At 38.0% G+C, this 60,948-nt stretch overlaps 1 protein-coding gene across 1 annotated transcript; it reads left to right on the forward strand.

The window, feature by feature from the left end:
* The first annotated feature begins 32,062 nt into the window (after window positions 1–32,062).
* Window positions 32,063–54,479, forward strand: LOC108698964 (uncharacterized protein C14orf132). Its single transcript, XM_018230821.2, has 2 exons — window positions 32,063–33,177; window positions 52,339–54,479. The coding sequence occupies exons 1-2, from the start codon at window positions 33,151–33,153 to the stop codon at window positions 52,561–52,563; spliced, it is 252 nt and encodes an 83-aa protein (XP_018086310.1). The 5' UTR covers window positions 32,063–33,150; the 3' UTR covers window positions 52,564–54,479.
* Window positions 54,480–60,948: the final 6,469 nt, after the last annotated feature.

Genomic DNA, 60,948 nt, shown 5'->3' on the forward strand with positions numbered 1-60,948 from the left:
TTTACTGTGTGGTAGGGGGCGGACCAGTGGGGTGGGGAGGGCGGACCTGTAGGTGGGGCTTGCGGTGGGCGCAGCCTAGGGGGCCCAGAAAATTTTGTCATATGGGGCCCTGTGATTTCTGATGGCGGTCCTGAGGTTATGTCTGTATACACATTACATTCTTTCTCTTTATATTGTATTGATGATGTTTGCAACAAAAAAGCAGCTTCTCTACAAGGTAGCATATCCTATCTACAGACAGAACTTGTATCACATGTGTTGCAGCCGGATGGTGGGACCTCAATTCAGCCAAATCTTGATTCACACCATCACATCAGTTCTTTGTTGGAAAGAGAGGCGGAAGAGGTAAGAAAGACAACACCTCTTAGTAACCATGCCAAGCAAATTATCAACAGAAAAGTTCACAATTTATCGAAAGTGAGACACTGCTATTAAGACATGTAGTCTAAATAAAGTGCCATTTGATGGAACACTCTTATAGTAGTCCCTAAGGCATCACACTGCCGTATTTTTGCCTAATGTGTATTTGTTGGGGTCAGACAAGGTCAAAGTCTCAAACATTGGGCCCATGTAGAATATTCTTAGCAAGCTAACAAGTGGTGTTATTTATTAGCAGTTATATTAAACTCAAGAAAATAAGATTTTAAGTTGCTTTAAAAATACAACTAATTTCAGGATTTAATGCTCTTTTGTAATACAGGTATGGGTTTCCATTATCCAAAAAGCTCAGAATTATGGGAAGGCCATCTCCCATAGACTCCCTCTATCCAAATCATCCAAATTTTTAAAAATGATTTCCCTTTTCTCTGTAATAATAAAACAGTACATTGTACTTGAGCCAAACTAAGATATAATTAATCCTTATTGTAAGCAAAACCAGCCTATTGTGTTTATTTAATGTTTACATGATTTTCTAGTAGATCATGATGATCCTAATGACAGAAAGATCCGTTATCCATAAAATCCCAAGCATTCTGGATTACAGGCATCTGTTTTTCAAATAATCAACTTTGTGACCTACAGCATCACAAGTTATCTCATTTAACAAGATCTACTTTAGAATTGATGGTCTTCGCTACAAGTGGTTCTGCTTTGATAGTGTAACATAAGAACTGGGAAATCTATCACAATGCAGCATTGTGTGAAGGGAAATAGCGCAGAATGTTCTGTTTGGGAGTTGAGTATTTGGTAGTGGAGTTATCTGATACTGTTTTGTGCGTGAACAGGAATGGCAATGAGAAAGGATACATGATAACTTTCACAAAACCATCCTATTGGGTTTATTTGATTTTATTTTATTACATGATTTTCTAGTACACTTAAAGTAAGATGATCCAAATTACAGAAAGATCTGTTATCTGGAAATCCCCAGGTCATGAGCATTCTGGATAACAGGTCCCTTACATGTAGTACAAAACATTCACAGGGGCTGACTTGAGATTAGTTCCCATAATTTAGAGAGGCCATTGGTATATTCAGACAGAATAAAAATTACTTGGGACAAATAAGCTTTTTTTGTTTAATAAACAGGGGCATCTTCAATGTTAAAGTTTAGCATAGCTATGGGTGTCAGAATAATTCCAACAGGGACATTTATTAAAGACATCCAAATGGAGGTTATTCAAAGGTTGTATTTTATGTTCCCATCTGAGATACATATGAAAGCATTTCATTCAAAGATAATAACTGATGAAGTCCAAATGGAATTTCCTGCAGGAATGATCAAACAGACACAAACCTCTCAAGTATGGGGAGATGTTCCTGGGAACTTAAAGTGTGACCTTCATACAATATCTGAATTTTGCCACGCTCACACATTCTGAAGCATACATTCGTTTGCATAATTAATTGGAAATGTGTTTAATGCGACTGATGTGTTGACATTGATGATTAATTAACTTAATATTTGCTTGGTGTTGAGAGACCTCTCCATGTGATTATATTATTTCCCTTTGAAAAGACTTTGATAGTTCCTCAAACACTAATTGATTTCTCAATAACATGCCATAGTGTTGACTTTTTATTTGAAACCCCTGAAGCAAAGCAATGATTTTCCATGGGAATTTCATATGTTTGGGATCTGTTATTTCTAGGTTGGTTAGTCTAGTTGGGCTGGGCAGGTCAGATATTTGTCCATTTCTTTGTAACGCAATTCTTTTTTGGAACAATAGAAAATTTTAAAAGTTAAACTTATACTAGGGGAAAAAGCAGGACTAATTAAGTTCTTATGAATTCTTGAAAGGGTTCTTCCTTTCTGGTTAACAGTTTTTTGATCCACAAAAAAAAGAAAGAAGTTCTTTGGGTCTGTTGGGAATAGCTGCCTAACGGTGATCTGCTTAGTCTTTTTATCTAAAGCACTTCAGGCTTGAATTCAGCACTGGAAATAAGATGCGGCTAGAGCAGATGTACAATTAAAAGAGGATGAAAAGAATAGTTTTAATCAATTAAAAAAGGGAATGTGGAAATATTTAGGATCTCAGAAGACTATGCCATCTTCAAAGGTTATACAATGACATGGCATATTAAAACTAGAAAAATATCTTTAATATATTGTATAATGTGATAAATGCCTCAACAATGAGTTTTACAACAACTGAAAGTGGAGAGAAGTAATGAACAATGGATACAAATATATTAAAACATAGCTTTATTATTGCCCAGTAACTGGTAATATTGGTCTCACTGATATTTCATATGGATTGCATTTGATTACTTATATAACTCATGCCCTCAATGCTAATTGTCTTGCCTCCAGAAGTTATAAATCACTTTCTAAGAGGTAGAACAGGGTTAATATCACACACCTTTTCGGGTCAGTGGTTTGGAAGCTTACAGTACAGTAAGATCTACAGAATGTATTTCTCGAATGCAATGTATTGGTAGGAGTGTTTTTGAACCACACTTACTATGGGGCAAATATGTCTATTTCAATGTGGCCTGTGCACTTTAAAGAAGGCATTTTGCCTGTGATGTACTATGTTACATAAGGATTGCAACTTTCAGCATTGACCAAAACTCTTTTTGTTTTTAACAGTGACCCCTTCCTTCTTACAGAGCAGAATAGTATTTACATATCTTTATTATCCTTTATTTTTATAGTGCCAACATGTTTACACAGAGCTTTACAGAGATTGTTTGTCATTCACATCAGTCCTTGCCCCATGGAGCTTGTAGTCTAAGGTCCCTTTCACATCCCCATACACTATGGTCAATTTATTCAGGAGTCAATAAGATGAATGATAGAAAAAAGAATTTATTAAGTACAACTACAGTTACATTCATGCAACATTTGTTACAGTTGTTCAAATTGACACTATTTGGTAAAGTTACTTGTGTCTAAAGCTGCTCCTTTATTACTTACACATTTTAGTGCCACGCTAGTCTGTTCAGTTGAAGCACTTAGTGCACCTATAGACGCGGGGGTCCACCTTGAAGGTAAGGGTAGCTCCATAGTACCCATAGTGGCGTACATCAATAGATACAGTGTGCTAAAGAATAATGAATAATGGAAGAATAATATGCATATATCATTTTGACACAGGAAATGACAGTACTGAAGATGACACTGAAGATTTCCAATACAATTCTGTCAGATTTGTGTTGAAGCGCAATCCCTAGTTGCCTATGTAGCTATGCTTTGTGCTGCAGACCCTTCCATAATCAAGCAGTGTGCCAGTAGGACAGCGCTGAAGTGAGTGCACTGAAGGGGAAAGCGTTCATATGGGAATACTCTTTTTATGCAGATGTATGCCTTCTTGTGTGAAGAAATATTGGCTGTAAAGAAAGTGCACACTGAAGCAGCTGTGGGGATGGAAGTGACACTGAAAATAACTGGGCAGAAATGAAAATCATCAGGTAAGTGTAAAGTGTAAATAACTCAAGCCAAACTGCAACTGAACTGGAAACTTAAAAACCGAGATCAAGTCAATTCATTACAGAAACCCTTCATGATTTCTAATATCTTTACACTTCACAAGCAAGATACAGGAATATTATTGTATTGCATTTATTTATATAGCTCCACAGATGTATGCAGTGCATTTAAAGGTGTAAAAACAAAGTACAGTAATTAAAAATTAGAAAGTGAGAATGAATACGTAGATGCTTGAAGTTTCATTACAAAGTTGGGATGAGGTCTCTGCCCTCAAAAGCTTACAATCTATTATAGGAGACAAACAAAATGGGGAATGGAATAAGTGCATACGTCAAGGTTGTGTTGCTGCAGAGGCAGACTATGAAAGTGCTTTCTCTAGAAAGTGATTCTTAAGGAGCTTTGAGAGTAAGTATGGGAGTTTTATGGATATAAGATGGAAAACATTTCAGAGGTGACATAATGAGTGACAATGGTTTGATGTGTGACCCTTGAGGAGAAATGTATGGTCAAAAGATTGTCCCAAGCTGAGCGCTGGGCCTGGGAGGGATTGTATGGGGAGATGAGAGGAGCAGGAGGCTGCAGGGCTCTGAAGGAGAGGATAAGACTTTTTATACCTAATGTGTCACTTGATCGGGTGCCAGGAGAAAAAATTCAGAAGTAAGATGGTGGAGAGAGAGGGGGATTGAGATGATGTGGCCAGCAGCAGTAGAGATGGAATGCAGTGAGTGGATTTAGGATTCTGGGAGACCAACTAGTAATTTGCTACAGTAGTCTATCCTAGAGGGTATAAGGACCAGGATTTTTTTACTTAAAAAATATTATCCCATAAATATTTTTATTCTGATAAAAAAAACTTTGTCACCAGTAGCATGATAATAAAGGGAGACAACAGTTATTACAATGTTGGGTCTGGGCCCCCAGATTTTGTGAGTAAAACATGATGGAGTCTGTTTCTTCCCTATACATGACAGCATTAAGGGACAGTCTTGGGCTTACTTTATGAGAAGGAATGCAGAACAGCAAGCAAGAGAGAAAAAATATTTCATACCATTTATTAATGTCAAGAATCATTTTCAAAGCAGTTCTCATGTTAAAGAAAGAACAATGTTCTCAAGGACCTAATGCCACTTTTAAGGAAACACAGTAAGTTGAATTCTGATGCCATCTGCTGCTTTCTTGTGTTCTTACATTGCTATGCAGCTGCATTTCTTCATTTTATGGTCAGGCACTGATCAGCAATCACTGATGCACTGGTTTTGTATGGTATGAAAGTTTACTGGATTCCTTTTGGCCCAAGGTGGGGGCTGCAAATCAGTGGGCTTAGATCAAAGCTGTCACTAGACTCCTTCAAAATCCAAACACATTATACTCACACCCTGCATGACTAATTACCAGCCATATAATGTAGACTCAATGCACTGGTATCTGTTTAATCTTGCTGGGTGGCTATAAAGCAAAAGTCTAGAGGACAAGAGAATGGCTAGAGCTATGCATTACAAATGGCACATATAAATGCCAAATAGCTTGGAAAAGGTAGAAAAATAAACAAAAAAAACCCCATTTCAATTTTTAATAAACTTTAGGCGTAGCTTTTACGGTTGACATAACGTCATATAGACCTGCAACTGATCACTCTGTTTGGTCAACTGCAGTAAGAAAGCTACATGTTTCAAAACACTAAAATGTGGTTCCTGTGGGGATAGTCTGTGCTAAACTTTGTATTATAAATGATTTTCAGGAAAGAAACTGATTTTATTATGTTAGAAATGTCATGTCTGTAATGTATGCAAACACCTAGATTAATATCAAAACACCCATTTGCTACACTTGGACTGTAAACAACTAAACTTTTAAATTGGTCTTAGAAATGTCAGCAGATTAAGATCTATGCCACACAACTTGTAACTGATTGCTTGCATCAGGCTAAAAATTAATTCCCTGCTTTGCTTTGGGGACAGTTTGTCCTATATTTCAGTAATAGACACATTGTGGAACCCTGCCAGAAAGTGTTTTAATTAAATTGTAATTATTGCACGTGACCACAAGAGGGGATCAGAACACTTTGTTACGGGGTATCTGATGGGATAACTTCTCCTGTATTTTTCTTTCATGCTTATCTGTTTCCCATGATAACTAATTCTGATAATGTACTTAATATCTCTGATAGAGAGCATTTAAAATTTCCTCTGGCTTCTCCAAATAAGGGCAAGGTTTGCACTTTGAATGGGTTTCCATTCACTTATACTGATGTAACAGACCATTAGGCAAGAATTAAAATCACTGTAGTAATGCAGTTTAACACCTGCATCATATTAAAATGATTCTACAAAAGCTAAACCTCTAGCCCTCAGTTTAGTGAATTCTTGCTCAGAGTCCCATACAATGACTTCACTAGGGCTTTCCTGCTCCAGACTCGGGGCAAACATCCACTCTGCTCTAGAAAGGAGATGAAAGAACAAGAACAAGAACAAGTTCATTCTTGTGCTTTATATACACTCAAAAGGATCCACGGGATTGTGTCTTCTCCACATATGGGTGTACCATATCTCCAAATTCCATCATCTCTCCGAAAACACACAACTGATAAAACAAGTTCTTGATGTTCTCATCCTCTCAATGGTGCAAATGATTAGGAGACCTACTTTACCAGGTTCCTGATGATATTTAGTAAATGAGAACTGTGCGCATAATATGTATGTAAGTGTATGTTTGGGGTCCAAAATCAGGCATTATGCATTTGAATTCTACTTGAAATACTTTCTCGTGTCAGCATTGAGACAACGTTCAAAATTTTTCCCCATGTACACCCATATACAAGGAAATAACTAGAACATCTAGCGGTACTTCTGCCCTTTGCTGAGGAAGCTGGTTGTTACTTGTAGAGATACAAATCTGCAGGAACTGCTACATTTAGAGGACTAGCTATTCCACTGCATAGCCAATATATTGTTGTTAGTATACTAGTTATCTTGTATATGAATAATTCTATCCCCCTCCCCCTAATATATTTAGTTTGTTTAGAGCAAACTTGGTCGCTAATAATCGTCTAAATTGGATTTGGGACTAATCAATATATTGTTGTTGTTTCCTGTGTTTATTTATTTGGAAATAGCCCACTGATATTTTCAACAATATATATGTCTTTTCATTTTTCTGACAGCACAAGCATTAGGCATTAAGTACTCATATCAACCAGTTTAAGCAGCAAGTGTTGCACTCTGATGATATTAGTTCAGCAGAGGCAAGCTAGACCTAGACAGTCAGTTTTGTGTTTGTTTTTAATATATTGCACTGACGTTTTTGATTAAGCCCTTAGGTTTCTGCCTGCCGTATGGATATCCTGTGTCTGAGGGGTTAATTACATTTTAGCCATAGGCAAACATCACTTGGAGCGGTTTCTCTGCTGGCATTTTTGGTCTGAAATCCACCCTGTGTGTGCAGTGACATGCAGATTGCAGAACAGATTTCAAAAACAGATGATGAATGCCACTGAAATTATTGCTGGAAGATCAAGCCTGACCAATTTGTAATTATTTGACTGAGTCATTTTTTTTGGTTGAGATGCCCCTGAGTAAATGTTGGAGCACATAATGTGTCTTTTGAAACAGGAATGCCTTGTGGTAATGAAAGTTCCTTAGCTATTAAGTCAGAAGCCTCCATAACCTGCTTAAATAAACAAGCTGAAGGCAACACATTATTAATGCCACCACCAAATCTTATTATAAAAACCTGATTTGCTAATGCATTTAATATTTCTTTTGACCGTATGACCTAAAGCAGGACCCTAAGGCCTGGCTTAAATATTAAGCAATCCAACAGGCGGATGATAAATGAAAATAGTTGTGTGTAATAATGACAATTTGTGCTTTGATTTTCCTTCAAGGAACAACAGTCGTTTTGAGAAGTTAATATGATTCCTGCTGATAGTGTTTGCCTCGGTTTTAAGACTGTACATGTTTGTCTGTGTGACTGTGTGTACAAAGAAATAGAATTGGTTATATTCTGTTGAATAGATGCTGTAAGGTGCAGCCAGTCCCAGGGCAGATTTGCTGTGGGCATGAGCTGTTGTATTTGTGCCCCTTAGTGCTCTGTAACGTCTGCCCCAGGACTTTGTAAATGATGGTCATCTAAGTAGGGAATTATATGTTTCTGTGGTATGTTTTTTTAATCATTTAATTATTCATTAAAACATTTATATGGAAAAAAAAAATAATTTGAAGCTAATGTCACACATGCTGTTTTTCTCTACAAGTGTATTTAACTAAATACTGTCATCAACTCAGTGGAGTAACTACTTGCCAGTAGGCCCTGGTACATTATGGGCACCCGGTGTCAGACTCACCAGTATAATCCAGTCGTAGAAGGAGCTGGAGCAGAAGATAATGAACCCACAAGCGCCTCACACAACCGCTACCCACTTGGAGTGGAACAAGGAGCAGGGTTGGGGAGAGTAGCCAGTGAGACGATAGCGAAGTACAAGGGATTAAGCGAAGTCGTAGTCAGGAGATCCGAGGTTAGAAGGCAGGCAGCAAGAATCGTAAACGGTGAAACAGGCAAGAAGGTCGAGACAGGCGGCAGTAATCAAATCCGAGTTCAGGCAAAGGTCGATAATCAGGAATCCAAACAGTTCAAGACGCTAGGGTTTCAGTTCAAACAACCTAATAACCAGGCAATGCATTACAGACTGGTTTGGGTTTAAATGCAGATAATTTGGCGCCAAACTGGTGTCACTGCGCTGACGTCGCGGAACTGACGCCAGCACGTCCATCACAGGCGTTTCCGCCTACGTCCTTGTGCCCGCGACCGTCGCCGGCGCCTCCGCGCCCGCGACCGTCGCCAGCTCCCGCGTCAGACGCCGACGCGCATTAGCGCGCCCGCGCCTGCGCCGGACAGGACGCATGCGTGCGTTCTCACATTGCCCCCCATCAAGGAGCGGCCTCAGGACGCGACCACCAGAAGGCTTACCAGGATAAGTTCCATGGAATTTCTCCAGCAACTCTGCAGCGTGGATGTTAGACGCTGGTTCCCAGGAATTTTCTTCCGGACCATAACCCTTCCATCTTACCAGGTACAGGAGCCGCTTGCCTCTTAACCTGGAATCCAGGATCTCCTCAACCTCAAATTCTTCTTGACCGTCGACCACCACAGGTAGCGGAGGAGGAGCCGAACGCCCAGGAAATCGGAACGTCGAAGCCGGTTTCAGAAGAGCAGCGTGGAACACTGGATGAATGTGCCAAGACGCTGGCAATTTAAGTTGGAAAGCCACAGGATTGACTTGACGAATAATTGGAAAGGGACCCAAGAAACGTTGACCCAACTTCCTACTGGGACAAGAAAGTTTAAGGTTAACAGTTGACAACCAGACACAGTCACCCACCTTGAACTCTGGGTCACCTCTCCGTCTTCGATCGGCGTAGACCTTGAAATTTTGTTGAGCCTTCTTCATGTTTTCCTGAAGTTTTTGAAAATTGTTGGATAAGAAAGCTAATCGATCCTTGACAGCAGGAACTAAAATGTCAGAAACAATGGCAGAGGGAAAAGTTACTGGATGAAGACCGTAGTTTGCGAAGAAAGGGGACTGATTGATTGAAGAATGATGGGCATTATTATAGGCAAATTCTGCTAGAGGAAGAAGATTCACCCAGTCATCTTGGAGGTATGAAGAATAGCATCTCAGATATTGCTCGAGAGTCTGGTTAGTCCGTTCGGTCTGGCCATTGGACTGAGGGTGGAAGGCAGAGGAAAGGGACACCGAAATTTTAAGTGCCCCACACAACGATTTCCAAAACTGAGATGTAAATTGTGGTCCCCGATCCGACACCACCTCATCCGGAAGACCATGAAGTCTTACTACTTCCTTAATGAAGGTATCAGCAGTCTCAGAGGCAGAAGGAAGTCTAGGTAATGACTTAAAATGAGACATCTTGGTTAAACGATCCACAAAGACAACAATGGTAGAACAATCACAGGACAATGGTAAATCAGAAATAAAGTCCAAAGAAACTGATCCCCATGGACGGGAAGGCACAGGCAGAGGTTGCAGAAGACCAATAGGCCGAGAGTGAGAGTCTTTGGATCTAGAGCAAACTTCACAAGATGCAACAAATTTAAAACAGTCTTTAGCTATCCCAGGCCACCAAAATAATCTCTTCGCCAAGATAATGGTCTTCTTGATACCTGGATGACCCGCCAATTTGGAATCATGCACATTCTTAAGGACCTCTAAGCGCATTTGTTCAGGAACAAAAATTTTACCTTGATGAAGAAGAAGACCCTCCTTGGAGACTAATGATGGTTCCGAAATATTCATGGAAGCATTTTTAATTCCATCTACCAGGGTAGACTGTAGCAGGAGAAAATTATTAGAGTTTAAAATTGTTTCAGGGGCCAAAGGAATCTCGTCTTCAGAGGAAAACATTCGGGATAAGGCGTCTGCTTTAACATTTTTAGACCCAGGTCGATATGTGAGATGGAAATTGAATCTCATGAAGAATAAGGCCCACCTTGCTTGTCTAGGTCTCAACCTCTTGGCTGAACGTAAATACTCCAGATTCCTATGATCCGTAAAGATGAGAATCGGATGTTTAGACCCTTCAAGGAGATACCTCCATTCTTCAAGTGCTAACTTAATAGCAAGTAATTCGCGGTCGGCAACATCATAGTTACACTCGCTCTTGGCCAACTTACGAGAGAAGAAAGCAACAGGATGAAGATCCTCCTGAATTCCAGTTCTTTGCGACAACACAGCTCCCACCGCAAGTTCTGAAGCGTCAACTTCCAAGATGAAAGGGAGGGAAACGTCTGGATGATGAAGAATTGGGCCTGAAGTGAAGAGAGCCTTCAGCTTCTCAAAAGCCGCCTGAGCCTGTGGTGACCAACAAAACTTCAGATTATTACGAGTCAACTCGGTAATTGGAAGAATGAATTGGGAAAAATTCTTTATAAATTTTCTGTAAAAATTTGCAAAACCAATAAAACGTTGAACTGCTTTTTTGGAAGATGGAATTGGCCAATCAAGAATTGCAGAAATTTTCCTGGAATCCATCTGAATTCCCTGAGGAGAAACGAAAAAACCCAAGAAGTCCACAGATGTTTGTTCAAAGACAAATTTCTCGATTTTAGCATAAAGCTGATGAATGCGCAGACGAGCCAAAACTTTCTTTAAATGTAATCTGTGTTCTTCCAAAGAATTAGAAAAAACAAGGATATCATCTAAATAGATGATGACGAAAATATCAAGGAAGTCTCTGAATACATCATTGACAAAATGTTGGAACGTTGCAGGGGCGTTGCAAAGACCAAAGGGCATGACCAGGTATTCAAAATGCCCATAACGAGTACGAAAAGCCGTCTTCCATTCATCGCCTTCTCTTATTCTGACGAGATTATATGCGCCGCGGAGATCCAGTTTAGAAAAGATCTTAGCTTCCGCCAAGCGTTGAAAAAGTTCAGGAATAAGAGGAAGTGGATAACGATTTTTGACAGTAATCTTGTTCAGATCCCGGTAATCAATGCACGGCCTTAAAGAATGATCCTTCTTTTCAACAAAGAAGATCCCGGCTCCAGCTGGAGAAGAAGACTGTATAATGAACCCTTTGGCCAGATTCTCATCTAAATAAGAACGAAGTTCCGACAGTTCGGATTCGGATAAAGGATAAACTCGCCCAAAAGGAATTTGAGCCCCAGGAAGAAGGTTAATAGGGCAATCATAAATACGATGAGGAGGTAACTTGTCTGCCCCTTTTTTATTAAAAACGTCCGTAAATTCCCAGTAAGCTTGAGGAAGAAGATTATGAATTTCAGAGGCAGGGGATAACGAACAAACTCTACTTGAAGAAAAAATACATTGAGAGGAACAAAAATTTGAAAGAAAGTTCACTTCGCCGGTAGTCCAGTTGATGGATGGGTTGTGTTTCTGCAACCAGGGTAAACCCAAGATGACGGGAAATAAAGGAGAAGAAACCACATCGAAGTTCATGACTTCAGCATGCCCTTTATTTAACACAACAAAAAGTGAGACAGTCTCTTGCACCACAGGACTGAGGTAATCAGAGAACCATCTGCCACACGGAGAGCTATGGGGTTCTTCTTAGACTGGAGTGGTATCTGGAACTGTAGTGCCACCTTATTATCCAAGAAACACCCGCTGGCCCCAGAATCAAGGATTGCTTGAAGCTCTACCCGCTTGTCTCCCCACTGCAAAGATAAAGAGACAGTCAGGCACGGGAATATGGCAACTGGAAAAGTCTCTTTCAAACATCCTCTTACCCGTTGGACGGATCGGACAACCTCGAAGCAAATGACCAGCTTGTCCACAGTAAAGGCAGAGGTTGAGTCTGCGACGTCTGATCTGTTCCTCTGGAGTTAATGCCGATCTAATGGCTCCAATCTGCATAGGCTCTGGGGCTGCGCTGAAAACGGGTGGAGAGACAGCTGGAGGAAAAGTAGAAGGCATTCGAATAGGAGGTGGAGCGGTTGGTAGCATCCAAGACTGAGGAAGAAGGCCTGCTTTCTCTGCCTGTTCTTCCTCTCTACGTTCTCTGAGCCTCCGATCCAGTTGGATGGAAAGAGAGATGAGGTCTTCCAAACTGTCAGGGATGCCAGTGCGGGCTAATTCATTCTTTAATTCGGAAGAAAGTCCGAAGCGGTACTGGTTTTTAAGCACTGCCGGGTTCCATTCTGTGTCATCAGCCCATTGCCGAAATTCCAGGGCACGCAGGGAGGCTTCGGCTGTAGTTGCTCTGTGAGGGTCATCGAAAAGAACTGCCATAGCATCGAAGAAGGAGTCTACTGAGGCCAATACAGGACTGTGACGATCCATAAGACGAAAGGCCCATGTCTGTGGCTCTCCCGTAAGAAATGAGATAATCACCCTGACCCGGGTCTGCTCATTAGGATAAGTGTGTGGTTTGAGCGAAAACAGCAATTTGCAGTTGCTCCTAAAGTTCCGAAACATCTTTCGGTCACCAGCAAACTTCTCCAGAAAGGCCACCTTAGGTTCCGAAATTTCAGAGGTGATCACCTGAACTTCCGTTGGAGCAGGCGGAGTTGCAGCGGCCGTGGAAGGGAGAACGGCTGGTGGATGGGTCCTAATGTGCTCCTGTAGCTGAGTATAACCACTTTGCAGCTCCCGGACAGCTTGCGTGAGGGACGACAGTTGTTGAGTCAGGACGGCAAATGGGGACGCCCCTTCAGCTGGATCCATCTGGCCTGGTTATACTGTCAGACTCACCAGTATAATCCAGTCATAGAAGGGGCTGGAGCAGAAGATAATAAACCCACAAGCGCCTCACACAACCGCTACCCACTTGGAGTGGAACAAGGAGCAGGGTTGGGGAGAGTAGCCAGTGAGACGATAGCGAAGTACAAGGGATTAAGCGAAGTCGTAGTCAGGAGATCCGAGGTCAGAAGGCAGGCAGCAAGAATCGTAAACGGTGAAACAGGCAAGAAGGTCGAGACAGGCGGCAGTAATCAAATCCGAGTTCAGGCAAAGGTCGATAATCAGGAATCCAAACAGTTCAAGACGCTAGGGTTTCAGTTCAAACAACCTAATAACCAGGCAATGCATTACAGACTGGTTTGGGTTTAAATGCAGATAATTTGGCGCCAAACTGGCGTCACTGCGCTGACGTCGCGGAACTGACGCCAGCACGTCCATCACAGGCGTTTCCGCCTACGTCCTTGCGCCCGTCGCCAGCTCCCGCGTCAGACGCCGACGCGCTTTAGCGCGCCCGCGCCTGCGCCGGACAGGACGCATGCGTGCGTTCTCACACCCGGGCTCCCCTGTCAGGCCCTCCCCCTTATGAATCGATTGCGCTGCAGAATCTCCCCCTGCCTAGCAACACATTATAACCATTATCACGGCTCCAGTGGGCCACAAGGGATTGCACCCCCTGCACCCCTGGTAGTTATACCACTGCATTAACTAGAAATTGTTGACCTTACCAGAGGTGCAGATTAACAGAGCCACCTCCCCCAAATTGGGAGAACCAATAGTAATGTTCTAGGAAAATCACCCCTCAAGCACGCAGGTTACACTGCAAGATGGGGCACTCACTGATTATGTACATGTTTGTGTCCACATATGGCTGTACTCTATAGGGGACTTTTCTTACAAAAAAAACTATTGTTTACCCAAATCCATAGTGCGTACTCTGTTAGCCTTAACCTCTGGCAGGGCAAACAATTTTTAGGTAATAGGTGTCCTTTACATTTAACAGCAACCCCATATCAATGCTAATAAAGGTCTTTATGGATTTTTGATGGATGTCATTGTCTCTACTAGAACAAGAAATCACCAATTTACTTTACTATTAGACCAGTAGTAACTGTTGATCCACCCTGTCATTTATTTTAATAGCAACAGCCTGTCACTGTAACAGGTGATTTTTTTAAAAAAAAATCTCATTAACTTCAAATATCCAATAGGGGAATATACATTTTTATCTGTAAATCTGTAAATATGTATTCTGCAGGCGCACAGTAGTGTAGGATTGACGCAGGAATACATACATATACACATATATACATATATACACTACACATGAATATCACAGCTGCTCATAGTATGTCAGTATTGTAGGGATCTGTCGTGTTATTTCAACATGAACCCATCTGTCAAAGCTTCTCCCAAAGGGGTTGCCATAGTATGTACTGTGAGTATGCAGTCAGTACAAACTGAAGCGGTATGTGCTCAAACTGTGTTCTTAAAAGGAAACTATAGCTCTGAACATTTAATGGCTCTATAAAAAATATATCTCACAAAACAGCCTAAATGAACCATTTTCATAAAAATATACTTTTCTAGTAATATGTGCCACTGGATAAAAAAATGGAATGAACTGTATCTCTTTATGAACTTCTTTAATTACCTATTCGCTTGCTTCTGTTGCATTCAGACTGTTCGATTGTAGACTTGACGGTTCTCCCTCCACCTTGCTTGTTGCTTAGCCACTTATTTTATTATTTATTCTGACCCGAGAGATCTTTTTAGTGAGAGGCAACAGATGTTATTTAAAGGCCATAATTTGATGTGACAAGTCTGATTAGTAAATTCCTGGACTCGGTTGTTTCTGGGCAAAACAATCAGGGAGACAAATCACATGCTTTAAATAACAATCACTGTTGCATGTCTGGAAATATTACCAGGCTGGGCACTTTTTTTTTAAAGCAACAATACTGTGCAACAAATCTGAAAAGCAATCAGTTGTGTACAACGGCATAGCTTAATTACTGGAAAAGCACAGGACTAGTTGTTTTCACTACTTGAACTGAAATAATATCCTGTTAAAAGGAGGTGGACCAACAGATAAATAATATACAAAAGAAGTTGAGACTTTTATGCAATCTGCATAAAAAGAATATTTTTTAGAATTGCTTGCTCTAAACTTAATAGAACAGTTGGTCCTTGAGAATGTGGTAATTTATTAGCCAATTATTCATATTCTTTGCCAGGAATAGGTCAGCAATTCTATAGGACAGAAATCTTGCTGCAGATGAAATAGAACTGGAAGAACTGAAGTCATGGTCTTGGTCTGGATTGTCAACAGGCCGTACATTAAAGTGATACTGACACTAAAAAAAACTACTGTTCACTGACAGGTCTGCTTTAGTAAGCAATTGTTACTTGAAGTTCTTAAACCTGACAGTCCCTATACAACCTGTCATAATTTCTAATAAACTACTTAAGCACAAATGTGGTAACCTCCTCATACAGGAACATGGGGGATCAGATAGTTAATGTAAAAGCATTAGGCATGTGCTTTTACTACAAAATTATAAACAGCATGCAAAGACAATTTTATGATAAATGTAAATAAAAGGTTTAATAAGTGGTGAAAGTATCTCTTTAAGTGTGAATCTGAATACCGCCAGCATGTTATTTTAACTTACTGGCACTGTATTTTAGTTCAGTTTCTATGTGTTAGTGCATTGCTGGATATGTGTATTCATGCTTTTAGCAACAGAATTTTTGATGAATTTAAAAGGCAATGTGAGATAAAAGGGCTATTTTTTAGTACTGGACAGAAAGAGCAGCATCAAAGGGACCCTGTGGAATACTCATAAAAATGTATATAATAAAAAGGTCATATTGTTTGTGTAATAAATATTACATATGTTCATCATTTCAACCTATGTTACATGTCATATGAAAAAGTTTGGGAACACCTCTCAACAGTGGTATGTCTTTCATTTCCCAGGAACATCCGAGTACTGGGGTGTTTTCTAAACAAAGATTTTTAGTGAAGCAGTATTCAGTTGTATGAAATGAAATCAAATGTGAAAAACTGGCTGTGCAAAAATTTGGGTACCCTTGTGATTTTGCTAATTTGAATGGATGTAATTGCTCAATAATGATTACTGGCAACATCAAATTGGTTGGATTAGCTTGTTAAGCCTTGAGCTTCATAGGCAGGTGTGTCCAATCACGAGAAAAGGTATTTAAGGTGGCCAATTGCAAGTTGTGACAGCATGGGATCCTCAATGCAACTCTCAAAAGATCTGAAAACAAAGATTGTTCAGTATCATGGTTTAGGGGAAGGCTACAAAAAGCTTTCTCAGAGGTTTAAACTGTCAGTTTTAATTGTAAGGAATGTAATCAGGAAATGAAAGTCCACAGGCACAGTTGCTGTAAAACCCAGGTCTGGCAAGCCAAGAAAAATACAGGAGCGGCATATGCGGAGGATTGTGAGAATGGTTACAGACAACCCAAAGATCACATACAAAGACCTGCAAGAAAATTTTGCTGCAGATGGTGTATCTGTACATCGTTCTACAATTCAGCGAAATTTTCAAAGAACATCTTTATGGCAGGGTGATGAGAAAGGAGCCCTTTCTGCACTCACGCCACAAACAGAGTCACTTGTTGTATGCAAAAGCTCATTTAGACAAACCACAGTCATTTTGGAACAAAGTGCTCAGGACTGATGAGACAAAAATTTAGTTATTTGGTCATAACAAAAAGAGCTTTGCATGGTGGAAGAAGAACACTGGATTCCAAGAAAAACACCTGCTACCAAATTTGGCGGAGGTTCCATCATGCTGTGGGGCTGTGTGGCTAGTTCAGGGACTGGGGCCCTTGTTAAAGTTGAGGGTCGGATGAATTCAACCCAATATAAACAAATTCTTCAGGATAATGTTCAAGCATCAGTCACAAAGTTGAAGTTACGCAAGGGTTGGATATTCCAACAAGACAATTACCCTAAATACACTTGGAAATCTACAAAGGCATTTATGCAGAGGGAGAAGTACAATATTCAGGAATGGCCATCACAGTCCCCTGGCTTGAATATCATGGAAAATCTATGGGATAATTTGAAGCAGGCTGTCCATGCTCAGCAGCCATCAAATTTAACGGAACTGGAGAGATTTTGTATGGACGAATGGTCAAAAATAACACAATCCAGAATCCAGACACTCATCAAAGGCTATAGGAGGTTGTTTTGCCAAAGGAGGCTCAACTAAGTATTGATGATCTCTGTTGGGGTGCCCAAATGTATGCACCTGTCTAATTTTGTTATGATGCATATTGCATAATTTCTGTTAATCCAATAAACTTTATGTCACTGATGAAATACTACTGTTCCCATAAGGCATGTTATTTATTAAAAGGAAGTTTCTACTTTGAAAGCTCAGCCAATGACAAACAAAACTCCAAAGAATTAAGAGGGGTTCCCAAACTTTTTCATATGACTTTATAGTAGAGCTATATTTTTATAGCATGAGTATGACTACATGTTTAAAAACAGGGCATACATTCCGTCCATTTTTCTTTGTTATTGGCATTCTGCTCAATTACCCTATGTATCAGTATGTATATAATGATGGCTGACCCCTGTAGAATGCTTGAATTGGTTCCTAAATAATAACTATAAGGTTTCTTAGACATGGGAACCCCCTTGTTATGTTTGTATTAGAATACAATGCATATCATCTATTTTATATCATAGAACACTTTGCAAAATAATGCATACTGTATTTATAAAGATGTATAGAGATTTTATCCAAAGCTGATGAGAAGAATGATGTAGAGTAATAGTGCAGTGTACACCATTATTCATGCCATCTGAATTTGCTCCATTGGCTTCATGAGGTGGTGTAAAATAAGGGTGTAATTTTCTGCATTGGTTGAAATAAGCCTTTGTAAATACAATTGTTAGTTCTTTGTTATGGATTAAGCCTTTATAAATACATTTATTAGTTCTTTGTTATGTATTATCCATCATTAGCAGTCAGCATCACTACAGTGTGACTAATTAGGTAAGGTAAATGGCCATCTGTGACATTATGGTGACCTCACTTATTATTTTCAAAATAAGTGTAGAAATTCCATCTGCATGTTACAAGTGCCATATTGTTGACTGAAATTGCAGTAAAGGGTTTGAACAATCAGGAATTTGGTGATCTTGGATACTTTGGAAAAATCCAGATGTACAGTATGATTTCAGGGCAAACTCACAACAAAATAATGAAGTGCTCAACCACTGTGTATTATCCACATGGATCAGGTGCTGATGCTGAACGGTATATGAACCAACCTGCTGTGAGTCAGAAGTTATATATGAAGTCCAAGAAACTGCAGCAAACTGAATAGGTGATTCAACTTTCTTGGACTTCATATCAAACTCACATTACAAGTCATGACAGGCCATTTCATGCCAATTTAGTACTAGCTACAACCCTCAGCAAGGTTTGCAGATATTTGAATCCCAGAATTCAGTTGATGACTTTTTTTTTGTTTAGAAAATATGAGTTCCATATCCTCCAGGGGATGCCTCTGCATAGGTCAACATATTCCCTAGTAACCCAAGGAGACCAGGCACATATGTTGACCCAGTTTCAGAGAATCAACACAATATACCTTATTTGTACATTATTTTCATCTGTATTTGCATTGTCTGTTGGAAAATAGCTAATTACTGGACGCCCAATACAAGAATATATATATACGCATACCATACAAAAAATAGTTTTTATGGATGTGACATTTCATACATGAACTATACACAAAATGTATATTCCAAACTATTAAAATAAAAGTTAATTGTCACTTAAAAAAATAATATAAGGCACACTTAATACATAATCAACAATTGTGGTGCATAGTCTGCTGACTATGTTTTAACATATTTACTGTAGGCTAACCAATAACTGATTCATGAAGTCATTGGGGTCAAGCACAATTGCATTTGCACACATATTCCTGTAGTCATTTGCTTGGGCCAAAATGCACTCTTTGCACTTACTTGCTCTTGGTGCTGCTCAGTTATTCTTACCCTTCACGGTCCAATTAAGGGGATAAGGTATAGGCACTTGCCTAGCCACACGCCAGTAATAATTCAAGAAGAAGAAAAGGACGCCAATACCTTGTTTGCTGCAAACGGGGTGTTCTCAAAATTTATTCCATTGTGCTCTAGACACTTTGCAAGGATCATATATTTCAGGCCCTTCCTCAGGGATAATGGCAGGTTTTAGAAGAAATCAAAATGAGTTATATGAACATCGATTATAAACTTCTCCAAAGAGAGTGTTTTTGGATTTGGAAGCTCAATACTCGTTCCACCAAGGGATTGAATGGAAACTGGGGTTTAAACTGTATTCCATAGATGATAACTAAAATAATAACTATAATAATAAATTTATTTATACATATTTCTTTTGCAGCTCTAAGGTAGAATCCTACAGTATACAAGTGAGGTAGTGGCATCCTTCTCGTACTCGCTCCTAGTCAGTGAGTAATCATTAGTAAATTTTATTTATTATATCTTTTATTGATATCTATTTCAGGTGGGATAAGATGTACACAATACACCATTTTTTGGCATGATAATTATTCACAGGAAAGTTTTTTATTGGCAAGATCAAAGAATAAAGAATACTTGGTCGTGTAGCATTACGTGATGTTATTAATATGCAAAATGGACATTTTTAAAGACCTTTTTCTCTAGATGTACCTGTAGACCACCATTAGGGGTCGCAATTTGTTTGCCTATAAATTTGCACAGTCTCTCTGGTTCATTATCACTGAGGAAGGGCCATGTGGTTCTGAAACTTTTGATCCTTGCAAGTGTCTAGAGCACCAAGGAATACATTTTAGGAACACCCTGTTTGAAGCAAAAAGGTATTGGAGTCCTTTTTTCTTATTCAGTTATTCTTACCCTCCATTCTGAATGAAGCACTGCTTCGCCTATTGACACAGAGGAGGCACAGAACACTTGTGTCTAATGAATCTGGCACATGCATCACAGTGAACCCCTGAAATGATGGCAAACAAACTTGGAAAACTTTTTGCACAATTGCACCTGATTTACTGTGAAGTGCAAGCGCAATCAATTTGATTTTATCAGGCACCTGTCCCTGTCCCATTTTGAGCTCAACAATGCTGGAATTCTGGGGGAAACACTGCATTATGGGGAAAAACATGGCTCCTACACTCAGAATTGCTCTTTGCTCACTTCCTTTATGGTTGTAAATGACTCCTATGATCTTTAAGATTAGAACTAATAGCTCTCCACACACTAAAAATAACAAAAAGTATATCAGTAACCCAAAAACAAAATAAAAGAGGAGTATAGAAAGGGTGGAAAAGGTGCTGTGAACAACAAATCAATACTAAATTCTAACGTTTAAAAAAAAAAATGTCCCTCAATGACCCTGAAGTAAAGTATCTTTTATTCTAAGTAGTAGGGAATCATTGTAGGGCAACAGTTATAATTAAAATCCATAAGCATACAAAGCCCCAACTGACTAGAGGAACAACATGTCCATAGTGACTCTGAGTCTTAGTAACAACCCAATATAATAGAAGAGGGTGGATTGCTACTTCCACAAGCCTTGTTAGTGAGAGTAGAGACACATGACATGTGAGTGTAGAGAGTGAGAGTGAGAGTGGACACGTACAGTTTTTCCCTAACTGGGGGAATATTGTAACCATTTTGACACTTATGTAGCCTAGCAACAACCAGAAAGGGAAAGTGTGCACCCATTCCCACTTATCAAAGTGTCACACATTATAAACTTACAATACACTATCCTTCTCCCTGATGCCCAAAAGAACATATGTGCAAAAAAAAAAAAAAAAACATTTGGAATTGTACCACCTTTCAGTATTATATCTAAAGATTTCAATTCGACGAAAAGCAAAGAAGGGTTAAAAAATGGTAAATTGGCCTGTATGAATCTACAAAAACATGTTGTTTAACTACAGATAAGATCATTATAATACACAAAAGCCATGAATATCCTGTAAATTATATCCTTATAAACGGTGAGTACTGATGTCATCAGTTATAAACGGTGAGTTCTGATGTCATTTCTGTCACATGACTCATTGAAATTTGTGTATTATAATTAATAAAGTACCCCCAGTTGCAAAATATGAGGATATTACAAGTTACCTTGGAGTTCCATGACCTGTATAAAAACACTCGGCCTTCGGCCTCGTGTTTTTATATGGTCATGAAACTCCTCGGTAACTGATAATATCCTTATATTTTACAAGAGGGGGTACTTTATTCACTATATAATTAAACTGAAAGGGTAAGAGTTAATTTAAACAATTCACAATTACTAACCCTTTTGGGTATAGGAACATGGTCAATCATCATAGAATGGAATTGTGGTAATGTATGTTATATATGTAAAAAAGTCAGGTCTTTGATAAAGTGATGAGGCATGAAAAACTTGGGCTCTACTGTTCATAATGGAAGCTGAATACAAATTATTTTTCAAAATTATTTTACTTATATTTTACTTCATCCCATATTGACTTAGGTATGCATGTTTGATGGTTAAATCCTTCTCAAGCACAAGCTCTGTATTTATAATTTTCCTTTTTCTTTTGAATAATAAAACAGTACCTTGCACTTGATGGTAAATCATCTTGACTGTAAACCTAGCATAAATCCACATTAATGGCACAATCCTGCTGTCTTTTTTATTTCTTTATTTTTTTAATTTTTTAAATATTTTTCAGTAGACAAAGTATGGTGCTTCAAATTATTATAATACCCTGTATCCGGAACACCCCAGGCCATAAGAATCCTGGAAAATAGAGCCCATAACACAAGAAGGACTCTTCATTATAATTGCTACTTTAATATCACTGCTCCTTTAAAATAGCACAGATGATATGACATATGCAGTTTTCCAAGTAATGCCCAAGGTTTAATTACAAGCCCGGAGTTGTATTCCTATAACATACTATAGAACTGATTTACATAAAGTAAGTGAAGAAATTATATTGTACGCAGTCCTGAACCCACTACATAAGGAATATTTACACAACAGGGTAAACCTGTAACTGCAGTTTTAGGGTACCTAGGAATAATACTTCCCAAAAATTGTACAAACCCCTATAACGCTCACCTCTGTCATTACCAAACCTCTTTACTTAATTTTCCTGGATTCTTTGAGGCAGGCGTGGTTCAGAGATCCTTTCTAAGCCTAAAAACTATAGGTTTTTTGTAGTGGTAGGAATGTTTTTGCAGGTGTAATAATGGATAATCACAATATTATATGTTTGTGCCAGCATGGTTTTATGCGTAACAGATCTTGCCAGACAAATATAATTGTCTTTTATGAGGAGGTGAGCAGAGAGCTAGGCAGTGGGGAGGTAGTTTATTTGATCTGCTTAGATTTTGCTAAAACATTTGATACAGTACAACACAGAATGTTACAGATTACGTTAAAGGAATATCTAAAAACCAAGAATGTACCAGTGCATTAAACGCCTTTAGATATAGAATGTGCTTTAAAAAGTAGTGTTTCTTGTTACTTTATTGAAAATGTCTGCAAAAACCCTACTAGCCTGGCCTATCTGTTCCACTTCCTGCCTGCTGAATTTGTGTGCTTTTGTGACTCCATGGCTGTGATTGGCTGATCCCCTCCTACTGTGCTTCTGGCAGAGACTGTTAGGACACGCCCGCCTCTGTTTCAAACAGGGACCAGAGAACATCTATGGGCAGCACCAATAAAGGGGCAATTTTTGAAGAAAATGTTAATTTACAAACAAAAGTAAAACCAGCACCATATAATATACATTATTGACTATAAAATTAGGGGAGTTTCATTTATCCAATATGTCTCCTTTAAGCAAAATGAGAATGAAACCGTATATTTATACTTGGGATAAGAACTGATTGAAGGATAAGTTACAAAGAATGGTGGTAAATGGAACATTTTCAAATAATTAATAGACAGACAGCAGGAGATCTTTTTTCGCGTAGTATAGAACCAAGAACCAGTGGCCACCCCTTTAGAATTGAAGAACTGCACTTTCATTTAAAGCAGTGATGGTGGTTCTTCACAGTGAGGGCAGTGAAGCCAGCAGCGTAACTAGAGGGGGGTGGGCCCTGGCGCGGGACGTGCAGGCGGGCCCCGCCCCCCTCCGTACACCCGGAAACGGCTGCATTTACAGCCGCATTTAGGTAAAAACACAGTGGTGCGCGGGCTGCGGGGGGGCCCTGAGGGGGTGCGGGCCCTGGCCCAATCGCACCCCCTGCTCCCCCGGTAGTTACGCCACTGAGTGAAGCTATGAAATGCCGTGCCTTGCGATTATGTAATGACAGATTCTATTAATTCCCTTTGAGCAGGGCCGGATTTAAAGTAGCTGCACCACTAGACTGCCTACCCATTCGCTCCCGATCCAACACCCCCTGCTCGTACATAATCTGACCCCCCCACCTGCTCACACCCAACCTCCCCCCTGCTTGCACCCTCCCCTGTTGATCGCAATCGTCTTACCTCTGATGCGACTGGCCCAGCGCAACAGCTTCCTGTGGAGATGCGGCCAACGGGGGGCATGCTGTCCCCCAATGTTTGCTGCCCTAGCCCAGGACCTTTATGGTTTGCCCACAAATTTGGGCCTGCCTTTAAGTGTGGCTTGGAAGCATAATATCCAAGGCTATACTGATCTCAAAGTTGTGGTTCCCATTTGATGTAACTTCTAGTATGTTATAGAATGGCAAATTCCTAGAAACTTTGCAACTGGTCTTCATTATTTATATTTTATATTTTTTGAGCTATTAACCTTGATCTTTTGATTCTTTCCAGCTTTCTGATGAAGGTCACGGACTCCATCTAAAAAGCAAATGTTTAATAAGGCTAAAAATGTATTGTTATTGCTTTTTATTACTCATCTTTCTATTCAGACCCTCTCCTATTCATATTCCAGTCTATTATTCAAATCCATGCATGGGTGCTATGGTAATTTGGACTCTAGCAACCAAATGGCTGACATTGCAAAATGGAGAGCTGCTGAATAAAAAGCTAAATAACTCAAAAGCCACAGATAATATAAAATGAAAACCAACTGCAAATTGTCAAAATATCACTCTCTACATCATACTTAAACATTAATTTAAAGGTGATAGTATAGACAGGTCTATGTATGTAAGTTTGGGGTTCATATAGGATGAGGATTGAACTTTTGTCTTTTTTCCAAATTAACTATGTAACTATATAAGTATATGTATAGCAACACACATCTTGATATGAGACTGGATTGTTCTAATTGCATTTAAACATTATGTTTGGCCATATTGTAGGAAAATGTAAAGACTGTTTAGGCCTACTGCCTTGCAATAGCATGATATACAACAACATCATTATGATCCAATAGTGTTTATTCTATAGGCAGCATAAAGTCAGTCACCATTCTGGTGAAAACCATGGCTTCTTACATCACTGCAAGTAAAGATGAAAAATGCAAAAACTCTGCTCTCATCTTTAGGAAAAAGGCAGGTTGAGAGTTATGAAATCCTTAGTACTGCTCTGTTGATTATTTAATACGCTGCCATTGTCCCAAACGGTGAAATCAAACTTGGGAGATGTTGGTTGTAGGCTAGACCGGCCAAATGTACCCACGTTCTGCTGAAGCTGTAACTATAGCCAACAACATATTTGTATTGTCAGCTTGCATTAAATTGATTCATTGAGCACCTGCTATGGGGCGGCAGGGTTATTATGGGCTTATCACAGTAAAGTGATTCACTTAATTAAGCCTCTGTTTACCAACAAAGGGACTTAGACTGTACTGCATAACTAGCTCCCTGCATGAGCAAATATTAATAGAGTTTGCCCTTTTTAGGCAAAATGCAAATGTACTTTAGTATAAGGTTAATGTTACTTGGCCATATAAATTCTTCCTTTGGTATAAAATAATAATAGAAGGAGAAATAAAGGGTAAATATATAGGGGCAGATTCACTAAAGGGCGAAGTGGCTAACACTAGCGACTTTTCGTCAGCGTCGCTAGCATTTATTCACACTCTATCACCAGGAGACAATTCACTCTGGCGAATGGACGTTACTCAAAACGCAAATTCACTAAAATGTTACCTCTTTCGCCAACTCACACCAGGCGAAGTGCACTGACTGGAGTGCATAGATCTTCCTCAAACTATGGTTACTAACATCATATTCTGTAAGGGAAAAAGCATCAAAGTTCAAAAAACGCTGTCATCTTTTCCCTTTTTCAGAGTGATAGCCTGCAAAAGTTCTAAAAACATTTTTTTGGGTAACTGGTTTCCCCCATACATTAAGGGGCCCATTTACTTAGTTCGAGTGAAGGAATAGAGGAAAAAAAAGTTCGAATTTCGAATATTCGACGATTGAATGGGCTACTTCGACCTTCGACTACGACCTTCGACTTCTAATCGAACGATTTGAACTAAAAATCGTTCGACTATTCCACCATTCAATAGTCGAAGTACTGTCTCTTTAAAAATTCTTCGACCCCCTAGTTCGCCACCTAAAACCTACTGAGGCCCTGTTTGCAGTGAGGGCCTCCATAGCTAGATTGTGGAAAGCAATTGCAGCGCCAACTCTACATCAAGTACTTAGGGATGCCCACTATAATATGTCTATGGAGGTATCCTTAGACTCCGATATTCAGAGAGCAACCCACAACACCGCTGTTTGGAAAACTTGGAGACGTACACAATTGCTAGATCTATGTCGGCAAGCTAGCTCAATTTCAGGTTCATCGGTTCCACTGGCCTGATCTACCGACACGGGGTATTTATGTGTGAGATTTTCCTTTGTCTGGAGCAATGTGCTTTTGGGTTAAATTTGGAATGTGCCTTTTTCTTCCTTCTTCTGCTCTTTTTTCTTGCTTTCCCTCTCACTAACAATCTTCTACCTTTCTCGACGGTATACTTGGTATTCGTATTGGAAATTGTGTGATACATAAGACTTTGCTGTATACCTATACTGTGTCTGTTTTTCTCTCTTTGAAAATAATAAAGAATATTTGGAAATAAAACCTACTGAGGCCAATGTTAGTCTATGGGGAAGGTCCCCATAAGCTTCCTAACAATTTCCAGATCGAAGGAATATCTTTCGATTGATGGATCAAAATCCTTTGAATCGTTCGATTATTCGAACGATTATTCATTGGATCGTTCGATCGTAGGAATATCAGTAAATCCTTCGACTTCGATATTCAAAGTCGAAGGATTTTACTTCAACTGTCGAATATCGAGGGTTAATTAACCCTTGATATTTGACCCTAGGTAAATGTGCCCCTAACTATACAGTGGGCTCATGTGTAGGGCATTATATTAACTCTATTGTCTTTATTAATGTTCCCTGGACATGTGGAATTAACAGTGAAAATGTAATGTATTTGCTGCAACATATAACATAAAGACGTCCATTCAACTTTAAATTTGCTGCTGTATGCAAATTAACTTGAGCGCAAGACCTCTTACGAATTTGCTCCAGGCAGAAATGAACGATAGCGCATCTTCGCTTTGAATTGCTCACATTGCCGAAATAATGCTAGCAAAAAAAACGCCAGCGTTCGCCGCCCATGACGAAACACATTTTAGTGAATTAGCGTTGTCTGAGGAAATTTTCGCCTAGCGAAGTGTATCGATGGGTGTGAATCGGACGCTGTCGACTTTTCGCCGGTTAGTAAATCTGCTCCATAGAGTGTTCACTTATAGAATGTTTTGGAAAGATGTTAGGTGTTCTCATGGATACACAAAAGTGAGCATTCTTACTATAGAACAGACTTTAGTCTCTGGCAGAGTAAGAGTTATGAGATTCCTGCTTGAACTGACATATCTTTATATTTAGAGTGTGTGGCAGCTGCTGAATCTCTTACCCACATTTAATTGATTGTTAGCGGTGTTTCCAAGACAACTCAATCTTCATGAATTGTAAATTGTAACAAGGTTTTGTGCTAATGCCACATAAAAGAAAATATAGACAGAAGTACCGCTCAAAAAATGATAAATAAATGAAAAAAATACAAAAATATTTGTTTGAAATTACTAACAGAGGAATTACTCACAGTTCACCCCAGTCCCGAGGCGCAAATCCAAAACACTAACATTTAGTATTTAGTTTACAATCTTCATAACACCAAGGGACAGTCAGGCTGCTGTTTATAGGCAACTTGGAGACAGAGTCTAATTTGAAAATATTCCTTTTTTAGGACTGCAGGATCCTTACAGGGCTAATGCATAGGGTGCATTCTTCCCTCTTCCTCCGTTTTTTTCTGAGTCTAACTTAAATGGTCACAACACTTTTAATTGTTTTTAACTTTGTATTTGACTCATGGAAATAGGCAGAAGACACATGAAGGATTATAAGTACAGTATAGAGATATGTATATTAGTTTCTATGATAGTGATACTAGCTCATCCTGCAGTTTTAAGCTCATTATATATGGTAAAAATATGCTCATTTGTGATGTCCCCAATCAAGTTGATCTTTGTAGGATTTGGGTGCCTTGGCTGATGGGATTTTCCAGCATGCATAAATCAACATCATAATGAGCCCGTCAGATACAAATAATTTTAGACATGGAGGGTAAGGTAAGATAAGGTAAGATAGGGAAATAAAGCTTCAAATTATATACGTATGTAAAGGATTTTACTATGGACACAGGGCAACAGTATTTTAATGTTACTAGTTTCACAGTGGGGTGAACAGAGTTAATGATGTGTTGTTCAATCAATAGTATCAATTATATTTGCTAGATTTCTGTTTCAAATGAAGCGATGGTCAATTCTGCAATCATCCAAGCCTGTGTGAGTTGCCACATTTGTTGGGCTGAGGATACTGTTGCTGAAGGGCAAGTTATGTTTATGCACTATTCCCACTTATATCCCAGGATATCTGTTATATTAACATGGCAGCTCCCAACAGAAAAAAACTAACATTGCAGGAGAGCCGTTAAATTAGGATTTAGTGCTAATCTTATAATTTCATCGGCTCCTTTAGTATTGGCAATTAAAAAGAAGATTGCTCTTGTAATTACTTGAATGTTGCACTCAATGAGCTGTGAATAATGATTTTCTCTGGAACTGAATCTACCTTAATATGTAGTGTACTCCACTCACTTTTATTCAATTTATCAATTGGTTATTAACCCACAAAATATAAAAAAAGAATGTGGTGTTCCTTCTTCATTAGCATCATAGAGTGCCATTCGTATGTCAGTCATATGCTGTGTACACTCTTTTAAACAAAACAATGTCATTCATGAGCAATAAAAATAAACACATTAAATGGAATATACGGCTAAGGTGCCTTGTCGTCTATAACATGAGCTCAAATTATATCTAAAGGATTTGTGCCACATTATATTGAAGCTTTTGTCAAATTCAGTGTCAGTTTATGGGTATTTACTAAAACTTGAATTTATCTCATTTTGTTTTATTAAAACAGAGTCAACCTAACTCCCATCCATGATTTTAACACATTTATCAACAAGTCAGCTCAAAAAAGTCAGTGCAGGAAAAAGTTGCGACAAAATCGTACAACAAATCGTATGTCTCAAACTAAAAAAAAATGGATACACATTGCCTGTTAACATACTAAGGGGTATATTTATTAAAGATTGAAGTTAGAGATCCACAGTCCTTAGAGTGAAATAGCACCTCACTCTATTCATTTCTATGGGATTTTTAAAGGAGTGTTTATCAAAGGGTGATAGTGAAGGTTCACACTTTGATAAATACGACTTTAAAAATCCTATAGAAATGAATGGAGAGAGGCGGTATTTCACTCTAAGGACTGTGGATCTCTAACTTCACTCTTTGATAAATATATCCCTAAGTCTATAATGCATTTGTAGGGATGTGTAAAATAGCCACCCCTAGTATTATGTGCAGGCAGTCCCTCAATGTTATGGACACCTAACTGGGTCCTAAAATACAGTTGGGAGGGGTACTGTTTGCTCTTTCTGCTCTAAGCTATGCCCCCTGCTACTTCTCACAGTGACCAGCAGATGGCACTGTGCTGGGATATAAAAGGCTCTGAAGCCATGCTTTCAGTGTCCATTTTGTGCTGGCTCTAGCCTGAGCTAACAGGCTGAGTCTGTGTGGAACCTGATTATTTTAGGATTATTAAGAATAGGCTACTCACCATTATAGGTCACTCTAGGAGTGACAGATAGACAGGTTATTTAGCTGAGCCGCTCCAGGGTGTCAGAGTCAGAGGGATTAAGATCCCGGGTACTAATAGCCCAGAAGTAGGGACTAAGTGTATAGGAACAGGGTAGATAGATTCCCCTCAGGTTCCACTTAGGTAAAAGGCTGAAAGCTGGGTGTACCTTTATTGCTGCTGAGCTTGTCCTCTTGCCTGTGGGGACTAATACTGACCATATGGTGTTGTGAGTATTGCCTATTCAGTGTGATGCTAAATCCTGTCATGCTCTATTGTATACTCCCCTGAGGATTGTGTATGTTCAATAAACCATTTCATGTTTAAGTTATAAGAATCACTGGCGCCCAATTATTAAACCCTGAATCCAGTTACAGTTGCACTACACCCTGCCTCCACAACGTTGCGAGGGCTCACTCCCTAAGATTACAGGTCTCATCTGGAGCATATTTATTGGGAGTGGAGCTCAACAGTGGTGTAAATAACACACAATTTACTATAGCACTACACATTTAAAGTCCCTAGCATTGTGACTAAGTAGTAAGAGCCTGTTGCACTTACCCATAGCTCAAACGCACTGCAGACTTAGAATGAGTTAGGGGTAAATGCAACAAGGTCTTACAACTCAGTCACACTGTTTGCTGGGGACTTGATTTTAAATATACTATTGAGTTGTTATGTTAACAGGCAATGTAGGACTCACGTCAACGATGGGCCTTGACGTGGCAAGTGAGCCTACATATTTTGGCCAAGGTGTAGTACTAACACCTAATTTTTTTGTAATAATTATTTTTAAAGGCAAACTGTGTGCTGGCAAACTTTTTCCTTCTTTTTGTGTACAAATAATGGCTTTTTATTGTTTCTAGTAGCTAGTCAACGCCAGAATGTGGGTTAGACTAAGTGCTTCCACAATGGTGTTTCTAGCAGATGGTCAACGCCAAAGCGTGGGTTAGACAGAGCACTGGCGATTACTTTTTGACTTTCTTGAAACTGCTTAACTTCACCAAATACAGTATCAGCATAATTAAAAGAGAAAACTCACTGGATGATCAGAGTGGTCCTGGTGCCCAGTGAGCACAATGCTGCCTGTATTCCACAACCTTGTATTCAAGCGCATAACTATAGAGGAAGCAGACCCCATGGTCGCAGCACCAAAAGCCTCCCTCCGGTGCTCTCTTAAAGAAAATTTTGTGTGCACGCTCAAGCAGAGGGGGGAGGAGCAGGGGGACTGTTTTTATTCATGCCGGGCCACTTCAAAGATTTTTGGCGGGTGGGCCCGGCAAGTGCTTGTTACGCCACTGCGTGTATTCTTGAGAGGTGGGCATGGGGCAGCAATTAGTGTCACCCATTCTGTCACTTACCTGTTCTCTAACTTGCACTTCATTCCAAGGCACGAGTTAAGGCGCAGCAGAGGAAGCAGGTCTGAATGGGGCCCTGTCCCAGATTTGTTATCTGATGCAAGTTGCAGCCAGACCAGAAGAAGAAGAAGTGCTTGCACTAATGTTTTCACCAGTTGTATTGTGGCAAAAACATTCCTGGTACTTTTGCTTTGCTCCTGTCAGATTAGCATTATCCAGCAAGTGTTGAACTGCCAAAGGTTGATCTAAATATGAGGAAAATACAGTGTGACAAAGGTTAAGCTTTCAGGACAGGATTTTAAAGTGTTGTTCCTCTTCCAAACACTTTTTCGTTTCCGTTGGTTTCAGATGGTACTAGACTTTTTACAATTGTGTCTGGAGCAGCTCTAGTTGGGGGGGAGGGGGGCGGGTCCACAAACTGGAAAACTGTACTAATTTGATACATTAGTTGATAAATTTCTTATCTTTGTCCCTGCTGAGAACATTCCCCGAGGCAGCTGTTAGAACTGATACAATAGTTGCTAATATTCCACAGATAGAAAATTCTCTTTGGAAGAGTGGAAGCACCAATACATCCCTTCTGAATGAGAATATGGTAAATAAAAAAGGTGGAAAACTCCACAACCTACAAAGCCCTCTGTTAAGGATAGAGGATTTAGTCCAGAGCCTGGCATAGAAGGCCCCAGCAAAAAGTAAGCTCTATGGCAGGAAGCAGGAAGCCTGGCAGAAGGATACTCCATAAAGGAGGATTAGATTCTAAATCTCTCATTCTCTATGGGGTAAATAAGGGCTTATTTACTTACAAATCCAGCACAAGGTGTAGAGTGCAGCATTGTTGTACTCCCCTCCTTATACATTATAATGACAGGGAAGTTAGGTGGCTGGACAGCATGTGACTGTGTGTATCTCTCTCTAACATTATAAATACAGAGCTGCTAAGCACAGGGAGCACTGTATTTATAGGTGAACGGCCTGGTGCCAAACAAGGGGGGGGGTGAGTACAAAAAAACATAGTGGTTTGTGGGCATTTTTGTACTTTGCATCCTGCACTGCATTTTGAAATTAACCCATCTAGACTGTGTGGCTTATTTAGTAAGCAGTTTGTTGCTCCATTGAAGAAAGTGTGTGGGTGGGGACCTGTCTGGTGTACACTCTAAAGGGTTAATACAGCCAATCTATATAATATTTTTATTTAATTGTTTGTCCTTTTTCATACATTTAAACATAAAAAGAAATTCACACAAAGAAAAATTGCCTTGAAAAATTATTTTTGAAACTGATTAAGAGGCTGAAGCAGTCATTAGTTAAAAAAAAAAAAGATTGATTTTCTTTTAGTAATACAATACTGGCAGGAGAAAGAGAGATATACACGTATGTAAGATAGTGATGCATCTGCTTGTGGAGCCTTGTGGCTCCAGCCTTCTGCACTGAGGAATCATTTGGAAGAGGGGGGCCTCCTGCTTTAGGTCTCCACCAGACCCTCTCAGGGAATGCAGCTGCCCTATAATATTAACTGAGCTATGGAGGTGTTAGTGTACATTTATCTGAAGTATAAATAATGCGCTTTCACCTAAGAGAAAGGTATATTTTTAGCATGTATTTTCCCTTATTGAATTGATCTGTCAAACATGTGGGTGCACATTCTTTAGCAGAACATTTAGTAAATATACAGCAGGCATTCAGATTAGATAAATCATACTTAAAGCATTGTTTATCCTCCTTTGATGTCACTTGGGTGTGGGTTGTCTCCTTGAGAATCAATTATCCCAATGATCTCCAGAATATACTTGAGGGTGGGCTAAAGTGAACGATGCCGTGGATGCAATATCGGCTCTGCCATATAGAATGGATGGTTCAAGTTAGAAATTAAAATCCCACCGACCCTATTGTCCACTTCCAGACTGAAACAGCTTCTGCCTCAAAGTTCCCTGTCAGTACCAATGTTCATTTATACGGTCCCCGAGGAATTTGTGTTTCCATAGGAACAGAGTTAACCATCACATCACTTTAGAAATGAAATCCAGGTCTATCCACGCTGTAGAACATTCTGCCACTGAGTGCACATTCTCTGCCTGGTTTTTCAAATCTCAACGCAAACACAGCTTGAAACCTCACAGACTCCTCCTCGCTACACATGCACATGCAGGCAACAGATCATCCCTGTGGATTAAGGATGTCCCTGGCATGTATAAACGCAGCGTGACAGCCTGGCTGTGATAGGGTTACAGATGTGTGCTATTGTTGCCCCTTAAACAAGTGGCACAACCTGTCACGCAAACAAAAAGAAAACCCAATCTGTCTGATCATTGTTTGTCAGCTTTTAGGGCTTGGGAAATTATGTCTCTGAACATAGACTTCAAGCACTTGCTTGGCAGCATGGATTAAAGAGAGCCCTGCGATCAACAGCCAAGCTACACACTGCCATTGCATATACAGAAAGCAGTAGGAGAATGCTAAACTCAACTGGGGTTACCTGTCAATAGCATCAACTAGATCGCCAGTTCCACCAAGTACCGACACCATGGATCTCTCTTTCATGGCTGCACAGGTAGGATATTCCTTTTAAATATTCAAATATGTATAGACATCTCATATGGCCATATATTGTAACCATGCAACTGTGCACAGAATAGTCTTCTGTAATAGCAGCTTTGGCAAAATATTGCAAAGAATTACTAAATGATTGCTTTTTCAGGGCTCAACTCATTCACCGATGTCAATATATTTAGAGTTTATATATTCTTTTCCCTTAATGGCTATGCTATTTACAATACATTATTCAGTTATCTATCCTTTCCGGGACCTCATTCTTAGATTCCAGAAATCAAACATAAGTAGTTTATAGGCACAAATAGGCAAAATTCATGCTTCAACAAACACTTTTGTAATAAGACAGTCAATACTTTCCTCTTAACCTATTTCGGGGTAAACAGTGTTGTAAGTGCTGTAAGCGATTCTATTCCTCTAGGTGTCACAATGGATAATTGAAGAACTGATGCCATTGCATTGTTTATAGATAGTGCAACCTTTTTAGTTGTGGTTGCCAGGTTGATCATTTCATGGTTGTAATGTGAGTATTTAGTATAAAATAAGTAGCAATACTGTTTGTGGTGCTATGAGGTTTATGCATCGGTTTATGCATCGCTGCACAAAGGAATGCTTAGTGTCAGGGATTCCCTACCCAGGGCAACTGTCAATATAATTCTGATGTACAGGGCACTAGAAGGGCTTGTACTTGTTTACAAATGAATGACACTGGATCCTGATTTGGGTAAGTTCAGAGTTCACTCACTCTCCAAGCCACTCTTTTTCTGTGTTTAGATTTGTATTGGCTGTAAGGCAGCTTACATACATGACAACAGCTATATATGTATGATACAAGATTCCCAATGATATGTAAAAGTGCTGAATACCTTCAAATAATCAAAACAATCTTCTTACCTATCACCTCATGATTTAACCTTCTAAATAGTAAAGGGCGAATTTGCGGTGAATTCCCGCAGCGAAAATTCCGAAATGAACGGACGCCAGCGTCAAAAACGAGATGCCAGCACAGTTTCCCGAATTTTTCACAGTTTCATGAATTTTGCAGGAAATTCGCAAAACGCACCAAATTCGCCCATCACTACTTCTAAACACATCTGCACTACTCTGATTGGAAATAGTTAAAAATATACAAACACCACTCAGCTGGAAGTAAATAATGCCAGATGTTGTTAGATTTGATTTTCTAAGAAGCTGTCAGCTTTATTGGGTTTTGCAAATCACTGGCCTTTAAATGAGCCATATTAACCCATAGCATGCTAAATATACCGTATATGTATGTATGTATGTATATATATATATATATATATACTGTATTTCATATATATATATATATATATATATATATATATATATATATATATATATATATAATATCATACAGAATAAGGTCCGCACTCTCAGGACTTAGGAAAACTAAAAAAATTTATTCACAAAGGAGACTGACGTTTCGACCTCTACAGAGGCCTTTCTCAAAGTACTGATGGATATTACAGAAATGTCTTAAATACACAGAATGGCGGGAAAAAGTCAAATTGGAAAAGACGTGTCAGCACAATCGTCAGTATACGTAACATAATTGGCATACACATATTTAAATACTATACACTCATTCGGTATATCGCTTTTAATAATAACAATAACTCACTAACATTTAAACTCAACCTCTCCTACAATATACATTGTTAAACAAAATAGTTAAAAAATAAAATACTAAGTAACATTCTGTTGCTATTATGGCTATTAAATGCTACCATAGGTGCAGCCAATCATTTAAAAGTTTAATGTTTCAATTAGTATCTAAAACAGAGATAAGATTACAGGTCTTTGTTAAAGTGAACAACCTCAATTTTCATACATACAGCCCTTATAAAATGTCATATAACTGATATAACCCACACTTTAGGACAGAAACATGCACCCGGCCCCACCTTTTGGATACAAAACATTAACTCCTCTCATATGGTAATTAACCCCCACAAACTGGTATTAACCCTTCAATCACAGACTTGATGGTCAGCTCTATTCATGGTGTTAGGACAACCCAGTCAGGGCATATTTGAGCCTAGCTGAATTGAAACCCAATACTGGTATAAAACATTTATTAAATATAACCCAAGATTGGTGTATAAAAAAATTAGTGTATATAAACAAATTAGTTGTCTGTAAGGTTTAACCATAAAAGGTATATATATATTTTTTTTTTTTTTTTTTTTTCCTTTTCCCTTATGCCAAAGGGTGGAATACTGTTGCCTTCCAGCATGGCAGATTCCAAGTAGGCAAAAAGTTGTATACATTACAATTATCATGGTGGAAAAGAAGTACAAGTATAAAAACAGTGCCAAAAAGAAAACTATGTCACTATATTCAGTTTTTTGGGACCTATAAATATCAACATTTTGCAATAAACATTTATTTTCCATATTTTAGGGTCTTGATTGCAGGCACTTTTGCTATTGCTTCTATGGCATTACTGGATTATGATTTGTATTTATAATATAATAATAAAAAATAATATCTGTTTTTCCTCAATTTATTCAAATACATAAAATGAAAATTCTTTCAACTGTACCGAAATGTCTTCAGATATCCCAGCCCTTAATTAATTTTATTTCCTGTTTATAGGCAAGTAATAATTTAGATATACATTTAACGTGCCATTTAGTTATTGATTTGTAATGGTGCTTGATCCAGCTGAATCCAAGTGCCTAGCCAAACCAAACCCCCAAACGACATTTAGTGACTTTAGACCATGTGATTACGGAAACTGCATTTTTTTTAAAGTGTGTTTTGCACACAGAGTTTTTCCCCTGGAATCTCACTAATTTGCAAATGCAAATTAGGATTCTGATTTACCAATATTCATCCAGATCCTTAGTGTTAGATTCTTGATTTGTCTGAATCTGAAAAAAATGTATTTGGTGCTTCCCTAACATAAAAGACTTCCCTTTACTAGCTAGACCACCAGTCAAATCAACTTTTCTTGTAAAAGAGTCGGGATCATGAATTTTTCAAGTAACTCTTGAATTATATAATTAGTGTTATATAAAGTAAAACGAAATGAAAGCATACATACAATAACCTTTAACGAAAAAAAAAAAAGAATGAGAAATTAAATATTTACATTTATGAAATTTTGATTAAGAATGCAAAGCATGAAAGGTCTACATTGTTCACGTTGAGACCACAAGGCTCATGTACAAATGATGAGATATATTCCAAAATGAAAAAACACAAAACCCTGCCTTCCATTAGAGGCCAAAGGAAGTGCAAGGACCTGAATTTTCCCAATATATACAACAATGCCTGGATCTAGCAGTGCTGTTTTCATGAGAAGTAGATGGGGGGCAAGTAGGTATCCCGCACCCTAATTTGTGTATCATTGAGACATGCACAGGTTAGGAAAGTATGGGTGGTAAACTCTTTGCTTCCATTAGCACTGTGCTCCAAACGTTACACTGGATTTTTTTTAGGGATGCACCGAATCCAATATTTTGGATTCGGCCGAACCCCCGAATCCTTTGCAAAAGATTCGGGCGAATACCGAATCCAACCCCTAATTTGCATATGCTAATTAGGGGAGAGAATGGAAAACCATTTTTTACTTCCTTGTTTTGTGACAAAAAGTCATGCGATTTCCCTCCCTGCCCCTCATTTGCATGTGCAAGTTAGGATTCGGATTCGGTTCGGCTGGGCAGAAGGATTCGGCCAAATCCGAATTCTACTGAAAAAGGCAGAATACTGGATTCGGTGCATCCATAGATTTTTTCATCAGAGTGTTCCCATACAATATGGTCCAAGTAGAAACAGCCATTGTTTTGATTGTTGTAATGGATAATATCCAGTGCTCTTGTAACCATCAGTATTGTCAGATATTACTTTGCTGTTGTGTAATTTTGTATTACGTTTTATGTTGCTTATATTTTTTTATGATTAATGTTAAGTGCAGTTAGAAATTTAGTGTCTCAAGGGAAACTAATTTGTGTGGATAAAAACTTCTATAGTGTCCTAGCAATTTAGATGTATCTGGATACAAGCCTATAGGACCTGTATTTTTTAGTATCAGTTTTGGAGTCATGTTAGGTCTGTATAGATAACACACCGTTATCTGTTTAAATTGCATTCATTTGGCGGCTTGAGTCTTCGTGCAATGGCATATTATTCTTGTCTAGATCATAGTATATTGTAAGCAGGTGAGTTAGTATGCCACTTAGTGTTTTAATCTAACCATAGCTCTTGACCTTAGTGTATTATGTTACATACAGTAGAATGACGACCACCCTCCCCCAGGGAAGACACATCTGCAAGGGCTCCCAGGGCACTGTTAAAATCTGCACCCACCCGTGCTTAACAAGTCCCCTTCTGCCAACATCTTCCACACCAGCAGCCTAAAAGGGACATCCGCTGCCTAAAGGAGGAAAAACTGGCTCTCTAGCACACACAGAGCCGGAGAACAAAACGGGCCCTACCTCCTCGAGAGAAGCCGGGGACTCCAGTAGTAGAGGTACCCGGGACCGAGCTGGGGCCTGAACTGCAGGGCAGACTGCTGGCCTGGTGACATGGGGCACCTCGGTGGGAGACTGTGTGCCAAGTGGCGGAGAAGATGGCGGGGTGACAGTAGACTGCATCGGCCTCTCCGGATCACAAGGTGCTTTTTTTTGTGTGTTTTGGGCTTTTTCTACTTTGATTTTTGTTAAGCTATAGACGTCGGAACAACTAAGGTCCAGGTCTATAATTGCCAGACACTCCTTTGGTGCAGCAATCATGCATATCTTACAATAAAGGATGGCTTATTGCACACACTACAGGATCTCGGCCTACTTCGGGAGCCGGATCTTCTGACCGCGGTCTCGCCTGGGGCCAATGGCGTGAAGAGAAGCACTTGGAAACTGTGTATGAGGTCGCGGAAGCACAGAAAGCAAGCAGGAGTCTGTGCTAGGCTAAGAACTAACCCCAGCCGACCCGCTCTCCCATCCATACTACTATCTAAAATCTGCTCCATAGAAAATAAAATAGGCTACATTTGACTCTGTGCTTGTGTCCAGCCACTTTTCACCGCTGTTGAAGTTTGTTGTTATCTGTAATCAGCTACATCACAAAGTGCATTGATGATGTCACTGTCTCCAAGTGCATCACTACACGCCTCAACCAGAACCCGTGGTTCACTGGAGAGGTACATGTGTTACTGAGGGCCCGAAACTCTGCTTTCAGGGAAGGTGACGAAGTCGACCTGAGAACAGCGAGAGCCAAACTTTTGCGTGCCATCAAAGTAGCTAAGCGCGCATACACTCAGAGAATACAAGGCTTCTTCCAGGTGAATGGTGACACACGGCGCATGTGGCAAGGCATCCAGGCTATAAAAAACTACAGGTCAACACCATCTGCCTGTGACAGTGACGCCTCAATTGCAGATGCACTGAACGACTTCTATGCACGGTTTGAAGCATAGAACAACACAGGAATGAGGAAGACCATCGCTCTGCCTAGTGACCAGGCACTGCGTCTGACAGTGGCTGACGTGAGGATGACTCAGGAAAGAGTAAACCCACGGAAGGCTGCAGGACCAGACAATATCCCTGGCAGAGTGCTAAGAGAATGTGCAGATCAGCTGGCAGATGTTTTCACTGACATCTTTAACATCTCCCTGAACACTTCCACTCTCCCGAAGTGCTTCAAAACCACCACCATTGTCCCTGTGCCGGAGAAATCATCAGTGTCCTGCCTCAATGACTACCGTCTTGTGGCACTCACCCCCATCATCATGAAGTGTTTTGAGAAGCTTGTCAAGAAACACATCAAAACCCTGCTGCCACCAGCATTGGACCCCCTACAGTTCGCATACCGTCAAAATCTTTCAACAGACGATGCAATAGCCACCAACCTCCATCTGGCCCTCTCTCATCTGGACAAAAAAGACACCTACGTTCGAATGCTGTTCATAGACTTGAGTTCAGCATTCAAAACTATCATTCCTCAGCATCTGATAGAAAAGCTGAGCCATCTTGGATTGAACACCTCCCTCTGCAGTTGGGTTCTGGACTTCCTGACCGACAGACCTCAGTCATTCAGGATTGGAAACATCATCTCCAGAACCACCACACTGAGCACCGGAGCCCCTCAAGGCTGTGTGCTTAGTCCTCTACTGTTCACTCTGCTGACGCATGACTGTGCAGCCACGCACCACACAAATCACATCATAAAGTTCACTGATGACACAACCGTGGTGGGTCTCATCAGCAATAATGATGAGTCATCATACAGAGAGGAGGTGCAGCGGTTAACAGACTGGTGCAGAGACAACAACCTGTCTCTCAGTGTAGACAAAACAAAGGAGATGGTTGTTGACTTTAGGAAGACTAGGAGTGACCACCTGCCACTGTACAACGATTGCTTTAATGTGGAGATCGTTAAAAGCACCAAATTCCTTGGTGTCCATCTGGCGGAGAACCTCACCTGGTCCCACAACACCAGCTACTTAGCCAAGAAATCCCAACAGTGCCTCTACTTCCTGTGCAAGCTGAGGAAATCCCATCTCCCACCATCATTACTCAAAATCTTCTACAGAGGGACTATTGAGAGCAACCTGAGCAGCTGTATCACTGTCTGGGCTGGGAACTGCATCGTCATGGAGCGCAAGACCCTACAGAGGATAGTGAAGACAGCAGAGAAGATCATAGGTGTCTCTCTTCCTTCCATCACGGATATTTACACCACTCGCTGCATCTGTAAAGCCACCAGCATTGTGGTTGATCCAACACACACTCACTGTTCACACTCCTGCCATCTGGAAAAAGGTACTGAAGCATTAGAGCCCTCACTACCAGACTGTGTAACAGTTTCTTCCCCCAAGCCATATGGCACATGAATACTCAGGGACCAGACAGATCTCTCTCACACTCCATCTGACCTTATTGTATAAATAAATAGCCATTGGATACAATTGTTCTCTATGAGCACATCTGCACTTTATCATGTTCTTACTACTATCATATCACAATGATACACCCATCATGTCTGACGTCTAGCATTATTTACTTAACATATTACATCTGCTGAGTGTGCACTGTCTTGTCCTGTCCCTGCACTGTGCTGTCCTGTCTTGCAGGAGTTGCATATTTTTGCACTTGCACTTTTTGTCTGTTGTCCTGTACATCTATGTTTTGTATAACACTATGGTCCTAGAGGAACGTTTAGTTTCACTGTGTACTGTACAAACGTATATGGATGAAATGACAATAAACTCACTCTTGACTTGACTCTTGACTTGACTCTTGAATTTGTATCTTCTTTAAAGTTCCACTTAGTGGTCCCCTTTGTTAGAATGTAAAGGGATAATTTGTTACGTAGAATGGTAATGATATGTTTAAACATGCATCTATTGGGTTGTATAAGATATGTTTAAGAAAAAGTAATACAAAGGCTTGCACCTAATTTGTATGACAATAAAACAGTGTTTTGATAAATAATGATATAATTGGGTCAAGACAAGAATTTGCTCACTTAGTTTTCTCATTTTCTGTATACCTCAAAATCTAAGACTTCATTAATACATGGACTTACTCCATGCTCATTATAGCCTTGTGTCTGTGTTATGTTAAATGCTGTAACTAAATTAGCCTCTGCAATGTGTTTTGTGAGCCTGGTCTACTTATCTGCTTGGTCACATGATGTGATCTCCACTTTTTTCTTATTAATATCTAATGTCTAAAAGCACCCTGCCTGTGCATCTAATTGCAGAACATTCGGTCTTTATAAATGAAATTCTTCTGTAAAAAGAACTGCCACAGACAGGGCCCAATGATTGGATAATTGAAGTATATAGGTTTTTCATAATGGACACTGTGATATCATTAAACACAATGCACACACTTTCTGTAAGTCCTGAATGGGTGAAACATTTATCAAGAGCTAAATTTATTAAGAGCTAACTAGGCAGTGCTTTTTTTCCATTGTGATAGCAGACATGCCCCCATAAAAAGCACTAAGTTTGCCCAGGAGCAGTAACCCATAGCAATCAATAAAGTGTTTTCAAACAGGTGACCAGTAAATGCTACCTGCGAATTGGTTGCTATAAGTTGCAATAGGTAACTGCACCTGTGCAAACTTAGTAGAAGATTTAGCCCAAACCTGCTTATCCCCCTTATGGTGGTCATGAAATAATTGACAATTTGATGAGTCCTTTCTTGCACACTTTAACCCAAGTTCTTCAAAAGGCAACAAGAAAAGCAGATATACTGTATGTACTTCCTTATTCTTCTCACCAAAAGGTTACTGCATTTTAGAAGTGTGAAAATTCATTAATGAGAATAAGTGCATTACAAGGAGTTACCCTGAAAGACTACTTTGACTAGTGGTAAATATGTTTATTGTAAAATAAAATGTTTATATTAAGGGGTCTATTTATTAAAGATTGAGCTTTGTTTTCTCTAAAAAAATGATAGAGATTTATAATGTCCCAAAGTCGCAAAAAAGTCAAAGTCAATGGCAGAATTCCCTTTAACCATAAGATGTTTTTTGTCTTCCCAATTTTCAGGATTTTTGGGGTGTTTGATGCTGGTTTTAACTCGTAAACGCAATAAATTTGAGATTTTTAAGCCTATAAACTGGAAAAGTTCATTAATACTCAAAATTTTCGATTTGGTTTTTTCAAGTTTAATTATCAGTAAATTAGCCAAATTTGTGGATGGGAGTTAGATCGAGTTTGTTTCTGGTAAAATATTCATATTTTAATATTAAATTAATGTTTTTTTTAAGTAAATAACCCCTTAAAACTACTAAAACACAAAACTTCAGTAGTAACTCTTTTGAAGAAAAAAAACATATAAACTGAAATAACCCATTTTGTTCATTTTAAGCCTTTATTTTCTTTGCTGTAGGCAACTACGTTAACTGATTGCATAGTTTCACCAATGTCCAGAATGCCCCCAGAACATTTACAAATATATTGTATATGACATGTCTCTCTGTAAGATACATTGCACATACTGGTCTCTTTTTCATTGGCTTTCCCTTTCACACAGTGCCATGCCTTGATTCCAAAATGGATGAATAATATAAATCGGCGCTGTCCAACTTCTGTGGTGCAGAGGTCATATTAAGACATACCCTGAAATCCATATGCCTTCTCCTCCCCTGTGGATAACACAGCACCCCCCAGCACATGAATAAACACCTTATGGGCCCCTAACATCAATTTTCAAAAGCTAGCAAACACCCAGAACAAATACCAGGAGAATAGGACAGGCAGAGTATGGCACACACAGGAAGCTTAGGACGAGCAGAGTATGGCACACACAGGGAGTATGGGGCAGACAGATAATGGCACACACAAGCAGAGTATGGCACACACAGGCAGAATATGGCACACACAGGCAGAGTATGACATGGAAAGTATGGCACACAGAGGGAGGAAAACCTATCAGGACCACTCTAAAATGAACAGTTCATACTGTGCTACATTACAGTGACATAGTGCTGGTGTCCCTCCAGCTGTTTTTGTGAGATGTAAACAGGTGAACAATGGGGCAGTTTCAGTCTGGGTCTTAGGTGTGAACAGTAGGGTGTGAACAATAGAGGTGTTACGAGCGTGAACAGTGCAGGGGGATTACATGTGTGAACAATACAGGGGATTATAGTCTGAATATGAGGTATAAACAATGCAGGGTGAATTAATATCAGTATTGATACCTATAAATATTACACAAGGTAAGCACACACAGCAGGCAGACTTTCATGTGGGGGCCACACAGAGGGGGGGGGGGTGGCGGGCCGCCAGTTGTACAGTTTTACAGTTTTTGTAGGGGGGCAGCGCATTCTAGTTACGCCACTGTATATTGCGAACGTTTTTTTCAGATTTTTCTTCTTAATTGCAGTTATTCTGTATATAGTTGCAGTTATTTCTTCTATATTTTATTCTTTATTACGGGGACTTCTTATCAAAAAATGTAACTATTCATATGTATTAGTGTAGCATTCCTTTTAATAATCTAGGTTAAATTATAAATTAAAACTAGAAGCTGGTTTGTTTGTAAATCATTCTCCATACATTCAGTTCATGCACAATTATTGTGTTCACTTCTTTCCTCAACATTTGCATAGGCACTGGCAACACTGGATCCATTTATACTCTGTCATCAGATGTATGGCGGTATTGCATTACATGTGAATCTTTCTTCTTAAGGCTTGCTTGAGGCATATTAATAAATAAAATACATTCTTCTGGAAGTGTCAGTGGGAATAACCATCAATCTTCATGTCCCTTTTTTGCTTACAATATTTGTATTTAAGTTCTGTGTGTTCATATGCAATGAAATTTAAATTTTGCATGGTTCAAAAATATAAATGCTATTTTCCAGTGCATACATTGCTGTAGGGGATAATTTGAACTACAATGTAGAGGATTGTTCCTCCTACAATTAAAACATGGAATAAAGTTCTGCCATAACGCCTTTCAATAGACTTATTATCATCATCATTTATTTATATAGCGCTGTCAAGATACGCAGTGCTTATATTATGATTAATTAGGGGGAAACTTTTGTTTCAGCAACAAGCTGGACAGGTGCAAATGGAACACTCTCTATATAGAGACAAATGGAACATTCTCAACATCCATAGCCCAGATGCAACAATCTAATGACAAGGCAGTGCATATACATTGCACAACAAAGCTTATAGCATTTTAAATAGTAAATGATGGCTAATGCCACCCACCTAATTTGACATTTGAAAGCTGGCGACTTTATGTAGAAGGCAGGGGAAGTTGTATTTTTAAAATTCAATATTAATTCAAAATTTGATAGATTTGCAGAATGTGATTTCACTGTGTCTGTATATGTTTATTTTTTTAAGCAATCAAGTTTTCGAGGTTCAAAGATTTTAAGCACACAATCAAGATTTTCAAGTTTGAAAATTTGAATTCACTTTAATCTACCTCCCCATGTATATTTCACATTACTACTTCTAAACATATGGTTTCTTTTATAACATTTCTGATAGAATAAAAGTTGTTAATGGAAAAATCGCCACAATGCGTAAACGAATGCCTTTGCGCTAACAAACTTTCCTTTGTGCTCATTTTTTGAGATCCCAGAAACTGTTATTAGTGACCGCTTCCATCAGTGGAAAAAAGATTGGGAAGATGATGTGCACACTATATGGAATAAAACGTATAACTAAAAAAGTCACTTTATTTGCTCCAAAAGATTATGCCACCTTCAAGCATGTCTTAAAGAGGTGGTTCACCTTAAAGTAACTTTTAGTATGTTATAGATTAGATAATAATAATGTATAAATAAACCTATAAATAATTCAATTTCCTAGTACACATGTACAGTATTTAGGCTTGGTGCAGCAGTAGGCATTGGACCTCAGCCCATGACTGATGCATTCACAGACATTCCTGCTGTACTGTGCATGCGCCAATCATGGAGGATTCATGTAAGAGGTAAAAAGTTAAGCAACCCCCTAATAAAATTTGTGCAAGAGAATAAGTTCAGCACTTACCTACATTTTGTTTCCTGTAAAACCATATTTGCCAGGTACACATCCTGCTCTGCTACTGCGAAGGGGAACTAATGTGCACAGCTGAAGTAGTAAATTTACATGATGCACCAGATTAAGAGAATGTTCCTATTGTCTTTCAGCTCCCTGCAATAAATGGAATTACTTCTCTCTTACTCTACCCTCGCGCTTTGAATTAATTTTCATATGTGCAAAACTCAGGTACCCGAAAGTCCTCAGGTCTGCATTCAGAATTAGCTACAAGTATTCTACTGTGCAGATTTTTCCCACCACACAATATTTTATCTACCAAGGGTTGCCAGGGTCTTATACATTTGAAAATAGTCAGTTTACAAAAAAAAAAATACATATTTTAAGTTGGAGCTTCTGCAGGCAAAACCTAAATAAGGAATGTATTACATTAGTTTAACATACCCTGTTTTTTAAAACCATGCTGACTATTTGAAAGTACATGCATTTGACAAGAATGATGCCATTCTGTATTCAAACCAGTGATTTCCGGATGCTATGATTTGGATGCACAAGATTCCTAGGGCTTTAACACCTAAGGCTGCATTGGAAGCTTAAGGGCAAATTTATTCACCATGAGTCTGTATTATGCAAAAAAAATAGTAGCACCAGCATCAATGTATGTATGGTATATTTATTTATTTATATTTATTTGTGATAAATACATACGGCGCCCACCCGAGCCTGACTTCCATTTATAGACCCCTAACTTAGAAATGACCTTCTCATGTACATTGCCTGCGTATTTGCACTGTAACAACTGAGCCATGTCCCATAACAGCATTGGAGTAAAAAGCAGCTTAATATATCAGCCAGCCACAATAAAAACATTTTTCAAAAAGGTTGAAGATCAGAAATGCTTCAATTACTCATAAACTGAACCAAGACAGACATGGTAACCATGTGTCACAGATAAAATGGATTAATGCACACAATCAAAGGCATAACAAAACCTCAAAAACAAAGGAATATCCGCTCGTACAGATGAAATCTTTGGAAGTAGAGAGCTTTTTTATCTCATTGCACTACAACATATTTTAATCTTCTTCCATTTAGGGGTTTATAGTTTAGAGAGAGAGAGAGAGAGAGAGAGAGAGAGAGAGAGAGAGAGAGAGAGAGAGAGAGAGAGTATTAGAGAGAGTGAGTATTAGAGAGAAAGAAAACTGGAGGAAAAAAAAGAACACAGTGGAATAAAGGAAGAGCATCAATAAAGCTCAGGGAAAGCTTTACCACTTTTTCAGGTTCAGTGATTCATTTAAAGAATACAGAACACAACCAAATGTATTAACATTAGGGACTGATTTATGAAGTCGGAATGTTTTACATAATGTTTTACTTAATAACATAATGTCATAATAACAGTCCATTGGTACTTAGTGGTAGATGGATTTGTTCCAGCATAGAAATTGTCCACAACCTTTCTGCCTACATTTGATACACATGATACACACTGGAAAGTACAGATTCGAATTCAATCAAACTCGATTTGAGCTTTTTCTGCGAAAAAACTTGAATGTCCGGAAGGCTACAAACATCTCCAAATTGATCCCTGCACCTCTCCCATTGACTTATACAGTAATTCGACAGGTTTTAGGTGGCAAATAGTCTAATTCGAATTCTTAAAGGGCCAGAGTTTGATAGATCTCAAAAATCAAATATGAATTTTTTAAAAAACTTGAATCAAGTTTGGATAACTCCCTGTTTGAATTTTACAGATTTGACCATAAAAAATTAAAAAATTCGAATTTTCAATTTGACTCTTGATAAATCTGCCCCTTAGTGTACAGTGTTTGACTAGTCAAAGCCCAACTCAAACATTTGTCTTTTGATAGATGCCATTATTTTAAACATTTTCCCAGTGGAATTTCTGTGGTTCATGCTATAAACCTGACATCACAATGCTCCCACTAAACTATTTCTGGTGTTTTTTTCACTTAGCACCACTCTCTAGGTGGTGATAGAAATTGCTGACAATTTTGTGTTTCATTTGGTCATAATTCTGTTGCTAATCTTTGGCAAACTCTGTTAAGATCTTAAAGGACCTTCTGATCTTCTAGGTGGTGCTTGAAGGCCATGAACTTAAATATAAAGATAGAAATCAGGGACCCTAAGCAGTATGATATTCCTAGCTTGCTCCTGGTGGATCTAACAGTTATTTGCACATCATAAAGTAAACTTAAGCAGTACGTTTTTTATAACAATTTTTGTAGACCATACTAGGCAACAATGCTTGGGGGAAGAGAGTTTTCAAAGGTCAAATTAGGATTCCTAAGATTTTTCTTGCATTTTCCCAGCAGTTTGCATCATTAAAGTCATATAAAGAAAAAAAACATCCGTCCCAAATCTCCCCTTAGCAATTTCTTTTGGGAAGAGTCATTAAAAAAAATGTATCAAAAATTCTTTCATTTTATATAACAATAAATTGTATGTGGCAGTTATTACATCATGTGTATAATATGTATGTGAAAGAAACCAAGTAAACATTACCAAGTTTGTTACTGCTTAAGAGGGGATCATAATCCTGAAAACATTTAAGATTTTTGCCTTCAAATGGTTATAATGGAACCCTCTCAGGGTTATACATTTACAAGGTTGATAAACCTCAGAAGCTTATATTTAAAATTTATCAGCAAATTATAATGAACTATGGTGAAGAGTATCCCTGTCCCATTTGGGGACTGCTTTTTAAGATCAACAGCACAATAAACTCAGAAATTTGCAGCTCACTTAAGTGAAATCAGCTTTTCTTTGACCCAGTCTATTTTAGGGGGGTATTTATCAAGGGTCAAATTTTGAGGGGTTATAACCCTCGAAATTCGACCATCGAATTGGATTTTTAGCGTATTCGAACGATTCGAATGATTTTTAGCGATCGATCGAAGGATTTCGATTCAACCAAAAAAACTTAGAAAAGTACTCTGGAAGGTCCCCATAGGCTAACATTGCACTTCGGTAGCTTTAATATGGCGAAGTATGAAGTCGAAGTTTTTTTTAAAGAGACAGTACTTCGATTTTTACTTCGAATCGTTTCAATCAAAGTCGAATATAGCCTATTTGATGGTCGAAGAACCCAAAAATTTACTTCGAACTTTTTGAAATTCGAACCATTAACTCGAGCTTAGTAAATCTGCCCCTTAATGTGTACCTGAAAGCACAAAAAGAGAATGTTCTGCTCAGACTGTTATGCTTGAGGATTTTTTTTCCAAACTATTTTGAGATCTAAGATCAAGGTAATGTACATACTTTATACCATATTTATTTTAATAGATAAATATTCAAACTCACACTTACGAGATGGTAACATCAATGTTCTGTCCTATTTAGAGAGGTGTTAGGTTAAATAACAGTTTATTGTACAACAAAACCTGCCAGTTTATGAGGGTTGGGTTCTTATTCATTGGGTTAATGTTGAACATAATGAAAATTTCTCTCTGATATTGTGAAGGGTTTGATTTGACATACTTTTTCTTCTACCATCAGTTTATGCACAGTATGGGACTAGTAAATGGTGTCCTCATTTATACTGCATTTCCCTAAAGGGCCCCTTAGTCATACTGGAGCTTGGCTCCTCTTCTTGAGTCAAAGCCTGATTCCTAGCTTTCCCAAGTTTGGCAACTAGTTGGCAGTGTCGAATAATTTATAAGCTGCGCACACAAGCTCAGGGTCCATTTTGCCAGTCCCCTTATCTGAGCAGGTGGGAAGGGCTTGCAATTGGAACCTAGATGAGGTCAGGTCTAGCTGGTGATAGGCTACTCATTTTAATAGGTCACTCTAGGAGAGATAGATAGTCAGGGCTATTTAGCTGAGCAGCACAGGCTCCACTGAGGAGTTTTGAGTGGGGCTAGTATCCCAAGTACTAACTGCCCAGAAGTAGTAGACTAAGTGTCAGAGGGACATCATTGGAGCTCCACTTAGGGTAAAGGCCAACAGTTAGGAGTGTCTCTGTCTATGGTGTATATTCTCTCCTTTACCCTGCAGGGATTTATACTTACCATTGGTACTGTGCTTATCCACTGATGTTCTATGTTTTATCACTGATTGGTTTTGGTTTATGTCCAAAGAACCACGGGTGCTCATTCTTTCAAAATACTACTGATTACAGTGTATCACAATCTGCCTCCACACCATTGCAAGGGCTCACGCCTTGGAAATTGGGGTGATCTGGAGGAAATATAGGGGTAAAGCTAGTTAGAGTTACAGTGTTATACTAAGTCTTCTCTGCCTAAAGCAAATTGATATTTTGCAATATTTAGCTTAGTAATGGGAATCAATAAGGATTTTCCCATCTCTACACCAAGTCCATTGTTAATCAGGGATTACTTGTTATTTCAGAATATTTGTATAATATGAACCAATGTCACCTTTAATGACTTATTGTAATGTCATTAAGTGGCCACTAATGGATGCAGTTGGTTTCTGCAATATATAGCCATGGTAATGCTTATTGAAAGGTTATCTAAATAATAAAATATGTTTTCAGAATGACCTTAGTGATTTTTAGTTTGTGTGGCAGCAAAACCGAGAAATTATTTAAATACTTCCCAGAAAAACAAGTCATGTTCTGTACAGTTCCATCAATAAATTGCAATTAAATGTTACCTAGGAAATGAATTCCATAAATTGCTATTTATTTATGGGTTGTTTGATAGGACAGGTTCTTTGTATAATAATAGCAAACATTTAATGATATTTTTCCTGCTTCTATCCTGGTCACTAGATACATTACAATAATAATAAATGAAAATACATAAAGAAAATAGAAGTAATATTAAAAATAAAATAAAAAAACATAAGTACTGTATGTTCTTTTTGTTGGGATTAGACTACATGGATATTATCTGATCCAAAGACGGTGTGTGATTTTGCAGGCAGTGAGTATCTGTTGTATGCTCAATAAGTATTGTATTGAGACTGTTTGTAATAGATGAATTAGAAAAATAAACTAACATTATAAGGGAAATACAGCAAGTTTAGGTTAAGATTGTTTGTTAAATTTCTAGGCTGACTTCATTTACTGTATTTTTAATTATTTTTGCAAACATCATTATTGCTTCAGGTTCATAATATAGGGCAGAGAAGCAACGAGAAACATCATTTGGGGGGGGTGTTATAGAATTTCCCAATGACCTTTGGCAACAACAATTCCTATTCCTAGATAATTCCAATTCCTAGATAATAACCACATATGGGAAATTGGGGGAATAATCTATATAAAAATGTTCAACAGGCCTAGTCACTTTCTATAAGACTTAAAATTATATGTTGCCATCGGAAATATAAAAATGGACAATGCAAAAAAGTGCCAGGAGACAGGACTCAATAGAGGCCATGGATTTATGCCAAACTACCTACATCCAGAATTATCTGTACCCAAACCGCCTGACATTAAAAAATGGGAAAGAAAAGCTTCTTCCTTACTGCTAGTATGTCTCCAGCTTGGGGCAGGGGATGGCAGCCAACATGCATTGTGGGTGTGCTTGCTTATTTAAAAATCCCTGACAACAGATGAAATATCTTCTCTCTTTTCTGCTACAGCGTCTGAGCTGCTGCTTTTGCCATTAAAATGTAAGTCCCGGTATTAATAGGAGGAATCAAAATTGGCTGGAGGGTGAACTTTAAACCTTTCTCCTGCCAATCCAATTTCCACTACCCATTTTGGTACCTAAACTTTGTGGGCATAAGCAGCAGTGTCAAAAGCTGAAGCAGACATGAAAGAAAATGTTCATTTCATAGTCAGCAATGTTGTCAGGAATGTTTAAAGCCAGGCAGGCAGTTTCTTTCCTATCCCCAAATGGCCAATGACCACAATCAGAACAGCTAGAAATTGCCTATACACCAGCAGGTCAGTAAGCGAGCAGGTTATTTTTTTGTGAAAATAGAACATGATGTGGGAGAAGAGATATGGTGGATAAGAAAAATGAAAGGGCCGAAGAATGTGTTGAACAGAAAAGGGAAAATGGGATCAAAGAAAGTTATTGAGAACGGAAGAAGAAACTGGAGTATACAGAAAGGGATAGCAAATAAATATAGAGAATATGGTGAATAATAAACTGGATATGCTAGTGGAATGGGGAAAGAAAAATGTTAGAATAAATAAGACATCCTGGGATATGAAAAATAAGTAAGAGAAACAAAGAAAAAAGGGAAAGTGGAGAAAGCTGAGAAGACACAGACATAAAAGGCAAACAAAGAAAAGCAGAAAGCACTAAGCAACAAAATAGAATGTGAATATTGTGTTTTGTAAGTCAATAAATAATATTGTTGTGGACTTGTGATTCTTATTGCTTTGTGCCTAGAAGTGACCGTGTCAGTGGCACAACAGCAGCACAGTGGTCAAATTGTACCTTAATTATAATCTGACTGATCATTTTCTTGGGGTAATTTGCGGTATCAATGCCCACTGTAGATTACTTTTATGTGCTTGGGGTACCAGTATTCACTGTCTTTTATTGTATAACCTGCTTGTGATGCCACAATCCCATTTATTACCCCATATCTTTACATCAACCTGTGTGTGGTGACCTTTAGTATCCCCAAACAAAAATTTTCACACTCCGCCTATGCAACTGTTTTTAATTTTAATCTCTAGTGCGGCTTTCATTTTTATTGTGAAAACATGAATGGGATTGACCAAACAGTTGTAATAATTGGCATTACTCCCAGTAAACATTGCCTACCCTTTAACAAAGTCTATTTAATTAATGGTAAATGGAAATAATCTACAGCATTAGCAAAAGTGCCAAACAGTTCTGATTTGCAACTTAATTTGTAGTTGAACAATGACTTGTGCCAAGTCAAAAACTCAACAACCGTGACTGAGTAGCCAAAAAGATTTATTTTTACTGTCAAAGCTGCTAGCAACATAATAAAATATTTACATGTTATGTTACAAGTTAGAAAGAGAAAAAAAATGCATAAATAAGAAGAAAAATGTACATTTGGTAATGCTGCTTTTTCACTAGCTAGTTATTACAATATGACTTTTAGATGCACATAGCACATTATTTTTTTAATAATAAAAGTACCAAAGTATAAAATAAGTCTAATAACCCATAGCAACCAATTAGATATTTGCTTTCAGCCATGTAACCAGCAGCTATGTGCTAGTTGACTGCGCCACATTAATTCCAATAATAGTAAATTGGAAGGTATATTTGGGCATTTTGTCGCCCGACTTGCGAGTACAATTTAATGCGAGTAGCCTGCTGCTCCATGTGCACTTGAATAAACCACTGCATCAATTATTGGCCTTTTTTGCATTTAACATGGTTTGCTCTCTATACAGCATTAAGGTAGTCTTTTGACTTTCTGAAAAAATATGTCAAAACATGCACACAAATTAATTTTGTATAACACTCCCATGGAACTATTAGAATGCATTTGAAATGAATGTCAGATTGGCTTCCTATTTGTTGATACATGGGGTTTCATAAAGAAACTTTTGTCATCTTTACTTTAAGTTAAAGTCTATTTGTGTAACCTATGTTATAGAACTATTTTGCATTACAAGCTAGCCTTTTGTTGAATTTAACCATCTTATAGCTTTTCCGTTGTTTCTTTCTACAGTCAACATTTTTAATATTCAAAGCACAGGCCAATACTCTTCCTAATATTGTACCATTGAATTTTACAGCTTCCTGTAATGGGAGGAGCTTTTATGGATTCGCCTAATGATGACTTTGCAACAGAATACTCCTTATTTAACTCATCAGCTAATGTGCATGCAGCTGCGTCAGTTCAGAACCAACCAGAAGAGCCACCTCGCTCCTCAAATGACGCCATTTTGTTATGGATTGCAATAATTGCCACAATTGGTAATATTGTCGTTGTTGGAGTGGTGTATGCCTTCACCTTCTAAGAAGACAAAAAACTACAGACATATGCCATGTGAAGGCATAAACAGTATTTTTTTTATTAATGTGCCCATGATGTTTATTATTTAAGTGCTGTCCAGCCTAAAACAAAACAGTATTAAACATTTAGGAAATGGAGAGATGTAACACAGTGAAAAATAAGGTAAAGTGCTTCTCGGTTGCATTTACTTTGTTGGCAAACAGCGTGTACACCCCTGCATCATCGACAGAAATTGATCTACTAAAAAGAAAAATATATATCCTAGAGTTTGCTGTATATATGCTCATTGTTTCTACTGTCAACATAATTTTATAACCTTGTACTATTGAAGTTTCATGGAAAGAAAAGTGTGAGAAGTGATAACCTAGAACCAATATATTTTGTGTGTTTATAGATTTTAATGAGCAAGACGTCCAGCTGTACGAAGAAGAAAAGAACATGTGTACAGGTCTAATTAGTTGATTACACAGCACTTGGAAATATGTTATGGTAAATACAGGGTATGAAATGTAATAACTTAACCCTTGTATTAAGCCATGGCAATGCAGTGAAACAGATGTACACATTAACAAGGGCTTTGTATCTGGAGAATGTTTCTTTTTATTTTCTTATTTTTATGTTCATAATTGTTTAGTAGACAGAGATGAAGTATTTTGCTTCATGATGACTAGCCATTTCACTTGGATTTATGGATTTACTTTGACGTGATTTCACCTTGGCGGAAGAAACTCAGGATTTCACTTTTTTGGTTATTATTCAGGATGCGATTCCCAAAACTCCTCATTTTGGGAATCGGCAGAATGCTGAATCCTTGGTAAAAGATTCATCCAAATTCTAATCCAAACCTGAACCCCAATTTGCAAATTTAAATTTGAGCTTATCCCGAACAATTTAAAAAATCTAAAATAATAATGTGGTATCCAGTGCTTTAAAGCTATATGAGTTTAAGGGTTCAGATTCAGTCTGGCTTAGGTCTAATTTGCCTAAAATTGAATCCTACTAAAAGTGTTGGGATTCAGTTCAGTCCTAAAACCAATCCTGAATTTGGTGCATCCCTATTTATGAAACAGATACTGTATACTCTGGGCTTTATTTTATTCTAGCTTATGTATACCAAAGATTCTCCTTTATAAAAATAGCACTGAACTATCAGAACACATAGTAACATGTCAGGCTCCACTTCACATGATAAAATCAACAGATGGCTGTACATGGGCTGGTATTGGCTGCCAACTTTTGTTTGATAAACTAAAGAGCCCCTGTCTTACATTGGAGGTACCAATTTCAGTTTTTATCTACCAAAGCCAATATCATTCAGAATTCTTAATATCCATTGTTTATAAAGACTTTCATCAAGTCACTCCCTTAGTCAATGGAGATTACAAAATAATTTTCCTATCATATTCACAACGGAAAGGTCAATTTCATTAAGAGCATGAAATGAGAAGTGGAAGGAAAATGTTCTCCAAAATATAGATGGATGGTCAAATCTTTATGTAATAAGACTTTCTAGTGTATAGTATTTGATGTGCAACATACTTTCCTTATAACTTTTCTGTATAAAGAGGAAATAAACCATTCATACATAGAATTTAGCATTTCTGTAATTTCCCCATGAATACAAAGTAAAATTTAAGGCTTTAGAAAACTTCTTTACATCATCTGTATATATACATAATAAATATATACGCAAGACTTTGCATTGTATGATTCCGTTTAAACCTGGGGGAATATGTTGAGGGACGTTGTAAAGTAGCTTCAAGTACAAAAAACATTACTTTTGAAAGAAATAACTGAAAATGAATTCTGCATATTTATCTTGCTACATTATTTACTGTCCATTTACAGAATTAATGTTAATGCTACTTATTAAGTTTATATATATATACATTTAAGATGTTTAATTAATAGTATAACTTTACCACCAAGTGACCTTCAATAATTGTCTGCTATTGTTCACTTTATGGGCCCTCCTCTTTTCTTTTGATATTTTATAGTACCAAGTCCTTTAAAGAACTGCCAGGAGACCTTGTGCCTGACTTTTCATTTGCGGGGGAATAAAATAAAAGCCATTACTGGAAAAACATTACAATTTGCCATTACAATAGAAATGTTGTGAACCCACAAAGGTATTTGGAAACTTTGCAGATTTAATCTATTCCCATGTGCAATGTGTGTAATTATAATATAATATTTATAATTCTTACTCGAAAAGGTATTTTGTGATATAAAAAACACATTTTAGCAGGTCTTTACAAAAAGTGCTATGCTTTGTAATGTATTGTAACAATAATAAATTGTGGAATATAAATTCTATTTTTTACGCATTTTTATTTTTGTAATGTCTGTTTTTAATTGACATTTTTACTTCTGACTTTTGGGTTTCAGAAGTAACTGCAATCTTTAGCAACTGTTTTAATTTGTCTTCAGCTTTAGATGCACATAAAATAGGGAATGATATCTTTAATCTTGGTAGGGTAACTATGAGTTAAGGAGGGATGGTTGCTTTGTGTGTTTGGTATGTGGTTAGTTTTGGAAAATGGATCCACTTACAAATACTTGTCAAACTTGGGACCAGCAAATGTGCATTCTACAAATCATTTTTTAACCATTTGTAGCAATTTTGCCCCGATCAGTGGCATTTCCAAATACTTTAACTATACTATACCTACTTTACTTGGTGCTCCCACAAGTATATAGATACTATAGAACTTCTTAAATACTTAGCTTATACTATATAATGCAATTTCCTTACAATTACAGTTCTATATACAGATATGGGATCCATTATCAGGAAACAAGTTATCCAGAAAGATACAAATTACTGGATGGCCATCTACCATAGACTCCATTTTAATAAAATAATTCTAATTTTTTAAAATGATTTCCTTTTTCTCTGTAATAATAAAACACTGCCTTGTTATTCATCCCAACTAAGATATAATTAATCCTTATTGGAAGCAAAATAATCCTATTGGCTTTAATTAATGCTTAAATGTATTTTTTTTTTGTAGACTTAAGGCATGGAGATACAAATTATGGAAAGAACCCTTATCCAGAAAACCACAGGTCCCAAGCATTCTGGATAGCAGGTCCCATACATGTACTAAAACCATACAAGGATCAGAAGAGTGTGCCATACACACAACTCAGTGGCCGCATTGGCTTAGAAGTTTTGTTTTATACTAGTACCATTTTACTGAAAACAACTGAATAAATTAAATGTAACTTTTTTTACACTAATGGGCAGATTTATTTAAGGTCTTTTTATTACCCTGCAGCTGAAAATGTTTTGTTGTCAGGGTCAATGACCCCAGCAACCAACAACAAACCGATTATTGGCTTCAAGTTTTTCATTATTCTTATATTTCTTTTTGTCTCTACTATTCATCCTACATTTTAACAAAAAAAAAATCATAATTGAAATGCAAAAAATATAAAGATTTTATGGCATTCCGGAAAGTGTTAATAGCCGTGATTAAATTCAAACTATTAGGAGTCATGTTGAAATGTGTACTTAGAACGTTTATAAAGCTGCCCCTTTGTGATAATTGATTCCTTTGTGTAAGTTATCTTGAAAAAGCATTGTTTCTCTGTTCTTTATACCTATGGTGAAAGAAACAGGCATTTTCATTAAAATTAATATTTCTCTGAATGTGCTTTAATGTTTTATTGATTCAGTGACATCTTTGTTGTATTATTTCTTAGGACAATCGATATTTATAGTCATGGCTTCCCTTTTTAATTAGATTGTCTCTAGAGAATATATGCGGTCTTCTAACTGGATGCATTCCATGAGTGAGGTCTAATTAAGCATAGGTATATAGAAGGTATGTTCTTATTTGTTAGAGAAACAGAAATAAAATATTCATGCGGATACAGATTTCATACTTCATCTGTTTACCCCTATGCCAAGCTGAAATACGTCAATAACACAGAGTTACTGTAAAGAAGCTCATTAATCAGAAATATATTTCTTTTCCTTTCAAATGCATGTTGCTTTGCAGATAAATAAGATGACATTGGGGCTGTGCTTCATCCTTGTGTCTGCTATATTCTGCACAGTTCAAAATAAATAAGTTTGCCTGTCATTTAACACTGGCAGAATACTATAGCAAGTACAACGCAATGCTCATTCTGTTGAATAAAGTCAATAATTAATGTAAAGGTATAAAAACATTTTCAAGAATCTGCCAGAATACACTCAAATGGAAATCTAAGGCTACAGTTGTTTGTTGCATATGCAACATTACTACATTCCTGGGTAAACAGATATGAGTTTATATACTACGGTAAAGCTTAAGGCATCATGAATATATGCATTTATACATGCACACAAGATGTAACTAGTAACACCAGTTCCAAGGTCATACTGATCTGATTGCACTTGCATCCAATACTAGCCTATGAAACAAGGGGCATCTATTTAAAGCTGTCTTATATATACATATATATATATATATATATATATATATATATATATATATATATATATATATATATATATATATATAAAAGTTCAGAAAGTACCTGCACTCAATCCCTTCTGGTTTGTGGTGGTTGCTGGGTCAAGTTTATGACATACAATCTTCAAAATGGATCCGCACTCCAAACAATTTAACAAAGTGAATTTTATTAGAACATCACTCACGTGTCCAACGTTTCGGCCCACATTAGGGCCTTTATCAAGGCCCTAAAGGCCCTAATGTGGGCCGAAACGTTGGACACGTGAGTGATGTTCTAATAAAATTCACTTTGATTGAATTGTTTGGAGTGCGGATCCATTTTGAAGATTATATATATATATATATATATATATATATATATATATATATGTATATGTATATATATATATATATATGTATATAAGGCCCTAAAGTCCCTAATGTGGGCCGAAACGTTGGACACGTGAGTGATGTTCTAATAAAATTCACATATATATATATATATATATATATATATATATATATATATATATATATATATATATATATATATATATAAAATCCATAGAGTAGCCAGCACTCACGAAAAACGGTTTAAATTGCCTGGGTGCAGTATCAAAACTCAAATAATAACCAGCAAAAGGATCCGCACTCTCAGGTCTTTAAATATAGTATAAAAAATTGTTATTGTTCAATGCGAGACTGACATTTCGGCCTCCTCTGAGGCCTTTCTCAAAGTGTCTAATGGTTGTAAAACTGTCATAAATACAAAGTTTGGCGGGAAGCTAAACAAATTAGAGCTGACGTGGCGACCTCATCTCTCGAAACGTAGCTGCCATTTAAATATCTCTCTCATTACTTACAAGTCAAACTGAACATATACAGCACATATATAAATAGCATCTTAAAAATAATCTCAACATTAAAATAATACAAACATTCTGTAGTTAAAAACATGATGTTGTGCAACTGTCTCACTCTAAATAATTTTTGCACAGCCAATTTTTCACATTTGATTTAATTTTATACAACTGAATACTGCTTCACTAAAAAATCTTTGTTCAGAAAACACCCCAGTACTCAGATGTTCCTGGGAAATGACATACCACTATTTTTTGTTGAAAGTGGAGTAAATTATTATACAGGCCGAGAGAGGTTCCCAAACTTTTTCATATGACTGTATAAATAAACAAAGCAAACGGGTACCTACATAAATAGAAATACAGAAATTGGAAGCATGCTTTATGAATTAAGACACAATTAAAAAAAAAAAATACAAATTAATTGAGGATTGGTTGGAAATTAATTGTTGTAGCAGTGCTGGAGTTATAAAATGTAATTAAGAAATCAATTACTGGTTTTAGATTAAAAAGTGAAAAAAATATTCATAAATCATAGTAGCAGAGGACAATTTCAAAGTAACTAAACTGCAGTAACCAAGGAGGTGTGTAGTGATATTTATAGAAGATGCTTAAGAGGAGGCAAGTAAGTGGCAACTATATATATATATGCAAGTATGGGACCTGTTATCCAGAATGCTCAGGACCTGGGGTTTTCCGGATAACGGATCTTTCCGTAATTTGGGTCTTCATGCCTTAAGTCTACTAGAAATTCATTTAAACAATAAACCCAATAGGCTGGTTTTGCTTCCAATAAGGATTAATTATATCTTAGTTGGGATCAAGTACAAGCTACTGTTTTATTATTACAGAGAAAAAGGAAATCATCTTTAAAAATTTGGATTATTTGGATAAAATGGAGTCTATGGGAGACAGCCATTCTGTAATTTGGAGCATTCTGGATATCAGGTTTCCGGATAAGGGATCCTATACCTGTATATATATATATATATATATATATATAATATATATATATATATATATATATATATATGAGTACAAATATGCAGAAGGAATGGCATGTGAACACAATTAATAACACCTGAAGGAAAATAATTCTTTTTCAGTTTGTGGATTTAATCATATTTTTTTCCATGGGACTTCTGCTCTTATTAGCAAGTATATTCTTTTATAAGAAAAGTTTGTATTTGTGTTTATATAATGCTATATTTTATTCTGCAAAGTAAACTTTACTTGTTTGCATTATTTGTTGTTTTTGATTAACAAGCATGGGGGCTACTGCAATGAAGTCTCTTATATTGAACACTGAATTCACATCTATAGATTGTAATCAAACTGTGCCCTCGAGGGACTAGATAGTCATGAAAAATAGTTGAATAGTTCACCGAGCAAGGCATTTCTCAGCCATACAAACATGTACAACTGATCAGTATAATTTCCCTTTATATATCCCTTGCCTTAGGGCATGAATATGAAATATTTCTCTGTTCCTATATTCTTATTATGCAACATGAAAGAAAAAGCAGCAAACAAATTATATATATTTAACCATTTATAGGTTGTTTTTTTTTAAAGATATTGCCTTTGTAATAGTTAAAGGAAACCTTCAAAAACCTCCAAAAATTTTATGCAAAAGAGTACTGTTCTAATCAAATTTTTTAGATTTTAGATATTGAGCTGTTTTAAACCGATATAATGAATATTGTAACAGAGCCATCTGCTGGTCATTTTTCTTATCATGATACAGAGGGGGGCTTCACATTCACCCATATTAAAACATCACATCAAAAATGTATGTAAGTGGAGCACACCCATGAGTGGGCTTTAGCTGTGTGAGTTGTAGTGTGTGGACAGGAATATTGCTGCTTGTAATGCGCTACTGCCCCATTTAGACCTGGGCAACTCCCAGCACAGTATGTATGTCTTTAACCACCTTACCATCTGGTGAATCCAGTGAGTTTCCTGGTATTTGGACTAACCAGGATGAAGAGACAGCAGTCCAGAGGGTTGCTTCAAACCAAGAACTTGTTTATTGAACAGTGGCAGATGATATGCCTCACAGCAATCAGGCAAATTAGCTCTTCCAGTACAATCACAGCGAAACAGTGGAAAACGTTCCCACTTTTGATATTTTCAGTAGATACCTCTCAGTGTCTTGGTGACTTCCCCAGCACTAGGGATTCCACAATGTATCTTGCTCCTTTGCACTTTCCCTGCTCCTGAGCTCACCCACTCTCCTGAACTCATTAAATAACCTTTTCTAATTCTTGACCACTACGGTAACCCTGGGCCTGTAACAACCTCTCAGAGAGGTGAGGTCCCAGGAAACACCTTGAGCACATGGGGCTAAACCCTTTTATACTTTTAAATACTGCAAACTTTGAACTACAATGGATCCTACAAAGGGTATTACAAAGTGACATAGCTGCCTGGGTTAATAAAAGGACGACAGTAGGCATCCAAAATTACAAAGGGGAAATGTCAAACCTCAGGGTCTCTATGTAAGTATTTCTATAGTATATGTTAATACTCTGACTAGGCAGAAAGATATGTTTATTTGTCTTTTCGGGAATAACATTGGTGCAAAGAATCGTTTGAGCACATTTACTAAAGAGTGTATTTTATCCACATCTAACTTCACTAAGTTCATCAGGTTTATTTTAACAAAATATCAAATTTTTGCTAAAAGTACACTTTTTTAAGAGAAATGTGCTGAATTTTCTCCTGGTGTAAATTATCTGTGAAAAATCACCAGTATGTGTTCCAAATACAACTTTAGAGGGGAAAATTCTCTAAGGGTCTGGCCACACAAGCAGATTCAGGGAGATTAGTCGCCCCAGCGATCTCCTCTTCTTCGGGGCGACAATCTACCCAAACTGCACTTCGTATTCCGAAGTCGCCCGAAGATTCCTTATGAGCCAGACTTCGGAAAATGAAGCGCTGTGTGTGCCTTCCCCCAGGCGATTTTCATTTTAGCCGGTGGAGGGCAGGGGAAAGGCAGTTCAGGGAGATTGTCGCCCCAAAGAAGAGGCGATTTGTCTCTATATTTATAATGGTACTCTACTCTATATTTATAATGGTAGT

This window comes from Xenopus laevis, chromosome 8L (genome assembly GCF_017654675.1).
Source record: "Xenopus laevis strain J_2021 chromosome 8L, Xenopus_laevis_v10.1, whole genome shotgun sequence".
In the NCBI taxonomy this organism is placed as follows: domain Eukaryota; kingdom Metazoa; phylum Chordata; class Amphibia; order Anura; family Pipidae; genus Xenopus; species Xenopus laevis.

Coding starts and splice junctions, on each gene's coding strand:
- LOC108698964 (XM_018230821.2), top strand. CDS start 33,151: ATGGATCTCTCTTTCATGGCTGCACAG. Junction 33,178..52,338: donor TCTCTTTCATGGCTGCACAG/GTAGGATATTCC, acceptor TGAATTTTACAG/CTTCCTGTAATGGGAGGAGC.